The sequence below is a fragment of the Phocoena phocoena genome, chromosome 16 (assembly GCF_963924675.1).
Source record: "Phocoena phocoena chromosome 16, mPhoPho1.1, whole genome shotgun sequence".
In the NCBI taxonomy this organism is placed as follows: Eukaryota; Metazoa; Chordata; class Mammalia; order Artiodactyla; family Phocoenidae; genus Phocoena; species Phocoena phocoena.
The window spans coordinates 68,826,929-68,899,017 of NC_089234.1; the positions used below are offsets into that span (position 1 = coordinate 68,826,929).

Consider the following 72,089-nt stretch of genomic DNA (forward strand, 5'->3'; position numbering starts at 1 on the left):
TAGGATGAGGAACAACTTTCCTTTGATGTCACATTATTTCTTTTAAAGAAGGCATTGACTACACAGGTCGTAGCCTGGATGGTGATGTGGAATACCTTCAGATATTTCATCCTCCCTGGTTATATCAGTTAGCCAGGAAACACAGCAGTGACTAGACATGAGGGACCTTATGATGAGATTGTGGGTTCAGACACCCCCAGTGTTGGGCTTGTGCAAAGAGGAACCTGGGAGGAGGAATTGTTCATCAGTACCCATCCTCACCCACGTGTCTATAATTACCAACAACGGTTGCAATGCAACGCAAAAACATAAACATGATGAATTGGCTAAAGCCCAGGACTCTATTTATAGTCTCTTCAGACCTGCTGATAGCCTTAATACCATCCTTGAAACAGAACCCAAACTGGGAGCAGGGGGCAAAGGGGCGGTCTCTGTTGTGAGATGAAGTAGTAACTCTGTACCTCCAGTTCAACATGGTCCATGTATGAATGACTGTCAAAAACATCCACAATTCTGAGAGAGGCATATCTCAAAATAAACATTTTCCTGGGCAGGCCAGACAAGAACATACAGCCAAAGGATTTCCACCTCAGACTTGGAAATTACAGGGTTTAATTGGAAGGTGTGACAGGGCACGTCATCGTTGTTTGGACATTTGACCTGAATTGTGTTTGTTCAGGCAAGATAGGAAGTGGTCAAGAAGAAGTGCGACACAGTGGAAAAAGCAGGGGCTGGGAGTCAGTTCCACATTTAGCTGGGTGGCCTTGAACAAATTTCTAGATTTCTCTGAACCTCAGTTTTCTCGTCTATAAAATGGGACTACTAAAAATATCTACCTCATAGGGAGCTGTTAGCATCACATATGGCATATAGATCCTCAAAATTGGAGTTTTTTATGAACATAATTATTCATAATGCATTATTATAAATCGGGATTTCTTAAAGATTTGTCCCATATAACTCACAGTTGGTAATTCTCTCATGTTTTTGAGATGGTCCATATTATTAAAAAAAAAAAAAAGAAACTTTAAAGAACTGAAGGATATTTTTAGAAGTTCTTCTCCTACATAACTCCTACAAAGCTATTTCAGAACGTTAAAAATAATGTTTGCTCTATATTTATGTATATTCAACATTCAAAGATAATATTTATTTATATAGCATAGTTGCAAATTCCATCTCTTTGCACACTTTAATAAGGAGCAATCCATTTGATGAGATTAGTAAATGATATTATGTCTTTTAATATTCAGGAAAACAAAACATAGAAATTCTATATCTTGGTAAAATTTTATTAAATCTACAGAGAATCAGAGAGCTCACTGCAACCAATCTCCCCCCACCACCACCCCACCACCAAAATATTATCTACAACATCCCTAAGATGTGGGCACTCAGCTCCTGCTGCCTGCCCCCCACTTCCACAACCACTGGAATGGTTAAGAATTTCTTCCTTCTGTTGAACCCAACTAGATCTCTCTGTTATTCTCATTTATTGGTCCAGTTTATCCTTTGGGAACAAAACAGAACAAACTCTTTGCTCTACATGATGGCCCATCAAACTTCAGATAAATGGGGCTTCCCTGGTGGCGCAGTGGTTGAGAGTCCGCCTGCCGATGCAGGGGACGCAGGTTCATGCCCCGGTCCGGGAGGATCCCACATGCCGCAGAGCTGCTGGGCCCGTGAGCCATGGCCGCTGGGCCTGCGCATCTGGAGCCTGTGCTCCGCAACGGGAGAGGCCACAGTGGTGAGAGGCCCGCGTACCGCTAAAAAAAAAAAAACAACTTCAGACGAATGAGACCAGGGATCTCCAAGTCTTTTCCTCTCCAGGCAAACATTCTTGGCTCTCTCACATAGCCACAGGAAAACTCCTGATCTCTTGCTCCGTTAAATTCCTTTTTGGTGGGTTTACTTATTTTTTTATTTTTTGAGCATTATAGTCACTCCTTTCCTTCTCTTTCAAGCTGCTTTTGATTCTCTATATGTGAACTGATGCAAGTGTATAAACTACATGCAACTGCGTTTTCCTCTCTGTTCCTCAACTACTTTGAACCACTCCATTTCCCTAAGTTTGTTCTTGCATGTTAGGGAATATAGATCTCATTTTGCTTTCATATTAATCCAAGCTAAAAGTGGTTTGGAGGTAAATCTCCAGGAAAAAAAATCATGTAGGGCGTTCCAAAGTCAAAAAGAAATTAACTTTTAATTATCCAGCTTAGGGTTTTCTAAGTGAATACAGATGATTATCCATGTGCTCTTGAGAGCATCATATACATTTGTATGTGAACATGTATAAAACCCATAGCCACGAAGTCCTATACTACAATCATTGCACCGGGACCAAATTGATATTCACTTTTTACTTCTAAGATGATTCTAGATATGATGATAATAATAATAATAACAGCAGCAATGATATAACCATGCTAAAAACCCTATCTTTTTTTTTTTTTTTTTTTTTTTTTTTTTGGTACGCAGGCCTCTCACTGCTGTGGCCTCTCCAGTTGCAGAGCACAGGCTCCGGACGCGCAGGCCCAGCGGCCATGGCTCACGGGCCCAGCCTCTCCGTGGCATGTGGGATCTTCCCAGACCGGGGCACGAACCCGCGTCCCCTGCATCGGCAGGCGGACTCTCAACCACTGCGCCACTAGGGAAGCCCAACCCTATCTTTTTAATACAAAAAAAAAATTACATGTTAGATGTTATTATCCCCATTTACAGATGAGGAAGATCAGGTCTTCGAATGTTGAAGTAATCTTGCCCAGTGTCCCAGGGTGAGTAATTGGCCACTGTCAGTGTCAGGATCTGAGCCATGATTGTCTAATCCCAAAGTCCAGGCAACTGGATTCCAAGCAGCTGCTGTTTGGTTATTTAAAGTTAGAATGGCACAGACAGGAAGAGCAGGAATACTACAAGGATTCATTAAACCATGGATTCAAAGAGTGGGTCATTACCATGCCCAGCTGGAACTAAGAGAAAGGTACCCAGGGCCAGAGTCTGGGACCACCAGAGGATCCCCGACACAGGTGTAAGGGGCACAGCCCAGAGGATGAATCCAGAGAGGGGTCAGTGAGGAAGGGATCCTAAAGGAAGGGGTTTTTCTGTGTGTTCAGAGCACAGAGTCACATACACCCATGGCTGGGCCCCGCTGTTAATGTCAGCATATGCACACTGGAGGTATCCATTTACAGACCATGGAGGGGTCAACTGCAATTCCTTCTTATCTGGTACTTAAAGTCTCAATTGCCAGTGTCCTCCAGAAAGTTTAGCATATGCCTGGTGTGCTGCAATACCTTTACAAATTGGGCTGAAAACAACATTTTGTGAATTAAATCACACTTAAAATGATCTCGGATATCTGGGTCCTTAATAATGTTACTTATAATAATATATTATAATATATAATATTATAATATATATATAATAATATAAATATATTATATATATTATATATATATATAATATATATTATATATATAATATTATATATTATATTATAATATATAATAATATATACTATTACATGATAATAATAAACCATTGTTAATTATTTTGTAAAGTAAATAATTACTGAGAAGTCATCCCCAAATTCCTTTTTAAGAGCTAAATATTAATTTTGATTTTCAGATCACCTCATGTTCACTTCACACCGATTTTAGTATCTACTTCAAACATAGCAAAAATAATATACAAGCAAAGAGGCACAGGAACTCCTGTGATAATCATTTATATTCTGATGTCTTTTTTGTTTTCGGTCTCTTTCACATACATTCTCACATTTGGTGTGAATTAAGTAGTTCAAACTAATACGGGCAGAGTGTTTTGCAGTTCATGAAATTGTTCCCTATCACCACCCTTTGTTAACAGAGAAGGAAAAATGAAGCTCAGAGAAGTAACTTAGCATTGTTACCCAGCTAGTAAATGATGAAGTCAAGATTTTCATCCACATCATGTTAAATCTAGCAGATAATGCAACTTTTAAAGCTCAAACAATAGGTGATTTTTGAGCTATTTTGAGGGAAATTATAATTGACATTTAAAGATACTATGTCTCTTAGCAACCATGGAGTTTCATGGAATTTGTTCAGGATTCACACCCTGAACCAGGCCAGCTAACAGTAAACTGTTGCCCTGCCAAGGTTCCCAGGGACCCTGTGCCACCCAGCATATTTGCTGTTTCTGAGTAGATAGAGAGGAGATGACTAATGGGCACGTCATCAACCAGAAATGGACAGAAAATTCTTGCCCTTTTCTTAATACTGAGTTGACCAGTGTAGTCAGACCACTAGAAGGGCAAGAACAAACCCTAGTTCACAACCCCAGAGGGAGGGGTAAAGTGAATTTCAGATGCTATCTCTTAAGACCTCTCACACCCAAGCACTGTGCTATTCTAAACAATCTGCTCTTTTCTGTGCAACTAGGAAAACATTGCTTGCTCTTTCAGTAACAGAAGTTTGGACATTTAAGTGAGATATTTGTTTACCCCTCTCTCCTGATCTATTTTGTATTTCTTTGTATATTTATTCATTTATCTTTGTACAAACAAAATAAACATCATAAAGGCAATTTTTCCTAAAGAGAAAAACTACAGCTGCAATCTTACCATCCTAACTCATCAACCAGTTTGATTTTGGGAGTTTTCGGCAGGTGTGAGTGTGTACACACCATGCTTCTGTAGATACAAAGTGGGTGTCTGCCTTTGTGTTTCACTAAGTATTAGGATGAAAACAACCCTCATGCTTTGAACACACTTTCTAATACCTTTTTACTGATCCTTAAAATGTAATAATGATGTGGGATACTTGTAGCTTTTGTTAATGTAGAAGTTAAAGCCACAAAGATAAGAACTTCAGGGAAAATAAAAGATCTAACTTGGTGAGAGAGTTCACTTACCTAGACGATGGTCCTACCGTCGGACAGATTACAGACCCGCCAGGGGGTCATTCACACGTGGCAAGAGTACAGTCAGTCAGCAGTCAAGGCAGGAGCCCTGCTTTGTGCAAGCACAGTGATGGGCACAGGCAGTATCAACACATGGAAGGCATGTTTCCCTGTTCTTGGGAAGTTCAGAATCTAAAGGTGAGGACAGATGTTGAAATTAATTGTTTCAATTCAGTAAAGAATAGAGGGCAAGGAGAGGGATACGGCCCTCTAAAGAAGGCAGTAGTGACCCCAGAGACTCCAGGAAGTCTCCTCAGAGAAGGGGGCGTTCAGGCGAGCTAGTTTGAATATGGGCATGTTTGCGATGCTAGGAATATTTCCCTAAATAATGCTTCTCTTCCTGTTCTCTCTCTCTTCTATCATTCCCCATTTGTCTCTCCTCCCCACCCGTCTTCCCAAGACTCCCTATTCTCTGTTGGGGAAAGATGGCTTTACTTCGAAGACTAGTGGAAAATAGTCTAAACATTGTGAAGTCCTGCCTAAAATGCTGCTTTCCCTGGCTTCTACTCTTTCTAGAGGCCCATTAAGTTCTTGCTGTGGTGGTGGTGGTGGCGGTTGTTTTTGAAAGCCTTCTCCTTCCAGTTTCTGTCTGCTATGAGCTGTAAGTAAGGCAAAGACACAGATAATGTTGACAAAATGCTTAAGAAAGCCAAGTGGTGATACCGTCTACTTAAGAGGAACATAAATTTATCACAGATTAGTATATAATTGATTGTGCTTCCAAAGCTCTGAATTGATTGCTCTTTCCCTTTGAAGGCTTCCACCTCCAGAGATCAGAGAAGACAAACTTTTAATATGCTTTTCTCTGATTTGGACTCTAGAGGAATGTACAATCTATGGTCCATACCTGTGACCTCCTGCTGAGACACATCTATCGTGAAGGCAACCAGGTGTCCCCTCACCCTCCTGCAGAACACTGGGAGTATCACCCAGATAATCAGATAAGGCAGCAAAGCCTAGAGAGTTGAGTACAGAAATGTTTTATTGGCTCCTGCTCTAGCCCCAGTCATTGTCAGGCTCATCTCTCCATTAAAGTCAGAGCTGTTATCAACTTCTGCTTCAAGTTCCCTCATTCAGGTTATCTCTTTCCTTGATGGCTTGTCCCCCCACTAATAAACAAGTTTGGTTTCATGTATCTAAAGTGTTCCTCCGTATAGGCAACCAGGAGATGCGCTTATTTTCGAGAGAGTGAGTAAAATGGTGGCCCTGCAAAATATTGCTCACGTACTCTGCCCAACCTCCCATCCCTCTCTCCCTCAAGACCCCTCAGTATACTCCTCAATTCTTGAGATCTTGAGTGTTAAATTCTCAAATGGAAAGGGATTGCTGTCTTGCTACTGCTGGTCTGGTTCCAGCCACCTCCAAATAACTTTCTGGTGCCAGCCCACTGCCTCAGGACCTGCAGTTCTCCATCAGAGCCTTGGATCGAATAAGACACAGGCAAGATCTGATGCCTTCACTTGTGCCCTTTGAGTTGCTCTCTGCTCCGACTGGGGCCCCTTCCTGCAGCTGCTCTGCTACTCCAGTACTCCACACTTGCGAACAGGGTGTGTGAGGGGCAGGGGAGAACGTGCCTCCATTGTTTTACAGTGCTTCGAATTCTTTATGTGCATTTTGAGGACCCATTTGAGTCCAGGCCCACGTACCACCTAAGAGAGACTTCCAAAATACTTTCCACTCAGCCAGTAAATTTTGCACACTTATTGAATTATTTGAAACTACTTGATTTTTTGTTTGTTTTTTAGCTAGCAAATCCTGTTGTTACCCAGATGTAACTCGGTGCATAGATAAAATAGAAACTCAACAAATGTTAAACTCAGCAAATGTTAGATGAGAAAGAGAGACAGAGGGAGAAAATGTGAAATAATACTGTAAGATAGTCATATTAATATCTTAATGAGAAAGACAAGGTAACTGATGCTTAGAAAATTTAAATCACTTGCAGTGTGGCAGAGAGACTGCAAAAGCAGATAGACCTGGGGGATTTCCTGGCTCTATCACTTTCTAGTTATATGATATTGGTCAAGTTGCTTAATTGCTCTCAGCCTGTTTCCTCATCTGTAAAATCTATACCATATGACTATTTGAATTAAATAAGATAATGCATGCAGGAGAACTCTGCACAGTGCATGTCACATAGTTAGAGCTTAACAAATATTGTTGATCATTATTATTACAGAAGTTTTCACATTGAGTATTCAATGGAACCATATCTGATTCCAAAACCCTTGGGTGGCTTCTATGAGGCCACATGTGCAGCCATCCTTCCTTCCTCTCAGAATCCAGTTCTAAGAAGCTGATGCGTCACTGCCTGCTGAATCACTCCTGCCAAGGATCTGGCTATGAATGACACGTGCTTCTAGCTCTCTGGTTGCCTGAGTCTTGCCTCTCCAGAAGCTTGGGAGGCAGCTGAGGAAGTCCACAGGCCTTGCCACCAAGATTGCTCCAGAGGGCCCAGCAAGGACCACAGGGGCTGTTCCATGCCAGGCTTAGTGGGACCTTGCCTGGGGAATGGGGTCAATGTAGAGGTGAGGGGCTGCATACAACATAGTGTTTAGAGAAGGAAAATGGGAAACCAACAGAAGCATTTTCCATCTAAATCTCAAGGCCATGCATATCTTCTGAGTGTTCACCTATAGCAGCCATAGACGACATCTAAGTATTTCCAAGGATGTAGAGAAAGGCAGTTAAAATGATCCAGGGCACAGATGGGGGCTTGAGGAAAAACTAAATGATGAGAATCTCTCAATCCATAAAGATGATGATTTATATGGCCAAAATCTAAAATTAAAAAAAAAAATTTTTAAAGCAAAAAGAAAAATTGGGAATACAACCACAACACGTCACATCACCAAATGACAGAGTATTAAGATGAGAGAAAAATCATTTAAACCTCCAGCACATAGTTAAAGAAAACATAAGGAAATGCCAAACTGTGAAATGCACAAGAAAGAGACAGTGAACCTATTGCTTTTAAAATGGCATAGTTCAAAACACATTCTTTAATATTTTTACCCTGCCCGTTTCCAAAGAAAGAATTTGAAGCTGCAGTTCAAAATGAAAATGACTTCAGGAAAAACAAAATGAGGTACTTGTTTCTAGACCATCCTGAAGTGCAAAAGGCATTTCAATCCTTGGAGGTCCCCCAGTGTTCAGGGCCCCACATTGCTAGATACCAGGGAGCTTGCTAAGTGCCTCCTCCAGTCTCAGTTACAAACAAGGAAACTGAGGACTGGAGAGGGGAAGGAATGCTCTGAAGAGCCCAGTTAGTCAGTGTATCAGTCGGAGTCCAACTGGGAAAAGAGAAACCATGCAGAATGGAACAGAGGGAATTTTATTCAGGGAATTGGCTAAATGATGGGTATGCAGACAAGCCAACAGGAGCCAGCCAGTGAGGCAACCCAAGATTACCACCAACAGCTGAAAGCCAGAGAGGACAAGCCAGAAGACATAGAATTGCAAGAGCCTTGGGACCATTTTCCTGGTAGAAGCTGGCAGCTTTGTCCTATGGGAGCTGGTACCTTCGCAGTTATAGATTGTAGCCCTGGGTATTGCCTGAGGCAGAGAGGAAGGAGGAGAAATACTCTGGCTTCCCCCTTACTCTGCTCTCCAGTTACCTTTCAATTGGCTTCCATTGGTTAGGCCCATTAGGAAGCCAAGAGACAATGTGGGGTTAGGGGACGTGACACAGAGCAGAGCAGGGAAAGAGCAAGGAGTGGGTCTGAGGGTTCAGGCATGGGGACCACATTGTCCATCATTAAATCATCATTTCTTGGGCACTCCCTGGGCAATGCTACTGTCCTGGTAGGACATAGTAACTTTCGGAGGCAGCCATCAGAGCTGGCTCTCAGGTGCAAACTATGGGGGCTGTGTCATATTTTGCTAATTCCTGATACATTTCCCGGTCAGGGGAAGGCTCACATATAATAGAAACCTATTATTAATCTTTCTAAATGGCAACTATTTTCTTATTCATTTGGAATTCCATATATTGAGTTAGTTTTCTTTTTCTTTGTGTGTGGGGGTCTTCCTGGAAATGTAGGCATCCTAATTTTAAATTTAGAGTAGGAGCATTTCTCAGACGTGGTTTGTATAGGTAAGGACTTTAGGCCCTTAAAATAGCCATCAGCAACCCTAAGCTATCCGAAATAGACATACAGTCTAAGTAACATCCTTGAACTTGCTGTACATGTGCAGCTTCAAGATAGGTCCCTAATCTCTAACTTGCAAGTAGATTACCCTAAGACCTCTCTCTAAGAACTCTAAAGCTGCCACTTACCAAGAGGCAGGGGTCAAATTCTGAACATTGGACAACATGTTCACCACAGGCACTAACCAATCAGAAGGCTGGGGTGGTGCTAGAGCATTGTCCTGGGGACCTCTTGTGTGTCAGGCGTTAACCCTTTCAGTGCTGCATTTTCGAGGTGGTAGTGGGGGCAGGCAGCGGGGATGGTCAGGGCAACAGCAGTTTGCCAACTGATTCAGAAGTGTTTCAAATATAGTTCAGTATCCATTCTGGCTATACTAGTGCATACTGGCTGAATATCAACAATGCCATGAGATTCCTGAAACAGGGTGCTCACTGACAGAATAGAAAGGTTTTTAGGTATCCCAGAAAAGGGGCCCTAATTGGTAGCCCTGGCGTTGCCTCTTTACCTGTTTTCTCCCCAGGACCATTGCCAACTCCAGGGCAGTGACATCTCTAACTTGTGCTCAGGTCTTGGTCCCGAGGACAGTGCCAGGCACACAGACGAATGGCTCTCAGGTGAGGAAACTGACCACGGACACTAGTTGAGTGGATGAAATGTTGAGAAGCTCTCCCTCCCTCATGGCCAAGTTTTTGGGACTTTTTCTTTTTCCAAGATCTCCCAGAAAAAGCAGAACTTTTTTGCCCAGACAGAGCAAGTGTGTCACAAAGTTCTGCTTTCACTGTGTGTTAAGTGGAAATGATCAGGCAAGTGAGTAATAAGAGATTCCTCTCTGTGTTTCCTCCATGTTGGGAGATCCTGCCGTGGACCTCTGCATACTCAGAGCTACAGTGCAAACTGCAATGATTCCACTGATAACCCCAGGATGCCTCACTTATCTGTCATCATGGCTTATCCACACAGAAAGTTGCTGAAGGGGCCACTTCCTGGACACATACGTAGGTGTGAAGATGCTGGGATGTGAGTGTGTGTGTGCATGTGTGTGTGTGTGTGTGTGTGTCCAGGACTGACTCAAAGGAGTTAGAGTTTGACAAAAGTGATGGCACTTGTTCCAAGTGCCTATGGCTGATGAGGTTCTGCCCTTGGGCTGTGAGATCTGGACTAGGTTCAGAAACAACTGCCTTAAGATGGTGACAACTGTCTCCACCCCACTGCCATTCACTGAGCACTTACCCTGTGTTAGGATGAGCATTTTACAAGCTCAGATGTAATCAGTAGTTCTGCAAGCTTTCAATCTCCTTATTTTACAGATGAGCAAACTGAGCAAGCGTTCTCAGCTCTCTCAGGTATGTCAGGTAACCTAACTGTACCCCCTAGGCACTCTCCAGCTGGACCGGTGGGGATATGAGATCAGTGAAGCTTTTTGGTTGGTTAAACTCTGCACTGGGAGTTGGTAGATTTGTCAGAGATTCTCAAACCTGACTGCATTTTTTAGAACCCCCTGGGAAGCTTTCTAAAAATACTAATATTGGGGCCCCTTCCCAGATCAATTAAGTCAGATTTGTTAAGGATGCAGCCTGGGCATTTTGTTGTTGTTGTGTTTTTAACTCTCCAATTGATCCTAACAAGCAATCAGGGTTGGGAACTACCACCTGGTTGACCTTATCTATTGGGCAGGTCATTTACCTTGAGTTGCCCTACCAGTAAAAGGGATTTCATAGTGGCAGCAGCCCACCTCCCAGAAACGAGAGCAAGAGCGCAGGAGCTAGAATAAGAGAAATCAGGTGTTGGAGCCCCAGTTACTAGCCATGTGACTGTGGGGAAACTACTCAACCTTTCTTAGTCTCAGGCAACAACTCAACTTATATGGCTTGTGAGACTTAAATTGTGAGAATTAAGTGAGATAACTCAAATAGAGCATTTATACCTGACATATAGTAAGTGATCAATGCATGTTACTGATTATTATTGTGAAAGAGTTCCCTGTGTTCTTTGTAAGGGCTGTCTACCCAAGATAGTGGTTGTCTTGTGATGATTCGGTATTGTCATAGTAAACTGTGGTTCTCAAGTTCTCAGAAATGGAAAATGTTTCCTAACCTAAGGGGAGGGTGGAAAAGGATGGACCTAGGGAACCCAAAACCAGGAGCTGTTTCCCAATAGCAGAGAAGAGTTGGTCTGATTGATTTCTTCAGGCAGAAATGTCAGAAGCCAGTTTAACGAGTGTCCAGGTTTCCACAGCAGTTAAGAGAGCTTAGAGGGGGTTTTGTAGATGCTCCTCACACACACAGACTCCCTGGGGATTAGATGAACTTCAGCTGATGGCCACTAGCTGTAATGGACAATGCACTGCAAGCTTTGTGTTGGCTGCAAGGCAAGGAGGCTCCAGCAGCTCGGGAGTGAAGACTAACCCACTGCCTGAATTCATCGCAAGATGATGCTCTGAGCTCCCCACGCCTGGGAAGCGTCTCTACCAGCTGCCAACACGTTACTCAGACTTTGACGGCGAAAGCTAACCTTTTGCGCTGGCTTTTGAGTCCTGGCAGTGCAGTAGTCTGGCCCAATAAGAGAGGCGGCGGACTCTACCTACTTGGAAAATGAAGTCCATTTAAGTAACTCCTACAAGGAAGAAAAAAAAGAATTTCTACAAGTTTGAACACAGGAAGGATAAATGCAGATATCTCATCTGTTGTCTTTCTGTGGAAGACACTCCATTTTTTTCCAGCATGGAACTTGCTTAGCCACACTTGGATAGCTGAGTGGCTGCCCCTGGGGTTTCATTCTTCTTAACTGCAGGGTTTTATCATGTTGAAGTCTGGAACATGGGTTCTCAGAAGGCTCTGCATGGCAGTTAGGCATGCTGGCTCGGGTCTAGATCCAGAGACTCATGGTCTGGGACACCTCTTCAATAGCATCTCAGACCATGACACCCCACGCTCACAGGAAAAATGAAAGCCCATGCAAGAACAGCAGAACTTCTAGTCCAAGTTATCTGTTAATTCAACATTTACTCCTCTTTTAATCAAACTTAAGTTTATAACTTGAGCTGATCTATCCAGTAATCATTTGGTGTTCAGTCCCAGAAATGCACCAGAGTAAAGTGGTGAATCTTCAAGTATTCTTTGAAGCGAGTTCTGAAGGCTGTACTCCTTATTGGGCCTGGAATGGTTATGATAACTCCCCAAGGCTTCTGCTGTGGGAACATACATTTCTAAGCTTAAGTGGGAAGAGTTATGGTGCTGTATTATGGAGATGCAGGTTCCCATTGGACTCCGATCAGGAAGGGGCTCTTTCTGTCAAAAAAGAAGGTAGAAGTCTCTAACCATTGCAAGGTAGCAGGTAATACAGATGGCAGAAAGACACATGTAGTCATCTTAGAGAGAGAAACCATTTCTAGGTTATGTAATAGACCAGCAGCCAGTGTCTTTCAGAATACATTTGGAGAACCATCTAAACTTCAAACCCAGTTGGTGAACACTTGGTACCTGAGAGTAACCACATTAGCAGAGACCGAATTAATGGATTTAAATATTAATAAGGGTCCTAAAACAAGAACAATGCCCATCCCAGTCCAACAGCACTGGACAAGAACAGTGTGGAACACAGAGAAGAGTGTGGAAGAAGAGGGTCAAGCTGGGCCATGGCAGCGTCTGCTCTGTAAACGCTGACTTGTGGTCCCTGCCAGGCCCTGGGGGGGCACCTGTGAGTTTATATCAGAGCCCACAAGCTATAGATGGAAGCCTGCTGTCAGCTGTCACTGCCTTCTGCTCTGAGCTCTTCTACGTTCTCCACTGATTACAACTCCACAAGAGAAGGAGTCCAGGGGAGTCACATGAGGAGGTTTACACCACATAATACTCAAAATATGGTTCAAAATAATCAAAATATGGCTCAAAATATGGTTCATAAAATTTGTTAGACAAATTTCTTCTCCTCCTCACCCCTTTCCTGCAGGGCCCTCAATGGGGCCTTCTTTTCCCATGATTCTTCCCCAGAGCAGTTCTGAGCCCAACTCCCACCTTCTCCCTTCTCTCCTGGATGTTTTTTATCTCCTGTAACATCCAAATCCTCCCATCCCCTTATTTTGAAGAGTGGTTTCCCACTACTTCATGGAGCTGGGGCATCAGCCTGGCACCCAGGCCAGGAGGCTCACTTCTGCCCCAGAGCAGGTTCATCCAAGCACATCTCAGCGCAGACATCTCTCCCTGTGAAAGGCTTCCTCACGCTGCACAGATTCCTTCATTCAGAATGTGCTCATTGGGGCTAGGACCCTCTTCTGGAGAAAAAAAGAGTTAAAAATCTCTGCTCTTAGAGCTTCCATTCTAATAAGGGGAAATAAAGTTTTATCTGATACACACACACGCAGACACATATTTGGCAATTGATTTGCATGCGTGTGTGTGTGTGTGTGTGTGTGTGTGTGTGTGTGTGTGTGTAAGTTAATGGGCAAATCTGTCATTCTCACTCCAGCATGTGGGTTCAGTCATTCTCAAAAATTCTTGCAGCATTTTCTGTGTCTAGCTGCTCTTCCCCTGTGAGATGGTGAGTGAGTGGGGCCAGCTCAGCTAGGGTGATTCCCACAGGGGTTTTAGGGAGTGTGCTGTCCCAGGGCCTCTTACTTGCAGATGCGGTATGTAGAATATGATCTGGAGGCGCACAGCAGACCCAGGTGAGTTGACCGTCTGAGGGGTTGAGGGGAAGAGAGTGCCATGGGGGCAAGGTGCAAAGTGGGAGTCCAGAAATCAGGAGAGCAAAGCAAGGATTGGTGGAACAGCAAATGGGAAGTGGTCCCAGACCATACTGGAGACAGAGAGGTGGTGGCGTTTTAGGCAGGTATGTGAGGGTGAGCCAGGATCACTTAAGAGAATGAGTCGTACACCTGCAGTGTCCTTTCCCCTGTTCCTCTCTCCCCCATCTCTTTAAGTCCTCCTCCACAGGCCCCACCTAGACAGGGATCTTCTCTGTCTTGCTCAGAATAATGCTTCTCAAAGAGTAGGTGCTTAATAATTATTGGTGGACCAAATGATGGGCTTGCCCCTTTGAGCCTTCCAGCCCAGCTCAGCTTCACGATTTCTCCCTCCTCTGAACTGAAGCCCTCAGTCACCTGGCAGGAAGCTTTTGCAGTGTGGAAAGCACACAGAATGAAATCCTGGCTCTGCCTTTTATCAAGTGTTTCCAAGCCACTCAAATTCTTTCCACTCTCAGTTTTCTCATCTGCAGATGGGGATGTTTCTCACAAGCCTACATGCTTTTCCTGTGGTCCTATTTGTATTGAGGACCACAGGAACAGCAGGTAGGCATGGAAGTCCCTACTTTAAATCACTTTAAATCACGAATACAGCAATTATCTCGCCCTGCCATTTGACGTCTCTTTTGTCAAAGACAAACTGAATCCTAATTTGTCTGCCAAGCAGCTTTGCTGGCCTCCTAGCCTCTGGCATAAGCTTAGGCTGTACTCTTAGTTAAGGTTGTGCTCAACCTAAGGCCAGGAGAGACACCTTTTTTTTTTGAAGGTCTTGCTATGTTTTATTTTCACCTTTATTGGGTGTGTATTGACAAATAGAAATTGTATATATTTAAGGTATGCAACTTGATGGTTTGGTATATGTGTACATGGGGAAATGGTCACCACAATCAAGCTAGTTAATATATCCATCACTTCACATAATTACCATTTCCTTTTTTCTTTCTTTTTTTTTTTTTGTGGTAAGAACACTTAAGATCTACCCTCTAAGCAAATTTCAAGTATACAATACAGCATTGTTATCTGTAGTCAGCATGCCGTTAGATCTCCAGAACTTATTCATCTTGCATAACTGAAACTTTGTACCCTTGACTAACATTTCCCCATTTCCCCCTCCCCCCCAGCCCCTGGCAACCACCATTCTACTCTCTGTTTCCATGAATTCGAATATCTTAGATAGGAATGACGTCTTAATTATGTCTCCAACAGTATCTAGCCCCTTGCTTCTTCGTACCCAACAGGTATCAATATATTTGTTGGTTTTTAACATTATATTAAAAAACAGTATTGGGATTGATGATCTGGAAGCTCATTTTCTGACTCTAAACTCTCTACAGACTGCAGTCTTTTGGCTGTGAGAGGTTAAGTAAACTAAAAGTATGAATAATCTCAAGGAAGTGTTGTATTCCTGCATGATAGAGTAGTAAGATTCAAGGGATGCTGGGGGTACTTCCCAGGGTATTTGGGACAAACACTTTCCCTGGCCTGGATGGACTGTGGGTCTGACTGGCTTTGTATGTGACACCCTGCCTAGCAAGACAGGACAAGAAATGAATCAATTGCCCACTGCAATGGTATGTGCTATTTCTAAGCCGCCTAGCTCATGAGTACTGCACAGTCCAGCAGCCCACTCTGATTTGTCACACCGAAGGCTGCCTTCTTAGTAAACTGTTGTCCACACTTCTGTTCATTCTGAGTCACCACTTAGTGTTCAAACTGAAATGCCAGCGCAGTCCTTGGAATACACCATGCAGTGTGAAACCAAAGGAGGTGGGGCTGGGTGGGATGGCGCTTCCCGTGGAAACTTCCATGTCCTGCAAGGAAGCCAGAGCCTCCAGCCGGGGTTCTGCAAAGGATGGCTAACAGGCAGCCTCCTAGTCACAGCTACCCCCTCTTCTAGGTAAACCTCTCTCTTCAAAGCCAAGGAAATCGAGGGTGAACTGGTTCAGTGACTTGCCCAAGGTCTCACAAGTCTTTTCATGACCTGGCTCCTACCCTCTCCCACGTTATCCCCACCTCATCCCACATATATCCTGTTCCCCAGTCAAAGTCATGTTAGCTCCTTGAGTGTGCCGCATTATTTCACTTCTCTTGTCTTTGCATGTGTGTCCCCTTGCCATGGAATGCTATTTCTGCTCCTCCAGGGTAGTGAACAACTCATTCTCCAAGGCCCAACTCAAGCATTCTGTCCTTTCAGAAAGCCTTCTTGACCACTCCTCAGCACTCCCCATTCCTCATCAAAGCAGGGCTCTTTGCTTTGTTCTCTGTGCTACCTGTGCTATGTTCACATCACTGCCAGTGCCCTGGATTACATCATTTATTAGAAATCTACTTGCTTTCCTAGGCCATGAAGTCAAGTGTCAGTAAGGATTGTGTTCAGTTGCAAGTTACAAAAAGCCCAGTTAGCTCATAGTTTAGACAAATTAGGGAGTTATTTTTTTTTTTAGGTAGCCAAAGTTGCCGTGATAACTCCGTGATACCATTAGGGACCCAGTTCCCTATCTTTATTGTGGCTTTTTTAAAAAAATAAATTTATTTATTTATTTATTTTTGGCTGCATTGGGTCTTCATTGCTGCGCACAGGCTTTCTCTAGTGGTGGCGAGCGGGGGCTACTCTTTGTTGTGGTGCACAGGCTTCTCATTGTGGTGCCTTCTCTTGTTGTAGAGCATGGACTCTAGGCACGCAGACTCAGTAGTTGTGGCTCACAGGCTCTAGAGCACAGGCTCAGTAGCGCAGGCTCACAGGCTCAGCGCATGGGCTTAGTTGCTCTGCAGCATGGGATCTTCCCGGACTAGGGCTCAAACCCATGTCCCCTATATTGGCAGGCAGATTCACTGCGCCACCAGGGAAGCCCTTTATTGTGGCTTTTTTCCTCATGCTTGTCACCCAGGGGTCACAAAATGGCTGCTACTTTACTATATCTACATTCCAGACTGGAAAAAAAAGTAGGGGTAGTGGATAATGACGTATTCACTAATCAAGTCTGCTTCTTTTACAGAGCATTTCTAGAAGCCCCACTTAGTGACTCTTTCTTGTATCTCCTTGGTCAGAATGGTATTTTATAGACATCCCATAATGGCAAAAAGGATGGGAGATATATTTGTTTAATTGGACGTATTGAAATGCATAATACAATCGGGGTTTGGTTAGTAAGGCAGAAGGGGAAGAATTAAAATTGGGTAGGCAAGTATTAGTGTCTACCATATGCAGGGATTATGTTTCACTTATTCTCTCTGGGGCTTAGCGTAGGGTATGGCACATAGTAGGCACTCAATAAATAAAAGTCCAAGAAAGAAAGGAAGTTTTCTGACCCCTAGACCAATGCTATTTTCCCAGTATGACTTAGCACACCTTTGAGCTTTCAGACATGAAGCAAAGCTTTCTGGGCGTGGGGAGACCATGAAGGGAGAGATGACTGGAGGGAGTCTCAGACAGATGCTTAGTGCTCAGCTGGGAACACTCAGCTTAGCAATGCCTGGGAGCTAGGAGAAAGGGAAAGAAAGGTCCTTCTTGGGATGTATGGCTGCCATGTTGTCCATGGGACCCCTGTTCCCAATTCAAAAAAACATGTTAGTCACTACATGACTTCAAAAGCGTCACCAGGTTCATGGGACATCTCCATCCCATTTTCCAGTTTTTGCGGTTGAGAAGTCCTCAGCTACAGAGCTAGACTCAGTCTTGCTTCCTCTAAGGCCAGGCACTATTTCTGTATGTCATGCTCGTGCTGTCACGCTTTTCACAATTATGAACAACTCTGCAATGAACATCCTTGAAATAAATCTTTGGGTTCATCCTTGTGCATCTTAATTATTATTTCCTTAGTCTAAATTCCGAAAAGTAGAAATGCTGGGTGAAAGGCTATACTCATTCTTAAGGTTTCCAATGAGTGTTGTCTAACTGCCAGAAAGGCTTGTTGCTCTATGCTTCCATCAGTCACAAATGGAAAAGCCTCCCATCTTTCCAGTGGTGGTTGCTCTCTCCTTCTGAAGGTTTCAGTTGTGAGGCAGTCATTCCAAGGGTCTGTTCTGTCCTCCCATCCAGAACAACAGCAGAACAACTCCCAACTAGAAACAAAGATGGAGGCCACCTGATGTTAATGTGTCTCACTTCCCCTACTTGATTATAAGTGTCACTCTGGAAAGAACAAGAAACACAGATTCTGTGTGCATAAAGGAAGCATTCATTAAGTGCTTGATGGGGGAGCTCTGAGATGGTTCTGTGGTCCTAGCTAGGATCCTGGGGATTTTTCTTGATGTCTCTCTACTGTTCTCCATCAGGTCACCGAGTCCTGTCAGTTTGACCTTCTAAACACCTTTGCATTCAGCCTCCTCTTCTAAATCACCTTTTCATCTGCCTCTGACCCTGTCTTAGTCATGTCCTCATCATTTCCCTCAATTGACCGCTTTGCCACCCATTTCTTTGCTTCTACCCCTCAACCCATTCTCCACACAGCCTCAGATTGATTTTTCTAAATACCTATGCCACACCACCGTCCAGCTTCATCCTTGTTTTTAAACCTGTTCTTATAAGCCAGCAGCTCCCTAAAGTGCTATGTTGCCTCATGTCCTCACGCACAATGAGGATTCCATAAGCAGGATTTATTGCAAGGAGGCTCCTTGTTCACTATTTCCCACTCCCCTTTCTCCAGAGAACCATCTTAGAAACCACCTAGTTGGACTCCTTCATTTTATAGATGAGGAAATTGGAGAACTCACACCTTAAACACCTTCCCTTCCCACTTCAAATAGCAAATTTACATTCCCTGTGAAAAGTCAGCTCATCATCTGTAGAGAACAAATGTATGGACACCAAGAGGGGAAAGCGGGGGAGGGGGTGGTGGTGGGATGAATTGGGAGATTGGGATTGACATATATACACTAGTGTGTATAAAATAGGCAACTAATAAGAACCTGCTGTATAAAAAAATTCAATTCAATTCAAAAAAAAAAAGCTCATCATCTCTTCTAGCAAGGCTTGGGACACCCCCTCTCTAAAGCCCAGGCTAGGGGCTTCTTCTGTGCCTCCTCACAGCACCCCGTGCTTGTTATCTCTCTATATTGTGACTATTGTTTCATTTGTTTTTTCATCTTCCTCAGGTAGACTACATTTCTGAGGGCAGAGACTGAGCCTTATTCAACTTTCTATTTCTACAGACTCTAATAGTGCATGTTTGGTCATTGCTCCATGGATGTTTATTGAATGAATAAATGAATACTTGGTTATGGATTGGAGGAAGGATCAGCGCTGGTAGAGAAAACACGTTGATAGTGACTCTCTTCAAGATGTAGAGACTAGAATATCAGCTTCCCGCTTTCACACACACGTAGCCCAGGTGTTGCCCCTTCAGTGAAACACCCTGAAGAGATATGTCCAAGTAGTATGTTTCCATTTGGATAGGAAATACCTCTTTCCTTCTGAGATATTGTTTTATTTTTGTGGGAAAAGCAAATCAGGGAGTAGATAATGCACCTCACCTGTGCATAATATGACAGGGTTTGAAAACATTTTTGCTTCAATAGCTATATTTTCTTAAAGTTACCATTTATTAAGAGCTTACTATGTACCAGCCCTATTAACCTGTCACATGCATTTTTTTCATCTATTTCTTACAGCAATCCTAAGAGTTTAGTGCGAATGAGATTTACAAATTTATAAATGTAAAACCTAAGAGGTGAAGAGGTTAGAAACCTGGCCAAAGCCATGTGGCTAGTGATTGCTTCAAAACTGATCTTTCAGCCTCTAGTGCTCACCCTCTTAGTTATGACATGACACCCTTTCTAAGCACAATCAGTCCTCTTAATCGCCCAGTGAAATAGGCTGGGCTTGTGCCCCTGTTCCCACTTTACAGGTGCGGACAGTGACCTGAGTGGTAACGTAACTTGCCCAAAGACACCTGGTTAGTACCATTGGGACAGGATTCCAAATCTCCTAATCCAGGTCTCCTGACACTTAGCGATCTACTAGATCTACTAGAACTCTTATCAAATTAGTGGACACTAATTTTTTTTAAAAGATGAGAAAACTGCAGATGGAGTTTGTTTGGTGACATAGGAAGGTTAAGAATAGCCCCAGCTACTTTGGTCCTGCAAACCCCCAGGCTGGCTGGGAGGCCCTCTCCCTCAGGCATTCTAAGGAAACAGCTCCCTCTTTAGGCCAACTGGAGGAACATCAGGGACTCCAGGCACACTGCCCCCAAACTACACTGAGAACCTGCCAGGGTGGTAGAACTCTCCCAGGTATCTCGTGGATATCTTCAAACAGCTAGACTTAGGGTGTTGTTGTGTGTCCATTAAGAGGCCGTAAATTATTCAGGACTGTGCAATTGAAAAACGGCTTTGGTGACTAGGATTGAATCCCACGTGAATCTCAGCCCTGTGACTTTGTAGTGCCCACCTGTGAGGGAATCCGATTGCCTCTCTTTTTCTCTTTCTCCATCATAATGGAGGAGAAGGAGCCAGAGATGGCAGCAGAGACTGCAGAGGGAGGCAGTCAGTGCCAGGCTAAAGGGAAGGGGCAGATCCTGAGCTGCGTCCCCTGGGTGGGTTGACCCATTGCTGACAAGATGGAGAAGGAAAAGAAGTGGCTGGGTGTGGGCCCTCATGGTGCAGACCCTATGCTGCATCTAAGGAGCAGAATAGGAATAGGAAAGGAATAGGAAAGGTGAGAGGGTGAAGGAGCAGATATGGCATGACCTGAGGAAATACGAGACCCAAGGAAGAAGGTTGAGATATCTCTTCCACACTTAACTAATTAATATCATTGGCTGGATGCTCATAAAATCTCTTATTTGGAAGGAGTCTAGAGTTACCAAATCCAGCTCCTAATTCAGCTCCTAAATTCTCATCCACTTATCTGACACAAGCAGTCCCCAAATAATTCATATTCTCTTTCTTTTAGGGATAACTTTAGGATGTATGTATTGGGGACCACTTTCCTTCCTGTGTGAAGAGCTGGGAGGTCACACAGTTATAGCCGGAAAACAGAGTCTTACTGTCAGAGAGCCCTCTGAGACAGCTTGAAGCCCTTGATTGTACCATACAAGGAGTTGTACTTCCAAAAATTGGATAAGCAACCGATACCAGCTCCTCTCTTGAGGCCACCTGGATGGCCCTAGGGTGTCCACATGCCCTTCCCATAAGTCTAACACTCAGTGCAATGAGCCCTTTTCCCCACAGGCACAGGGATTCCCAAAGTGAATTTTCGAGAGTGAATTTTTAGGCTCCACTGTGTAGCCCTGGAAAAATCTTGCTCCTCTCTAGCCTTACTCTTTCCATTTCTGAAATGAGGAGTTTGACAAGATTGGGGGTTCCCAGGAATGCCCTGCAGAATCTAGAGGATATTGGGGTGAGGTCCCCTCTGTCTCATGGACAGAGAGGCTTCTTTTACATCTGTGTTATCATATTGGATGTCCACTAAATATTTTGTTTGAATAAAGAGCCCACAGCTAAAAACATGTTTGAAAACTACTGGACCAGATGATACCAGCTGTATCATCAACAGTATTTCACTCATTCAACAATATTTATTGACCGCTTGATGTCTGCCAGGTACTGTTGTCAAGGAAACAATGGTGCACCAGAAAAAAACAAAACAGATTTCCTGGGAATTCCCTGGCGGTCCAGTTGTTACGACTTGGCGCTCTCACTGCCGTGCCCTGGGTTCCATCCCTGATCAGGGAACTAAGATCCCACAAGCCACGTGGCACAGCCGAAAAACAAAACAAAACAAAAACAAACAAACAAAAACAGATTTCCTTGTGCAATATAAGCTTTTAAAATCAGGGGCATTTGGCCTTCTACCATAGACTTGATCTTAGACACAGAGACCTCATCCTCATCTTCAGATGGGCAACCAGGATGTATACTTTTACACACATTTAACTTCCTGTTTTCTGGTAGTCTCACTTCCTCGAGAGAACTTGAAGCTTGATTGTTGAATATATGGTGTCCACAGACTCCCAAAGTTTTAAAGGAACATACTTTTCCTAACCAAGAGTTAGGGCAATTGAGCTGACAAAAGAAGCTTTTTAAAAATGATTTATTTATAGGAAAATTCTGAAAGATATAAAAATAGTATCATGTTTTGTGAATCCTACTTGACAGATTCTTTATTTTAATTTAAAAGAATAATACTTCATGGGAAGAAATTAAAAATTTATCGTAATCATTCAGTTAACGTATTATTTGTATGGCATTTTTCATCATTCATCTACTTGTATGTATTTGAAAAAAAGAAACTAAGATTGAGGGCCTGCTCTGTGACAGGTATTTTTCTGGGCACATTCATATTCATCTCTTGCCTCACTTAATCACTTAATCTTCAGAGCAATCCTGCAAGAGCTATTTACCAGTTTTTAAAGATAACAAAACTGAAGCATAATATCGTTCCAAAGTTCACAAAGCCAGTAAGAAGTCCACATTTGAAATACACAGCTGTCTAATCCTAAAGCCCATCTGTATTTTTCCTAACACTTGATGCAGCCTCTCCACTTGCTCAATATTATTTGTTTACAGTTCTTTATAGTCACCTTTGGGTACATCTCTGAGTAATCATTAGGAAAACTAAAGTTATATTTTACCATTTCAAAGGTCACCAATGAGTTGTCTACCCCTCTATTCAGAAGTGAAGCGACAAGTGTGTACATTTCCTGATTTAGCATTCGGGAATATTGGAATGCCAATATTCTAGGCACCAATATCTTCTGATTTGTAGATAATTTCACCTTGTGTGAATTGGCTACCAAGTTTGCCTTTATATCAAGGACACAACGTCCTTTAACAGTAGGATTTTTATAACGAAGCAGTTAAAGGTTTGCAAAAAGAATTTTTTTTTCCTTTTAGTTATTCCATTCAGGGCTTTTTGCATCCAAATAAACCAAGGATAATTGATGAAGACTAGTAAGTTTTCTGTCCTCAAGGTCTTCATAATTAAAACTTCATATATAATTTCCTTGAAAAGAGCTGTAAAATTCCAGATCATGGTAATTATTATCAATAACAATTTTCTTAGAGAATTTTTACTTTGTAAAGCAAAAATAGGCTTCTCTCTTTAAAATTCTTATACCAGCATGCATACTCATATTTGGCTTCTAATGCCAACAATTTCTATTTTCCATCTGAACATTGCCCCACCCTGCCCTTTTCCCTCTCTAATTTTGTAAATTGGATTGTAAAAACAAATGGTAAAGATGTAGAATAGTCAAAACAATGTTGAAAAAGTACAGACTTGGAGGACTCACATTTCCCAATTTCAAAACCTACTATAAAACTATAGTAATCAAGACAGTGTGGTACTGGCATAGGTATAGACACAGAGATCAATGGAGTGCAATTGGGAGTCCAGAAAAAAACCCTTACAGTTATGGTCACATGATTTTTGACAAGAATGCCATGAAAAGTCAATGGAGAAAGAATAGTCTTTTCAGCAAATGACGCTGGGATAACCACATGCAAAATAATGAAGTTGGACTCATACCTCACACTTATATAAAAATTAACTCAAAATGGATCATACATCTAAATGTAAGAGCTAAAACTATGAAATTCCTAGAAGAAAACATAAGAGTAAATCTTTGTGACCTTGGATTTAGGTAATGGTTTCTAAAAGCACAAAGGACAAAAATAAATGAATTACACTGCATTAAAATTAAAACTTTTGTCCTTCAAAAGACACCATCAAGAAAGTGAAAAGACCATCACAGAATGGAAGAAAATATCTACAAATCAAGGAAGTTGATAAGTAACTTATTTCAGGAATATGTAAAAAAGTCGTACAACTCAACAATAAAAAGAAAAATAACCCAATTCAAAAGTGAGCAAAAGATTTGAAGAGAAGTTTTTCCAAAGAAGATAAACAAATGAACAGTTAGTACATGAAAGGATGCTTGACATCATTAGCATCAGTGAAATGCAAATCAGTGCCACAATGAGACATCACTCACACTCACTAGGATAGCTAAAATAAAAAAGACAGATAATGGATGTTGGTATGGATATGGAAATTTTAGAATCCTCATACATTGCTGGTGGGATGTAAGATGGTACAACCACTTTGGAAAACAGTTAGCAGTTTCTTCTCAAACTGTGAAAATAGAGTTACCATATGACCCAGCAATTCCACCCCTTGGTATATACCCAAGAGACTTGAAAACAAATGTCCACGCAAAAGCCCCTACAAGAACTTCCATAGCGGTGTAATTAATGATGGCCGAAAAGTAGAAACAATCCAAATGTCCATAAACTGAGGAATGGATAAACAAAATGTGGTATATCCACATAATAGAATATTATTTGGCAATAAAAATAATAAAGTAATGATACATTACGACTACCTATTATAGGCACAACATGGATGAACCTCAAAAGCATTGTAATAAGTGAAAGAAGTCAGTTATAAAAAACCATATATTGTACAATTCCATTTATATGAAACATTGAGAATAGTCAAATCCATAGAAACAGAGAGTATATTAGTGCTTGCCTGGGGCTGGGGGTAGGGAGTAATAGAGAGTAACTGTTAATGGATATGGGATTTCTTTTTGGGGTTTGAAATTTGATAGTGATGATGATTGTACAGCTTTGTGGGTATACTAAAAAAACACTGAATAGTACACTCTAAAAGGATGAATTTCATGGTATGTTAATTTTATCTCAAAAAAGTGGCTTCCACTGAACCATGACATGAATGAGAAACAAACTTTTATTGTCTTTAGCCACTGTGATTTGGAAGTTGTTTGTTACAACACTTATCTTGACCTAATCAATACAACAAGTCTGAAAATTATGACTCAGAATCTCTGAAAATTTTCTTAATAGCCATTCATCATTTTTAACTGATAAAGTTAACCTTAAAGAAGTTGAAATATTTTTGCTATCCTTCAAGGATACCCATTAATCTTAAAGATCTTATATTCAAACATAATCAAATTGGTCTGCAAAGCAGTTACATAAAATAAAAAATGTTTCAGTGTATCTAATTGTAGTGTATAAATATGAAGACATTTCAATATTTTATAATATCAACTTCCACATCAACTGGAAGAATTTCAGATGTGTTATACATATAATTGTTTCAAGCTTGTGCCATTGGCATCTATTCTCACCAATGTTATGCTACAGTTGTTTGATAATTTCCAAAAAATACCCTTAGATAAGACTTATATGGTTTTGCACCTCCAAAATGAGTATTAGTACTGGTATATGACAGTAGTAATAATCTTATCAAGAAGTGTAGTACGACTCATAATAGAAGACAAAAACAAAAACAAAACATTAGTTACTTGTCTAACTAGTCAGGATGTCAAGGTCAAAAACTTTCATATTAACTCCAGTGTTAACTTTTTAAAAAAAAAGCTTCATTTAGTATAATTGTATAATTCCATTTATATGAAATATCCACAAATTCATCCATTATAAGTGTACAGTTAAATGATTTTTAGTAAATTTGCAGAGTTGTTCAACCATCTCCATTATCCAGTTTTAGATCATTTCTATCACCCAAAAATGATTTTTAATTTTTGTTTGCCATCAACCTCCATTCTTTCCCCCAGCCCCAGGCAGCCACCAATCGACTTTCTGTATTCATAAATTTGTTAGCATAATGTTTGGGGGATTCATCCATTTTGTAGTATGTAATAGTAGTTAGTTCCTTTTTATTATTAGTATCCTTATTATTATATCCATTGTGTGATGAGTTTGTTTATTCACTCATCAGTTGAAGAGCTTTTGGTTTTTCCTGTTTTGGGTTATTATGAACAAAGCCACTATAAACATTTGTGTACAGGTTTTGTGTGAACATAAGTTTTCATTTCTTTTGGGTAAACACTTAGGAGTAGGATTGTTGGGTCAAATGATAAGCATATGTTTAACTTTATATAAAAATGGCCAAGATGTTTTCCAAATTGGCTGTACCAGAAATGTGTAAGTTCCAGTTGTTTTGCATCCTTATCAGCACTTCATATTTTCAGGGATTTTTAAAAAACTAGCTTAATAGGTGTGTGATAGTATCTTATTGTGGTTTTAATTTTCATTTCCCTAATAACTAAATATGTGAGCATCTTTTCATTTACTTGTTTATTATATGTATTTTCTTTGGTGAAATGTCTACTCAAATCTTCTATTTTTTTTTTTTTTTTTTTTTTTATGCGTTACGCGGGCCTCTCACTGTCGTGGCCTCTCCGGTTGCGGAGGACAGGCTCCGGACGCGCATGCTCAGCGGCCATGGCTCACGGGCCCAGCCGCTCCGCGGCATGTGGGATCCTCCCAGACCGGGGCACGAACCCGCGTCCCCTGCATCGGCAGGCGGACTCTCAACCACTGCGCCATCAGGGAAGCCCCAAATCTTCTATTTTTTATTTGGGTTGTTTGTCTTCTTCTTATTGAGTTGTAAGAGATATTTATATATTCTGGGTACAAGTTCCTTATCAGACATATAATTTGCAGACTTTTTTTTTCCCAGTCTGTGGACTGTCTCTTCCATTTTCTTAATGGTGCCTTTTAAAGCACACAAAAAATTAATTTTGATGAAGTCCAGTTTACCAGTTTTTTCTTTTGTGGATTACGCTTTCGGTTCATATCTAAAAACTCTGCCTAACTCAAGATTACAAAGATTTTCTCCTATATTTTCTCCTAAAACTTTTCATTTAGGTATAGTATCCATTTTGAGTTATTTTTTTTATATGGCATTAAATTAGGGCTCAAATTCATCTTTGTAGATGAGGATATTCAGTTGTCCCAGCACCATTTGTTGAAAAGACTATTCTTTCCTCATTTAATTGCCTTAGTACCTTTGTTTAAAATCAATTCAACATAAATATAAGGAACTGTTTCTGAATTCTCAGTTCTGTTCCATTGATCTATATGCCTATCCTTCTGCCAGTATTCTAGTATTAACTTCTAAGATGTAACTTACTATGATAAAGGCAACTTTTTAATGCTAAGGGTAAGCTATATCTATCATAATTGTGAGGCACAATGTTTTGCTCAATATCTCAAACTCCTGGAACCATAGTGTCTTTTTTTATCATTCATATGATAAAAAATTAGGTTTCAGCAAGGTGGAACTTAAGAGGTGCAGTCTAAATATCTGGAGCCATAACTGTGTCTTACAGAATGACATGTGATTTGCAACAAACTGCATTTTTAAAGATATGTTTATAATAAATGTCTTCAGTATAACACTGAAAGCTATAGGGCTGATAGCTAGCTTGTGTTTATCTAATATAAGAAGTATTATCTACTTGAGGACACGGGGAGGGGGAGCGGTAAGCTGGGACGAAATGAGAGAGTGGCATGGACATATACACACTACCAAATGTAAAACAGATAGCTAGTGGGAAGCAGCCGCATAGCACAGGGAGATCAGCTCGGTGCTTTGTGACTACCTTAGAGGGGTGGGATATGGAGGGCGGGAGGGAGACGCAAGAGGGAGGAGATATGGGGATATATGTATATATATAGCTGATTCACTTTGTTATACAGCAGAAACTAACACACCATTGTAAAGCAGTTGTACCCCCCAAAATTTTTTTTTAAATAGTATTATTGGGGCTTCCCTGGTGGCGCAGTGGTTGAGACTACGCCTGCCGACGCAGGGGACACGGGTTCGTGCCCTGGTCCGGGAGGATCCCACATGCCGCGGAGCTGCTGGGCCCATGAGCCATGGCCGCTGAGCCTGCGCGTCCGGAGCCTGTGCTCCGCGACGGGAGAGGCCACAGCAGTGAGAGGCCCGCGTACCGCAAAAAAGAAAAAAAAAGTATTATCAAATTTTCCACTTTGAATGACATTTACATCACCAACACTGTATATTATTGAATCTAAGATGCCATTAATTATAAAATGCACCATTATTTTATGTACACTAAGGAAGAAAAACATGCTTTCAGTTAAAATATATAATAGCAACAACTGAAAAGGATGCACACTAATTACACAGATGTAAAATTCTAAATAAATGTGCATCTTAAAACTGATGAAATACAGTGTATTGGGACAAAATGTTACTTTTGAATTGTCACATTTTTTCCAAAAGGGATATTCCTATAGCAGGATCGCTTTAAAAGTGTATTTTCCCTCCTTTTCTTTGTATACACTTTGACAGTAAAATAAAATTCTATAATGATTTCAGTGATTTTGCATGTATTTCAAATGATATTGAAGTGGGAGTTTGCATTAGATAGCTTTAGACACATAGTGTATCTGTGTATCCATGAATAATTAACATTTCTTCAGCCAGTGTAAATCTCATCTTTTGAATCCATGTACATACTTATTGGAATGCCCACTGATTTGAATTATTTTGAAACTATTTACCAAACATTAGAACTTCTAGGATAGATCAGTGATTTACAGCAACCCTAGGATGGCATATTTGAATCTGGACAATCCCAGAAAATTCAGGATGTAGACTCCCTATACCATGGACATTAGTCACTGGTGAGACTGCTGAGAAGCCACAAGCTCAGCCCTCTGTGGAATGTACATTCCAAAGTGGAAGAATTGCCAGATGTGGATAGATCCCTGTCATTTTCTCCAGGACTGAATTCCTACCATGGGGCTGGAGCTGCACAGAGGCAATCTGAGCAGCTGCTTCCGCAGGGTCAGCCAAGGGGCATCGAAACTGTCCTCACGCCCCCCTAATCTTTCACTTGCTAGCCTGCCCCCAGTGCCTTAGTGTCATCGCTTTGAGGTGAGGCCCTACCTGCAGAGAGTCTGTGTCTATGGAGGGATGATACCTATTACATATTATTTATTACTGGCCTGGGAGGAAACAGGATCTTGAGGGGAAAAGGTAAGGGTTTGGGGCACCAGGTCCTCTAGGTTTTTCTGCTTATAAGAAAGCTGAGACAGGACTTCCCTGGTGGCGCAGTGGTTAAGAATCCGCCTGCCAATGCAGGGGACACATGTTCAAGCCGTGGTCTGGGAAGATCCCACATGCTGCAGAGCAACTAAGCCCGTGTGCCACAACTATTGAGCCTGCGCTCTAGAGCTTGCGAGCCACAACTACTGAGCCCGCGTGCCACAACTACTGAAGCCCACACGCCTCGAGCCTGTGCTTCACAACAAGAGAAGCCCCCACAATGAGAAGCCCATGCACCACAACGCAGAGTAGCCCCCACTCACCGCAACTAGAGAAAGCCCTGTGCAGAGCAACGAAGACCCAATGCAGCCAAAAATAAATAGATAAATAAATTTATTAAAAAAAAAAAAAGAAAACTGAAACAGGCTTAGACCAACTTAAAAAGAAAGAGAGGCTACTGAGGGGCAGTTATTCTAAGGATATCTGAACTTAACCAGGAATTTCAAAGCTGTTCAGAGCCTAATATGGCTCTGTGAACACCTCAGGACCACTCTCCTTGCCTGTGTGGCCTCCTTCCCATGTTGAGTCTGCTTTTCTCTGCACATCTGCTCCATTCCACTCTCAAGGTAGACTAGCTAATCTTTAATATATTTTCAAGTCCAAATTCTGAATGAGCCAGAGTGCCTCTCCTAGCTAATTACATCAGTCTAGTTGGTTAGAGCCTTTCTTACCTGGCCACAAAATGGGCCACATGATGGGCCATAACCAACCCACACATGGGCTGTTCTTGGGCCAGATGTTGCTTTGGACTGATCAGTAGCCAGCCCATGGCCACTTCTGGCCCAGAGCTGATTCCCTTGTAGGGGCTGCCAGTGGGCCAGTTGTAGCTGGAAGTAGATATTGAGCAGGTGGGCCCTGTGTCCAGAACTGGCACTGGAGAGATCAGGTAGACAGGAGAAGATGCTGACACCCAGGGAGAGTAAGCAGTTAGGAAGGACGGGGAAGGGCAGCACAGATAAACCCCGTCTTTGAGACCTGTATATAAAAGGGCTTTGCATCACAGTGCTCCGAAGACTACAGTTCAAGAGTAAGGTGTTTTTACTAGTATGCAATTTTGCCTCTGGATAACCCATAGCAGCTTGTGTCAGACAATAGTCTTTCTTATGACAAATGAACAAACACAGTGTCTTAGCCTGGGTTTCCCCCAAAGCAGAGCCTCAGACAAAGGCTTTGATGCAAGTGATTTATTTGTCACATCCTAAGGACCAGGTGAGGGACGAGGAGAGTGAACATGGAAAGAAGAGAGTCAATACCAAGATTCTTTCGGAAGTTGGCCCCTGCTAGGAGTGACTGGTACTTGATCTCTCCAGGGTCTTTTGAGGAACCTTGTAGAATGTGGTCTCAGAACCATCTGCACGAGGGGAGTGAAGGAGCATTTATCCACTGGATCTCATCCCCTATTGGTCAAGGGGGCTCCACAGTTTCATGTAACCCATGCGTGAGTGCAGAGCTGCTTCTACCTGCAGGTCAGAGGGGCGGTGAGAAGTATAACCACAGTGCTCTTTGCTTGCACCTTCAGGGTGCTGGCCCAAGCCTTCATGGGACTGGTTTCTGCTTTAGTGCCTGGAGTAAGAGGTAGGGCCACAGAGATTCTGAAATACATGAGAGACCTCCAACACATCTAGTCACGATCGACTGTATGAGCCATCTGTCTCTTGGGAAAGTACGTTTTTATCTGATCCAGAGTGTTTAATTCCATTTGGCATGCAAAAACTCTCACCTGTATCAATTTCCTTCATTTCCCCAGGAAGAAAACTCAAAAGTACAAGCCATACTTCAGCTATCTGTTCCTTAGGGAACTTGGTCTCTCTCTTAGGAACTGCCCCGCCCCACCACACACACCAAATAACTCATCATCTGGGCCATCACTCTGTTGCACAATTTCAAAAGATGCCACTCACATCCTATTCCATGGAATTCTTCAGAGCCACAAGGCTATATGCAGTGGCCTTAATATTTCTCCTGGATTTTCCCACTGACCATGGTCAAAGTAGAATCCACGTTCAAATAAAACATCACCACCAGGGGGTAAGACGTCCCAGGATTAGTACTGCATCCCTTAATTGTAGTGCTCTCAACCTCATGAAAATGTGAATATCCCTCAATGGGAAGCAAGTTAATCTGTCATTAGTTATTTTCGCTTTAGTAAAGTGAAGAATCAAGTTCTTGATGGGAGTGAGGGGAGGGGAATGAATGAGGGCACTGAATACTGGTAAAGGAGGGGTAGAGAATATGTGGCTAGAAGTTTCTAAAGACAAACTCTAGTTACTTCACAGTTTGAGCTGGGACTGACCTTTCTCAGACTGGTTTGGGTCTGATTCACTGTAGCCCAAGCAGTATAATTCCTCAGGACTTCATGTTCTGCAACTTTTAATCACATTGATTCACCTAGGCCTCTGCGGAATCTTCAGAAGCTACATGTCATGAGAATTTCAAAGCTAAGAGTCTTCTCTATGAATACCCCCTGAGACAGCCCTTGAGTGTGATCAGACAGGAAGACAGGAATACTTATGGTGCATCAAAGTATGGGGTCTTAGTTTTCCCCAAGGTGTTTATCATGTAAAATCATACAGCAAAACAGAGATTCAGAGAGAAACCAGTGAACAGTCATGTACCAAGAGTTGTATTGGATCAAATAGGATGTAAGAGCAAGGTTGGAGAAATCAGAAAGATTATCTTAGAACCCAAAGCACAGAAGGGTTGGGAAAACATGGGCCAAATCTGACCTGCTGCCTGTATTTATGAATAAAGTTTTATTGGCACACAGCCACACCCATTCATTTATATTTTGTGAGTGGCTGCTTTTATGCTACAGTGACAGAGTTGAGTAGCTATGACAGAGACTGCATGGCTTGCAAGGACTGAAATATTTACTTCCAGCCCTTTACAGAGTAAGTTTGTCAACTCCTGGATAATCTTACCTCTGTGTGTGCCAATATCCCTGCTTTGTCTCTTTACAAGGCAAAGATTTACCATTGGTTGAGAACCCCACTGAGGTACTACTCCTTGAATTTTCAACTGAGTATCCTGGAACAATAAGTGGAGCGTTCAGACACACACTGCCTCAACCTCCCCATCTGAGGACCTCTTCCTCGGGGTGCAGAACCATTCATTCCACCAGTCGACAGACCCAGAGCATCAGCTGAGTGCCAGGCACCAAGCTAGGTCCTGGGAACATAAAGATGAATAGAGGGTGCTCAACTCATTGTTCTGTGTCAGGGAGAAGCCACACAAGGCAGTTGCTGCCTGTGGCCTAGTGTTTCATTTCTCACTGTCCTTCTCTTTTCTCTCTTTCATCTCTCTCCCTCTCTTGTTCCCCCCTCTATCCCCACCCTTTCACCTTGACTCTCTCCTTGCCTGTTTTCCTTTCTTTTGTCCTTTCTCTTGCCCACATCTCAGGCCTGCCAGTGCCACCCAGTGGCTCTGACAGGCATTACTTAGACTTGCTGACAGCCCTCAAGGTTGGGAATGACCACAGGGATGTCAGTGAGAGCCTATAATTAGGGATTCACAGACAACTAGAAGGCTAAGGCTCTAGTAATCCTCCCCTGATTGCTTAAAGCATTAATATTAACTTTTAAAGTCTTTTATACTTTAGCATAAATGAAGGAACCCAAGGTAGGTTTGTTAAGGGGAAAGAGATCAGGAGAACCCTAAATGATTATTGTTAAAGAGGTTTCTGCACAGCACCCTGAGCAGACATTGCATTTGAGTTGTTTCAGGCATGTTATTTAGATGGAATGTGATATGGATGTAATAAAGTGTGCAGTGATGGATTTATGACTATAACCAGTTTATTGAACCATCTAAATCTTAACAATGTATTAACATGGAACAATAGTATATATTTTCCCCAATCGCTGCAATTAACTGCACTCCCTTCAATTCCATTTCCTGACCTTTAATAATATCTTAGGTGAATCCCAAGGGGTGCCGGGAATAGCCTCTCACACGGGTGGTGTCCCTGCAAGGCTGTGTAGCAAGCCCCTCGGATTCTCCCAAGGCTGATGGAGGCCCTTGTTGATTCCCTCACCCCTGCAAGGACTCTGCCTGTGAGGAGTGGACTGCAGGGTGGGGGTGGGGGTGGGGGGAATGACTGGCATTGATGATGGATGATAGGGCTGGTTCTACAGACGCTTAGTAAGTTGGTGGGGGAATGTCTAACTCCCATTTTTGTCCACTGTCTCTAGAAGGAAGGGTATTGAATGCCTGCTGTTTGGGACAATTCTGGGACAACAGGAAAAGTCCTGTTCAGTGTCCTGTTGTCTGATGATGGCAGCCCAGCCACTCCTGGCCTGGCAGAAATAACCATGTTCCAGGTCCCAGTGGATCTGCATTGGTGTGAGGGAGGCTCGGGCAGCAGCTCACTGAAGTCAGGCTTGGGCCACCTTGCCTCTCCAAGGGTCGCAGCATCTTCTCATGGATACTGGCCATTGTGAAGCCGTGCTTCCACTGTGACTATCATTTGCTTACCTGCCAAAATTATTTTTTCTCTTGGAGGAATCTGGGTCTCAGAATTATATCTTAATAGGCCCCCAAACTTGTCCAGGGTCAAATGGAGGTTCTGGCACTAGTCCTTTACATGTGAGAAGGCAGAAGAAGGCTAACCTCCCTTCAAGTCGTTATTTGGAATATGGTGGTATTTGAAAGATTTCCTGTCCTAAACTGTCTCTCCCACTTAGGTGCCCCAGTGTCTAAAATTCTGCCATGAGAAATTCATTTGTTTGAGTAAGCATTGTCCTCTCCTCTATGACTCTCTTAAAATAAAAATACCCTGGGGGGGGGGGTGGGAGTCCCCTGTGAGGTCGCTAACCACCTGTGGGTACGGCTTCTGAGTTGAACAGGGAAGCGATGACCATCTCTGAAACTATTTAATAGCTTGCATTTATTTTTACAGTTTAATTCACCAAAGAAGTTATCAATCATGAATGCAACATTTTTAATGCTTAAAATCTAGTACTTTAAAAAGATAATAAAGGCAGCAAAGTTAGTTGTGGCTTCTGCTTTTCAACCTGGAATCACTGCCAGAAATATTGAGGAGTTCCCAACTTGGGTCAGTACTAATTACCCAGACTCAGGCTCCAAGGGAGAGTCAGGAGATGTGAGCAGGGGAGGTGGAAAAAGAACAAAGGAAGCTTTGCTTTTTTTCTGAAATTGTGGATTTTTCCACTAATAAATGATAAGGGTGCCCATCATTTATACCTGACTGCTCCACGGTGGATGACACCTGGCTGCCCACATAATAAATAATGGATACTGTTATTCATCATCCCCATAAACTATCCTGTTACGATGCTTTTTTTTTTTTTTTTTTTTAATCTTGTAGCTTCGATGTAGACTGTCTTTTCTCTGGTCTCCTCCTCTCTCAATGCTACCCTTTCTTCAAACTCTGCTAAAATTCTACCTCTAGACTTCTCTAGCCACAGAGCTATCCTCCTTCTCCTAAATTCAAAACACTATCTACACAAATCTCTTGGCATGTGTGTGTTTATTACACCATGACTTCCCAAAGCATTGCTTTGCTACTTAAGTTTCAACTCATGTTTAAAAAAAAAAAAAAAAAAAAAAAGGAATTCCCTGGTGGTCCAGTGGTTAGGACTTTGCACTTTCACTGCCAAGGGCGTGGGTTCTATCCCTGGTTGGGGAACTAAGATCTTGCAAGCTGCACAGTGTAGTCAAAAAAAAAAAAAAACTTTCAACTCATGTGATTTAGACCATGTAGATATATATCTTGTCTGTTTACCTACATGGGAATTCAGCAGCTTTGGAATCCCCAGGGTGTCCCTGACAGTGCTGGGCATGCCATAGTTGCTCAAGTCTCTATTAAATGAGTCAATTAAAGGCAATGGATAGACCTCTGCATATGTGACCTATAAAAGGTGACATATGCATTTTGAGGTTTCTATTCTTTGGCTGCCCCCATAGGAGGTATCTTACTTAACAAACTGAAAACATTTGGCAGCTCAAACATGACACCTTGGTCTCTTTAGAGTAAAGGAAGTAATACAATTGAACATTTCCAAAAATCTCAGCTTAAATGAGGTGCTAATGCCATATGCCATCATGGCTATATTTTTGCTGTCATTATTTTAAATAGATGATGATGGTGGTTGACAGGGGAAGGTGTCAGTGTAGTCCCTCAGCTGGACTGGAAGGAAGGAACCCTCAAGTTATCTATGAATCATGGTCTGTGATTGGGCCCATCAGGAAAGGCTTCAACCAGGAAAATGAATATCAACTAGAAATATACCATAGCTAGAAAACGGATCATTGGAATTGAACTGTGGTTCAGAATTAGGTTGAACCATATAAAATTGATGATCTTTAGTCATTTTTAAACTACAAAACAATTTCATCCTAATAGTAACACCCAGAAGGTTGACTGCCTAGTTCTCATTTCCTTCCTGGATGTGTCAACACGATGGTTGTAATTCCACTTGGTTTGAAATTTCATTTTCACACGGCAAACTGTAACAATTTTAGTAATAATAGAATGTCAATTATGAAGTACCTTAAATTTTACCTTACAAGGTGTCTATCTTTTTAGAAAGTCTGTACTCTTACAAGTATATGTTTATTCAGAAATCCTGTCTCAGTAAACCCTCCTCTTCAAAACATTTTTGAAACCATACTTTCTCATTGATGAAATACAAGGCCGTTTTAAATAGAAAAAGCCATTTTTAATAAGCTTCTCAATTCTGCCTTCTCCCAGGATTTAATTTTTTTAATGGAGGAGTTTGCTTTATTCTGTTTTATCTAGTTGATTTTTGTGATATATTATGCTTCTCAAGAGGAATATGGGCCTTCATTCTACCCACTCCCTCTCCCCAGTCACACATACCATTATTACTCTATTTGCCTTTTGTTTCCACTCTCTAACTGAAAATGAAGATAACATTAACTCACCTTTTCTTTGCTGAGTGAGATAACAATCCAACAGCACCAAAGGAGTGTAATGTTGGAGATCACTTTCTGAGAAATTACATCATGGAAGGATTTGTTAGCCCCAGAGCAGATGTTCCTGGCTCTGGTGATTTGTCATCAGGCTCAGAATGAGGAGTTTTGAGTTCTAATCCAAGTTATGACAGTGACTCCTGGAATACTTTTAGGACAATTTATTGAACTTTCAATTCGGCCATTTATTCCCATAATAATTACATGGAAACTCTTATTTACCTACTTTTGTTTCTAGCAGGCTTGGCCTATTTATCAGATTCCTCACAATTTTTGTTGTTTTCCTTTCCAGTGTCTCAAATTCTTCAAGTTATTAATAAACCTGTTTTTGTTTGTCTTTTGCCACAACGAATAAGTTGATTTGAGGGCCTGTGACTACTGTGTGCTTAGTGTCATCTAAGAGGTGCTAACTCCTCTATGCAGTCACTCAGAGGGTGGCCCCATCCAGGGAATAGGGTGACTCTGGTCTAGTGCCTGATCCAGCTGAAGGACTGATTTGACCTCTGGGTTAGCAGAGTGAGAAGAGTCCAGAATGTTACCTTCAGTCAGTGAATGAAGTCTGCTGCATCACTGGGTACATAATATGTTTGTGTGTCTCCCATTGGGCCCAAAGTGCTGGGCATGGTAGTCATTACAGACCCTGGTCCTTACTCTCAAGAAATTCACTTGAGTAGTTGAGGCAAAGCAACATATATGAGAAATTTAGAGAAAAATTAATTACTAAATGACATAGCCCTGTCTATGTGTTCAAAAGCCACATTGTAATTATTCTTTTATTTCTTAATCTACGAAACTTTCCTTATATGATCATGATGTAGTAAAATAGAATAATGAGTGGAGGCACTGAGAATCTAATTTTTAGGACTGGTTTCATCAGGAACCAGCTATAAGTTCTTAGGAGAAAATCTTTGTGACATTAGACACTGAGTTCTTAAATGCAGCATCAAAAGCACAGTTCATAAAAGAAAAAAATCACAAATTGAACTTTGTCAAAATCAAAAGCTTCTGCTCTACAAAAGACACTTAACAAAATGAAAACACAAGCCACAGACTGGGAGAAATATTTGTAAAGCACATATCTGATGAAGGCCTTGTATACAGAATATAGAAAGAACTCTTATGACTCATTAAGAAAACAACCCACTTTTTAAAAATGGGCAAAAATATTGAACAGATATTTTCCCACCATCTCTTGTTTCTTTACTAAACAAGATATACATATGGCAAGTAAGCACACAAAAAGGTGCTCCCTTAGCCATTAGGAAAGTGGAAATTAAAACCATAATGAGATAATACTACACACTTATTAGAATGGCTAAAGTTAAAAATATCTGACAATACCAAGTGTTGACAAAGATGCAGAGCAACTGGAACTCTCACACATTGTTGGTGGGAATGCAGAATGATACAGCCAATTTGGAAAACAGTTTGGCAGTTTTTTATAAAGATAAACATACTCTTACTATTTGACCCAATTATCCCCCTCCTAGGCATTTACTCAAGAGAAATGGAAAGTTATGTTCACATAAAAACCTGGATACAAATGTTTAAGTAACTTTGTTCATAATCACCCCAAATTGGAAACAATCAAATATCCTTCAATGGGTGAACAGATAAACAAGCTCTGGGGTACCTACTCAGTGAAATACTAACTACTCAGTAATAAAAGGGAACTATTGTTACATGCAACCACAAAGATGAGTCTCAAATGTACTACGCTAAGTGATAGAAATCAGATGTAAAAGGCCACATATTGTATGATTTCATTTATATAAGGTTAAAGTTAAAAAGGAAGGAAGGAAGGAAGGAAGGAAAGGAAGGAAGGGAGGGAGGGAGGGAAGGAGGAAGGGAGGAAGGAAGGGAGGAAAGACTATGGGATTGAAAAGAGATCAATGAGTATCAGGGGCCAGGCATGAGGAGAGGGCTTGACTACAAATGAGCATCAGAATTGGGTAATGGATCTAGTCTGTAACTTGACTGTGGTAGCTCTTATGTAACTATATGTTCATCAAAACTCATAGAACTGTAACATCAAAATGTGTGAATATTATCATATATAAATTACTTCTCAGTTTTAAAAAAGGGAAAAATGCAATCTCTCTGCCTCAGTTACACATTTGTCAAATGGAATGATGCAGCTTCTTCTGCTGATAATGATGATACATCAAACACAGGGTTTTGGAAATCTTTTGTAAATGAGAACATGTCTGAGTGCTTTGAAATGCATGAAGTGCTATACAATTGCCAAATATTATTACTAGATTTTTCTGTTTTGCTTTTGTATTCAGCTACCCTGCTAAACTCTTTTGTTATTTATGAAAGTTTGTACATTGATTCTTTCAGCTTTTTGCAATAAACTATCAATATAAATAATGACAATCTCTTCCTTTGCAGTCTTATATCTTATTTCATAGTTACTTTTCTTATTTTCTTAAATTGTGGTAGTAGACATTCTTGTTTTATTCCTAAACTAAATAAGGATGTATATAAAATTTCAGAATTAAATATGATTTTGGATGGATTTAGTAGATATCCTTTCTCAAATGAAGGAAGTTTCTTATTTTTTTTTTTAAGTAGCAGGCTTAATGTCACATTTATTTATTTATTTATTTATGGCTGCGTTGGGTCTTTGTTGCTGCACGCGGGCTTTTTCTAGAGGGGGGGCTACTCTTCGTTGCAGTGTGTGAGCTTCTCATTGCGGTGGCTTCTCTTGTTGTGGAGCATGGGCTCTAGGTGCACAGGCTTCAGTAGTTGTAGCACGTGGGCTCAGTAGTTTTGGCTCACAGGCTCTAGAGCGCAGGCTCAGTAGTTGTGGCACACAGGCTTAGTTGCTCCACGGTATGTGGGATCTTCCTGGACCAGGGCTCGAACCTGTGTGCCCTGCATTGGCAGGTGGATTCTTAACCACTGCACCATCAGGGAAGTCCTAAAGGAAGTTTCTTTTTATTCCTATTTCCCAAGAGTTATTTCTTTTTTGTTAATAATGAATAGCAGATTTTTTTTTGGCTGAATGTTTTTTTCTGAATCTATTGAAATCATTATATCATTTTATCTTTTAACCAAAAATATTTATTTTCAATCGAACTTCAGAGCTGACCTTTTATATTCTTGTGTTCCTTCTCTAATCAATCTGTAATCTCCTAAGGGGCACAGACTTTGTCTTTTTGTCACTGTATCTCCATCACTTATCCCAGGTCTGATTTAAACAAAATATTTATCCCTAAAACTTAACTCTTATCTGAAGGCTCGAAAGATCTCTTCTCCCCTAATTTTTTTTTTTTTTTTTTTTTTTTTTTTTTGCGGTACACCGGCCTCTCACTGCTGTGGTCTCTCCTGCTGCGGAGCACAGGCTCCGGATGCACAGGCTCAGTGGCCACGGCCCACGGGCCCAGCCGCTCCGCGGCATGTGGGATCCTGCCGGACCGGGGCACGAACCCACGTCCCCTGCATCGGCAGGCGGACTCTCTGCGCCACCAGGGAAGCCCTCCCCTAATATTTTTAAATCCTTAGTTTCAAGATTAGTTTTAGCCTGTTTAGTCATCTGTATCTCTATCAAAGTTTTAGCTTCATTCTTTTTGCTCCAAACCTATTCTTAGAGATTTTTTAATAGAGTCAATGTGAGTACAAATACTCTCCCCTAAGACCTGCTGCTGTTTTATATTTTAATATCTCTCTTTCCTTATCAAGAGTAGGTTGTAGGTTGCGCCTAGGAGCTTCAAAGTCTGTTCTTCAGTCATCAGGATGTGAGCAGAAGAAAGATACTGGTAATGCCTGGAGATTTGTAGCAGGAAGTTTCCATTTGTAACATGAGTGGCAGCTGGTTGTAGGGCACGTAGCCAACCTCAGGCTTGCTTTTGTTGGCCTCTTGAGAATCCTGCTCTTAGGGAAGACTGGGGAGATGGTATCAAGTAATAGGTAAGAGCATGGACTTTGGACAGAAGTAGCCCTAAGTTTGAGTCTTGGCTCTGACAATTAGTAATTGGGTGACCATGGATAAGTCACTTAACCTCTCTATTTTCGTTTTCCTCATCTTTAAAGTAGGTGTAGAAGTAGGTGGTTTTGAGTGCCTGACACACAACAGACTCTCAAAAATGTTGCCTATTATTTCAAAGCAGTTGCCAAGGCATAATCTGATGTGATAAAATAGGCTTCTCTGTGAGAGGGCACTTAGAGGTTTTTTTAAATTTTTGTTTTGTTTTAGATATTTATCATGAAAGGAAAAAATGTAATTTTTTTAAATGCAGTTATAAAGATGCAGAACAAAGAGAGTCCGGACTCATGTTTCACAATTTACATAGCTTATTTATTGTTTTATGTTCTGTAATACTTCAGACAGTTATATAATCTCGCCCCCTCCTACCCTTTTAGGATGCCAGGATATGACACCAGGAGAATAGGGAAGAAAAGTTTTTGGTGAGGACGCATGATGTGTTGCAGGAAGAAGGCATATGCTTTTCTGACATTAATGTCCCGTCACTTACATTGGATAAAGCAATCCCAAATACGGACTGATACCAGGAAACAGTTTTTTCCATTATCGTTCTAGCCCTAAAGTCTATGAGACCTTTTTATAATGTTATGAGCCCTTCTCAGCCTGGCCTGTTGTCAGGCACTGGATTTTAAACCTCGGTTAATTCTCAGTTGTAGTGGCTTCCAAATCTCTCCAGTTCTTGAAGTCATAGCCTGAACTTCCCCACTTCTCTAGGAATAAATTTTCTTCGACATTGGTTCTCCTACATCATTCTTCTTATCAAAGGCTACAGTTAAACAACTACCCGGTAGAATAGGAATCGTTCACCAGACTCCCCTGCCTCCATCTCTTTGACTCCGACCCACCTCCCTGAACTCCAGTCACCTCACCTCCCCATGGCTTGCCCTCTCTTCCAGCCAGGAAGGACCATCCATGTGCCATTTTCACTTGTGTAGCTTTAACTTACTATCTCCTTGCCTCCATGAGGGTGATTTCTCTATGTTGCTGTTCTCCCTTCCTCCTTTTCTGGAGTCATGAGATATAGAAAATTTTTAGTCTTTGAAAGAGATCTGTTATTAGGTTTATTTGTATTTGTTTAGAAGAAGTACTTTGATACGCTGGAGTTGGAATAAGATTATAAGAGAAAGCTCAAATGAAAGGAGAAAGATAGTTGCTAAACTGCATTTAAAGAGGCAGAGTCCTGTTAACTGAATTTCTGTCTAGCTCCATGTGAATTTGAAGTTTTTACTGAGATAGTTGGTGATGTTTGGAAAAGTTCAGACCTGACTGCTCTGGGGTTTCATTCAAAGCTTCCTACAGGCATAGTAATGGACCACTAGATGCTGCAGGGGTTTCCCCCTCACTGAGACACTCTTGGGGGGTTGGGGCAAGAAGACAAAAACAAGACAAACAAGCAAGCAAATTCTGGCCCAGGTAAAATTGGGATCCGGATGCCATTTCCCCTGAGAGCGCTCTGCTTACCCTTTCTGTGCTGCTTTCTGCTCCAAAGTGCATCTTCCTCTCCTATCTTCTGCAATTCCTGATTTCAGAAAAATGACTTATTAGCCATTTACACCTTTGCGAGAATCAACGTTATCTTCCCTTAACACTTCCACTGTATTTTTGCAGTTTAAGACCTATCTCTCCAACCACGAAAGGACAGTCCTTGTCCTTATGAAGGAAATTTTAGACATCAGTAAGAATTTGGGGAAAATTCAGAAAGAAAGGGAAAAGGGCTGTTTCCTGGTACTCTTGAGGTTAAAATATCCGGGGAAAGTAGCCACTTTATCACCACCTTCTCTTTTAGGTTTTGTCACTTACCCTTTCGAGTCAGGCCCCAGCAAGGGTCCTCCTGCCCCGTGTCACTCATGCCAATAGAAGGAGACCAAGTTCTGTTCAGAAGCAAAGGAAAGTTTTGTTCTTTGAGCAAAGATGGAGAGGCGCGAGCAGGTGTTTTAGAGTCCACGCCCTCTCCACAGGCTGTGGGCGGGGCTGCTTTATAGCGGTCTCGTCAGCAGGGAGGGGGCAGAGTTCTTGCAGTGCGCACAGGCGAGCTGCTCACGGCCCTGCAGCCTTAAGCGCGGGGCACAGCGGTCTCTGCACACGGCCCACCGCCGCCGCCGCCATCTTGAATTGAGTCCCGGCGCAGCGCTTCTCCACACGCCTGGCCACGGAGCTGAGGTGTCAGCACAGCCTTTTTTTGGCCGTGCTAGGAACTCCGGTCTGAAGTGCCAGGGGCAAGGCTTCTGCAACGCAGCACCCTATAGGCAAGTGAAACTAGACAAGGCACAAAAGAGGTTAGACCTTCTCTTACCACCTAGATTCCATCTTATTCCCCACTCCGAACCCTTCACCCCTCACACCCTCACCCCGCTCCGGGCACCCCAGTGGGCTTTGCCAGTGACAGGTTAATATGCCCCACGTGCGGGCCTGAAGGAGCCTGTGTACCACTTGAGTTCCCGAAAACACATCCACTACCCCTGCCGGTACAAGAGATGATTGGACCACAGATGAAACTAATGAAGCCAAATGAAACTAATTCAAAAGCAAGGCTAGGGCACACAGATTCTTTCTGAGGGGATTTGGCAAGGAGACGTGAAGCGACTGAGACATTTAGCCGTGGGAACAGTGGAAAGACCATGTAGGTCAGGGTTGAAGCTGGAGGTTGGGGCATGAAAGCCACAGAGAAAGCTGAAGGTATGGGGAAGCAGAAACCCTGAGAAGCGTCAAGAAGCTGTGACCCTCCTTCCAGAGAAAACACATGTATTAGATAAGCTTCCTTCAGGTTGTAGTGCTGTTGGTTGTGAGTTCAGTGTTAATGAATCAACAATAAGGTGCCTTAAAACAGAAATACACATAAAGCCAGGTTATGGATTGATCGGTTGGCAAAAGTGTTGTGACCAGAGGCTTGCAGGAACCTAATCCTGTATTTCCCCTAGGAGTAATGGTTCTCTATTTGCTAATTCGATGTTTGTGTCAATTTTAGAGAATGTAACTGCTGTGAGCAATGAGAATCGAGTATGTTGAGGGGTAAAGAATGAAGCAAACACAGAGGAAAGCAGGTGAGGGATTGTGCTGCTCCAGAGAGACAGAGAAGCTACCTTCTCCCTGGTGGCTCCCAGTTTCAAGCTCAGTTCCATTGAGGACTGGCTGAAATTTATTCAGTGGCATCTCAGTATCTTTACAACTTTTATATAAGCTTGGTTGAGTTTCCTTTCCTTGCAACCAACAAAGTTTTGGCTGAAACTCATACTCCATACATTACCTATCTTGAGGAGGCAACTTTGGAAAGATGTAGTGGTCTCGCCCTTTGAGGGCTGGTCCACCGCTGCTATGAAGTCCATGCTGCTGAGGTTGCACTGGTGTGTTCCTGAGACAGGTGCTGCATCAGAAAAAAAACACCCCACCTCAGGGAGGTCTGTGTTCTAACTAAATGTTCAACGCCACTTGAAAAGAGAGTTTAAGAACTTGAACTTTTAAAGAAACCAAACTTTGGTGTCAGTGTGAATTATCAATGACAGATACTTTGCAGCAACTTGCTTTGGTTTCTAATTTGAAGGATGGCAGTTTTAGGATGGTCTTTTTTTTTTTTTTGCTGGGAGACAGACACATTTTTGAAAACAAGTTCCAGTCTGAACGCCCCTTGAGGAAGGGACTGTTTATTTGACAAAGCAGTGTGTGTCCCCACATGGGAAATTAGAGAGAGAGAGAAGCACCAGACCATGCAGAAAAAGAAAGTTTTAAGATTCTCTAGGTGAAGGAACAGGCTCTTCCCTGCATACTTGGTTTGATGACTGTGGAAAGTACACATTCAGTGGTGTCTGAGCGCCAAGCAGGCCCCATCGTTCTTTCCTAGCCCTCTGTGGTCTGTGATGACTCCACCCCACTAACCAGAATCTCTCACTCCCCAAATGCATGGTCTCCATTCCAATCAACTGTTTATTCCACTAACAGACCAAACTTTTATTCTGCCGTGCAATCTCTCATGTCTGTCTTATCTGCTTCTGAGCTCTCAGAATCTTCCCTTCAAAGCCAATCCAGTTACTCCTCCCCAAGAAACTATCATTGCTCCTGTGAACTTCCTTTTCTTTGCATTGCTTCTCCACCCCTGCTCTCTGAATCCATCTGGTACTTGAAGACAACCTTCTCTTATAGCCTACAGCGTTTCCTAATGAGGCTGACTCTAACAATAATGAAAGTTTCAGTCAACTCAAGAATCGTAGCAGTACAAAGGGGTAATAATAATTCAAGGCCACCTATGATCCATAATTTTCCAAAAGCATGGTTGATCTGAAGTCAACCTCACTTCTTGGGGACCCTGAGCACATTAGCACTTGCTAATTTCCGTGGTTGTCCCAGCACATGGAATAAGTTAGTTTAGCTCATATGGGTAAAATTTTCATTCCCAGAGAGTTATTTTGTTAGTGCCAACTTGAAAATAATGCTGTACTGTCTTTAGGAAAGACTTTTCCCAAGTAATGTTAAGTCTCTCATTGCCAGCTCATTCAGTCTCATAAAAGCTTTCTGAGGTAGGGATCTCCCGTCTTTTTTAAGGCAAAGAAACTGAGGCCTCACAGGAATAGTTTATACAGAGAGAGAGTTGGGGCTAAAAGCAGACCTTCTAGGTCTAGGTCTAGGTGTAGCAAGAGAAACCAGGGAAGCCTCACTCCCACAATAGGGCCACCATGAACAGTTGGGCAGATTGCATACTGCATAACTTCAGAGTTGATGAGGAGTTGACCTCTTTGGCCAGATGTGGTTGCCCTGCTTAGTCTAGGACCTAGCCTGAGGTGAAGTGAAAGCCGGTGCTGGGTACTAAGGAAGAGAGTGAGGGTGCTTCATCTTAGTCCTCTTCTTGGACAGCCAATCCAGATGGCTTGCACTCTCTTTTATTCTTATTGGGGTCATTGGAAGGGGAGAGTTTGACAGGCCTATCTTCTCAGTCTCCTCTTAATAGGGTTCTCATTTCTACAGAAGGCACCAAGCCAAAATTTCTTAAAGGGTCAGATTTGCAGATACATTTGATTACTATGAAGCCAGAGACAAAGAGGCCACATCCTTAAAAGATCTGCGGCCAAGATCTATGCATTATGGACTTAACTCCTGACACATTTGGCACAAGTTGAAAAATGAAGGAAAAAAATGCCCACTGTCTCAAGAGGCCTTAGGAACAGACAAGGCAAAACGTTTTAGTTGTAGACAAGAAAATGCTGGAGAGTCAGCAAGGGATGAGCTGGTCAGGAAATATCCACTTCCTGTGGATACTCCCAAGTCCTCCCACTCTGGCCAACCACACTGCAGATGATATAGCCAACAAAACACTGTACCAAAACGGCACTATTGGCTCAGTCGGCTCCAGTCAGCTGCACCATTGACCGTACTTACGCATGCAGGACCTTCCAGGTTTCTTCCTGAGGCAGGGGATGGTCAAACAAACCACCAAGAAAGATTTGTATCAGAAATGTGGCATTCTGGAAGCAAGGGTAGGCATTTATCAGCTGCAGCTGAAGATAAATTTCTAGACTCTTTCAGGTACAAGCAAGGAATTCAGGTTGACTTTACTTTGTAGAATGGCTTAAAAGAAATGGTTTTAGTTTAATTATGGGAGTTTTTCAATACCGTGGTATAAGAATTCTGTGATTTACCTGCGCTCAGATGAAAGCCTACTCTTGAAGTTTGCTGCATTAGATGGGAATTAGTATGCTAAGTCCATTAACCACTGTTTTCAAAGGAAATCAAACTTGTCTCTTAAATTAAAAAAAAAGAAATTGCAGCGAGTCGTGCTGAGATGCCTTGTCTTTAGTGAAAAGGGAAGTATGTTTTCTCTGACCAGCCCACACAAAATCAGATATTTAATATGATTACTGAGAAGATGGAAAAGGTTTTCAGGAAAGACTCCTGTTGCTCAGCTCCTAGCAGCCTGTAAAGGAGTAAGTAGGAAGTCGAAGGGACCAGCCAGCCCGTTAAAATGAGGCCTAGAAATGGGATCTTTGATTCTGCACAGCAGTCCTGTGAAAGCAGAAGGTACAAATGATGGGTTAGGCTGGCAAGAGAGTCCAAACCAACCAGCTAAGCAACCAACTTATTTTTAAGCACATACTATTTACATGAGGGCACACAAATGCAGGCTCACTGTCCTCAGGAAGTAGTTGTATTTTGGACATTTGGCTAACCAGGAAAACAGGAAACACTACAGGCATTTACAACAGGGAATTGGTTACAGGTGATGGAGGAGCTGAGACAGCGGCAGAGGATAGTGCTAGCAGGAAGCCTCTACCAGCCCCCAGGCTGGAGGGAGTAAGGCAGCCTTTGCAGAGGTCCATGGGCAAGGGTTAGGAGGCACAAGTGGAACCAAGGTGGGTCTGTCTTGGGGCTGGAGCTGTGGAGGAGACGCAGCTGTTGCCAGAGAATGAGTCTGAGGCAGAGAATGAGGGAGAGAAACACCCTAACTTACCCTTGTTCCCCCTGCCAATACCTCACCAGTGCCTACCATTGACTGAACCCAGGCAGGAGCCAACTAACATACGGGCCTGGGAAAGATAACCTGCAGGGGTCAGTCCCCCTGAGAAGCATAGAAGGGCAGGGGAAGGGCAAGGAATGGATTGGGGGGCAAACAAGCCTCCGCCTGGAGCATGCTTGGATCATTTTGTACCTTCAACCACAATGACTTCACCTCGTCCTGGGCCAGACCATGACAAATCAGTTGCAAACACAAGTGCTGGCTGGAATGGGCTCTGGGGTCAACCACTACCTCATCCTCTCACCAGCTACTTAACCCCATTTGGGGCTATCCCAAGACCCTTTTCAGGAGGCTCCTTAATTCTTAAGTAACTATAAGTAACTATAACACACACAGCCTGACATACATACTGTCTCTTCACAGAGGCCTTGGAACTGACTGTCCTCACTCCTGTTCCCTGTGGAGAATCCCAGGATCTAACCAGCCCCATGGTCAAGTGAGTAGAATTTTGTCTGGCTTTCATTTCATCTGTGGTCAGTTCTGACAAGATCAGCTTGATAAAGACTCTAAGCCCCAATGTGCCTAAATTGATACTTTCAACTTAGTGCCTCAGTGCCTAGGTAACAGCAGCCCTCCAATCTGGGTGTTTCTCTGAGTTGATGTCACAGGCCTATCTTGCTAAAATCAGCCTTATCAATATTATCAGTTCAGAGGTTTTGGTGTTCCTAACCAGCTATATGACCTCAGACAAGTTACTTAGCCTGTTTAAACCTCTGTTTCCTCATCTGTACAATAAGAACAAACACAGGTCTGTTGTGTGGCTTAAATGAGAGAACAACTAGTAAAAGCATTTATCTCTGTGCCTGATACACAAGCAGTGCTCAATAAATACTATATCCTGTATTGGTCAGGATTTTTCCAGTTTAAGTGATAGAAGCCCAATCTGGATCTAGGAGTTTATCCAAGGTCCTCACTCTGGGTTTTCTCTATATTCCTCTGATTGATTTCACCCTCAGGCAGACTGTCCCCCATGAGATGGCAGGGTGCATGCTGAGACATCCTCCTTCCTGAGCAACCACAGGAAAAAGGGATTCCAAGAGTCTCCTGAAGTCCCTGGAATGGGGTTTCATTGGCCTGTTTGGATCACATGTCCAGCAGTGAGTTAGTCACTGGAGCCAAAGGGTGGATAGACAGCTCCAGTCAGCCAAGCCTAGGTCATGTGCCCATGTAGGCTGAGAGTAAGAGAAGTCAGTTCTCCAAAAGGAAACGGCAGAGCTGTTTTCAGGAGGAATGGATGTTAAGAAGGCAAAAACAAACTATTTCCACTACAGCAGTTATTGTTCTATTATTATTACAATTTACTATTTATTATTTACTACTAGCACTTCCACTATCCCCACTACTACTACACTGTACAGCTACTAAAAAAACTTGGAGGAATATTCAGTGAACAACTTGGTTAATAGCCAGGGAAAAGGGAAAATCATAGAAAGCTATTATGGGAGAAAAAGTGTCCTGAATAGAAGGAAACAAAATGAAAGAGCTTTTATCAGTAGATGAAAGGTGAAGTTAAAGCAAAGCCTGAAATGGTGAGTTCTAGGAGATCGTGTAAGCATCTTTCAAAAACAAAAGTGATCTACAAAAACAGAAATATAGATCAGTGGAACAGGATAGAAAGCCCAGAGATAAACCCACGCACATATGGTCACCTCTTTTTCTTTTTTTTTTGCGGTACGTGGGCCTCTCACTGTTGTGGCCTCTCCCGTTGTGGAGCACAGGCTCCGGATGCGCAGGCTCAGCGGCCATGGCTCATGGGCCCAGCCGCTCCACGGCATGTGGGATCTTCCTGGACCAGGGCATGAACCCGTGTCCCCTGCATCGGCAGGCGGACTCTCAACCACTGCGCCACCAGGGAAGCCCGGTCACCTTATTTTTGATAAAGGAGGCAAGAATATCCAATGGAGAGAAGACAGCCTCTTCAATAAGTGGTGCTGGGAAAACTGGACAGCTACATGTAAAAGAATGAAATGAGAACACTCCCTAACACCATACACAAAAATAAACTCAAAATAGATTAAAGACCTAAATGTAAGGCCAGACACTCTAAAACTCTTAGAGGAAAACGTAGGCAGAACACTCTATGACATAAATCACAGCAAGATCCTTTTTGACCCACCTCCTAGAGAAGTGGAAATAAAAACAAAAATAAACAAATGGGACCTAATGAAACTTCAAAGCTTTTGCACAGCAAAGGAAACCATAAACAAGATGAAAAGACAGCCTTCAGAATGGGAGAAAATATTTGCAAATGAAGCAACTGACAAAGGATTAATCTCCAAAATATACAAGCAGCTCATGCAGCTCAATATCAAAAAAACAAACAACCCAATCAAAAAACTGGGTGGAAGACCTAAATAGACATTTCTCCAAAGAAGATACACAGATTGCCAACAAACACATGAAAGGATGCTCAACATCACTAATCATTAGAGAAATGCAAACTACCATGAGGTATCACCTCACACTGGTCAGAATGGCCATCATCAAAAAACCTAGAAACAATAAATGCTGGAGAGGGTGTGGAGAAGAGGAAGCCTCTTGCACTGTTGGTGGGAATGTAAATTGATACAGCCACTATGGAGAACAGTATGGAGGTTCCTTAAAAAACTACAAATAGAACTACCATACGACCCAGCAATCCCACTACTGGGCATATACCCTGAGAAAACCATAATTCAAAAAGAGTCACGTACCACAATGTTCATTGCAGCTCTATTTACAATAGTCAGGACATGGAAGCAACCTAAGTGTCCATAGACAGATGAATGGATAAAGAAGATGTGGCACATATATACAGTGGCATATTACTCAGCCATAAAAAGAAATGAAATTGAGTTATTTGTAGTGAGGTGGATGGACCTATAGTCTGTCATACAGAGTGAAGTAAGTCAGAAAGAGAAAAACAAATACCGTATGCTAACACATTTATATGGAATCTAAAAAAAAAAGGTTCTGAAGAACCTAGGGGCAGGACAGGAATAAAGACACGGATGTAGAGAATGGACTTGAGGACACGGGGAGTGGGAAGGGTAAGCTGGGACGAAGTGAGAGAGTGGCATGGACATACACACACTACCAAATGTAAAATAGATAGCTAGTGGGAAGCAGCCGCATGTCACAGGGATATCAGCTCAGTGCTTTGTGACCACCTGGAGGGGTGGGATAGGGAGGGTGGGAGGGAGACGCAAGAGGGAGGAGATAATGGGGATATATGTGTATGTATAGCTGATTCACTTTGTTATACAGCAGAAACTGACACACCACTGTAAAGCATTTATACTCCAATAAAGATGTTTAAAAAATAAATTAATTAAAATTTTTTTTTAAAAGTGATCTAAGTAGCAATGTGTAATACATTTTGTAGTTGCCAAACTGAAACTACCTCACTGTGGTTGTTTTAGTAATGCTTTAATGGCTGTACAAAGCATGTTGTATGCTCTCAGCACCATACGTCTGTAGTTGCAGAACTGACACAGGTATCTATGAAGCAGGCCAACAACATTCCCTGTACAGGAATGCCATGTCCACAACACCTTATTGCAGATACAGAGATACATTTTTCACATAGGAACCTTGTGACTTGGGAACATTCTAATTTTTCTTTCCTACTGTCTTAAGTGAAATAGGTATGAGATATGTATAAGGAATTTCTGGCAGAAAGTTCAGGGGCTATAACTTAAAATGAAACATTGTTTGGCTATTTGGCAATGCTATAGTATCCTTGAACAACCGGTTTTACTCCAGGATTAGTGATGTATACCAGTATATAAATATACAGAGAATGAGACCCTGAAAGTGGCAACCCTGCACTTGAACTTGAACCTATGTTTTACATACCAACGTATGCTCTGTCAACAGAATGATCTCTATTTAAAGTTGTGCTCCACAAAGCATTGGAAAGACTTTGCACATTGCCCCTCTTTGTAAACTAAAACTATGTTCTCAGAAATTTATTTTCCTGTTGAACATTAATAAAATGTTAAAACTAATATGCTATAGGATTTGCTTAAAGCTAAGCCTGTCCATGCAGAACAGTTGAACAACTTCAGGAGAAGCTGGTTATTTGGGCCATTTGGATGTTTCACCTGAAGAGCAGCCAGATCAAGTAGGCCGAGGTCCATCTGAGTATAAGAAGTCAGCTGATTGGGCCAAGCAAATCCTTCAGTTCAGTGTAAGTAGAATATATGTTTCCTGTTTGTTTTGGTTTTTAAAGAGACTGTGCAATGGTTAGACCACATGGTTTTGTGTAATAATTTTTGAATGAGAAGAAAACCACATATCTAAGGTGAACACTTTAGATAGGCTTGTTGAGTATTTTCTTAACTATACAGTAATGTTCTGGGGAAGCTAGTTAAGTAGCATTTTGAAGTCTGATAGGCTTACCAAACAGAAAAGAATAATATGACTTTATAGTTCTAAACGTGATTATACTTTCCAAGCCACTGGTAGTAATTCTCTCAGCCACCCCACTGGCAGGTAGGGCTGACACCTAATTTAGTGCCCATCCCACTCCTTTCCATAATAACACAAACAGAATGGAAACATTCTTCACCCATGTTGAGAAAAGCCAGTCATTTGGTTTTCTAAGGCTTTTTTTTTTTTCCTTTCATGTTTTGAAGGGTGGTGTAGACCAGATTAAAAAACATGGCTCAGGGAAGCAAGAAATCATTCCTCCAAGCGTTTATTAAGTGAATCACAAATTCATTCAGCCTGACTGCTTACCCAGAGAAATTAAGGGAAAATGGTAACAAGTTGTGAGCCTCTAAGTGTCTTCAACTTTAGGATCTCCCTGGGAAGGGTCACAAATGTAATCCTTTTCAGCTGTCCCTGCCTTGCTTCCACTGTCAATGGAAATATCCAGGCAGGATGAATACACTTTCTGACTAGACTCTGGACTGACCTAGACAGCTTTTTGGAAATTTAGGATATACTTTTCCCATCCCTCCCTGATTGAAAACATCATTTATCCCAATACAGCATGTGGAAAGGGAGGGGAGGGAGAAACAGACAGTTATCTGAATTCAGGATAAAAATTACTTTGTGAGTTTATTATTCTCATCCATAACAGATGACAATTTTCCTGTCATTTAGCTGATTCTAAAGCAGAATCACCAAGCGATATTAAGTACTATTTTTCATACTATTTATCTTGAGGGCCCCAATGGGACATGTACACCTACATTTAATAACCCGTGATCCATAACTTGCATATTCCCTGGAAATGCTTGGATATTTTGTCAAGTGCAGCTAGCCATTATTTCACTGGCCATATGTTAATTACCCTGCTTCACTTATATTGTGGTGGGTTCCAAAGACTTAGTCTTCCTCCAGTGTCTGAGAGCTGTCTGGAAATCTTAGTTCTAAAGAAATTTGGGAATTTGTAGTTTCTGAAGTAGCTCTATTCCTCATTTGTTGCGTGACAGCTACTTTCATGCCATGACTCTCCTATCAGCTCTAAAATAGGCTCAGCCCTCTCTGACTTGGAACTCTCTTTGAAACTCTAAGATGATGTGTCATTTCAAGGGTAAAAAAGCAAAAATGTTATAAATATGAGTGGATGCTAGAGTCCCAAAGAGTTTCAACAAGCTACAGCTTCCTGGTGCTGACATCAGCAATGTGGTTCTTATTATACAGCTGGGTTTCAGACTGTGATCCTTTTCAAGTATCATCTCTACCCTATATAAAGAACATGGATTTAACGCAGTTTCTGTTGAGTTAATGGATAAGATTTGAAATGAGTCTTTCGGCCATTCCTACAAATTAGTGAAATGTCTCTGGTCCACTAACCCATTTCCAGGGACTAAGATAAAGTCTAAGAATCTGACTCTGTCATTCATTGGAACTGAAATTGTCTTTCAGTGGTTAATACACTCAGTTAGCTCCAGATCTCTTGGATAAATTAGAATGTTCTAAGGCAATAGCAAAAGGAAATCACAAGCATCACTAATGACAAAAAATCAGAGTACTCAGGTACAAACTAACCAGTCTATGTAGCAACGACCTGCTCTTGGTCTGAACTTTTTAGTGAATGGATCACTACTTGGATGGGGAAGGATACAACCTGAATAGTTCATCTACTAATAAAGTCCCCTTAAAAATCACCTCTGTTCAGCAAATACTAATATAGCTGAGTCAAGCTCTTGCTTAAGTTCTTTATAGGTACCATCTCCGATAACCTTCACAATAGTCCTGATAGGTAGATACTCTTACTGCCCATTTTACAGATGATGAGATGAAGGCACAGAGAAGTTAGGTAACTTGCCCACCATCACACAGAAAGTAAGTGTCAGAGCTGGACATGAAAAGAGTCCTGATTGACTTTAAATCCTCTTAGCCATTCTGTTACACTGCCTTGATGATTGGACAAACACCCTGTCTCAGTGGTTTAAAACTGAAAAAGAGGGACTTCCCTGGTGGCGCAGTGGTTAAGAATCTGCCTGCCGCTTGCTTCGGCAGCACATATACTAAAATTGGAACGATACAGAGAAGATTAGCATGGCCCCTGCGCAAGGATGACACGCAACTTCGTGAAGCGTTCCATATTTAAAAAAAAAAAAAAAAAAAAAGAATCTGCCTGCCAATGCATGGGACACGGGTTCAAGTCCTGGTCTGGGAAGATCCCTGTTGCAGAGCAACTAAGCCCGTGTGCCACAGCTACTGAGCCTGCACTCTAGAGCCCATGAGCCACAACTACTGAGCCCGCATGCCACAACTACTGAAGCCCGTACACTGCAATGAAGAGTAGCCCCCGCTCACCACAACTAGAGAAAGCCCACACGCAGCAACGGAGACCCAACGCAGCCAAAAATAAAAATAAATAAATAATTTTTTAAAAAAAACTGAAAAAAAAAGTAGCAGTTACTACTGAATATTTCACTCAGGGTGTCATCTGTGGCTACCCTTTTCCTCCTTCTGGCCTTCTAATTGCTAGTCTTCAAATGGTACTTAAATTTTTCATTTCCCAAATCTTCCTTTTGTATTTTACCTCTTTTTCTTTGATTTGAATAATGCATATTTCATATCAGCAATGAAATATCCAGGAGAGATCTCTGCATGGCAAAGTTGGGGGAACCTTTGCATTTTGGTTTGCTTGTGAACTTGACACACACTGCAAATCCTAATGGGGCCTCCTGCCATGTAGAAATCTCTGGTTTGCCAACTGCAAGATTTCTAGGCCCTCCACAAGCATATTTCTTATCTCTTCTTCATGTGAGCAAGTTAAGGCTTCAAAGCAGAATCCAGTTTTGTGATTTTTATGCCCTTAGGATGATGGTGAACAATTTTTGCTCTTTGAAAAATGTGTAAAATAAGCTAGTATTTCTAAAAAAGAGGTTCATATATATATATATATATATATATATATGAATTGGCGCTGATATGCTTAAGCATTGATTGTCCGGAAGGTTAAATCAGAAGTTAAAAGCAGCAGTTACTTCTGGTGGTGGTGGTGATGGAGAATGGGAGCTGAGCAGATGGGGGTTGAGGTGGGAAGGAGGACTCTCTCTTAGCACCTTTTCTTCCTTTCTGGTGTTTGAAAGATGAGAACTTGCTGACTACTTAAAAATAATGTTGAAGAAAACAAATGCTCTTAACTTTTACCTCGAAGGTAATCAGATGCTGCAGTATCATCACAAGATCATTCAGTCAGGAGTTGGGTTCGTCTAGAGACAAATTTTCACAGGCAGTGAGTGGCAGTTAAAAGCCTAAAAAGAGATGGTTCCCCTTACTGTATGTACAGCCTGTGTCACACCACTAAGGGTGTAGGAAGCTGAGGTAAGAAGAGGGCAAAATTTCCCAAATCGTGTTACATATTATCAAACAACAAAACAAAAGGGGAGACTGCTGCATTACTTCTCAGCGTTCAGTATGCCGTGTGCATTCAGACCTCCCAAGAGGGGATGGGCAGTGTTTCCTAAAGTTAGTTAACAATGGAATCCCGCTCCAACTTCTTCAAGGAGTGTCTCACAGAATTAGTGCTCCATGGAGCACATTTTGGAAAAGGCTGGATTGTCAAGGACCCTTCCAAATAAGAGATACTATCCAAGCTGTATATGGAACTTTGAGTTCTACAGAGAAGTATTAAGTGATCAGCACCACATTCACCAATGCAACATGTCTTACACCAAGATCTGCCTTGAATAAAAAGTATATATAGGGGCTTCCCTGGTGGCGCAGTGGTTGGGAGTCTGCCTGCCGGTTCAGGGGACACGGGTTCGTGCCCCGGTCCGGGAAGATCCCACGTGCCATGGAGTGGCTGGGCCCGCGAGCCATGGCCGCTGAGCCTGCGCGTCCGGAGTCTGTGCTCCGCGATGGGAGAGGCCACAACAGTGAGAGGCCCGCGTACCGCAAAAAAAAAAAAAAAAAAGTATATATACAATTCAAGAAATATTGAGTGACTATCTGTGCAAGGCACCTGGGGGCTCTGGGCTTACAGAAGGCAGTAACTAAGGTGACTAAGTGGGATAAGACTGCCTCCTGCAGGAGAGAGAGGAGCTAAGCCATCACAATGGGCTGGTTCTAATTCCACAGATGACATGGCCTCCTTTACTCTAATTTCTAAAGTGTTTGTTTTGAGCTGTATGGCCCAGCCCCATTTCACTTCTAAATCAAACTGAGCATTAGATCAGACATTTGAAAAAAGCAGAGCTCAACACCCTTAAAAGCAGGGCAATGTTAGCAAACAACCGGAACACAATCCATGGCATGGTTTGTATAAAGCATTTTCATGTGTGTAAATGGGTAGCTTAACTCCCGTTTATGGCCGTTACTCCTAAGGTGCACTGTGACTAGTATTGGGGTAGGTCACCATGTGCACCATGGATTACATTTGTGTCTTCAGTGAGGCTGCACCCAGGGTCCACTTTACCAGCCAGGAGAGCTTGGGAGAAGTCAAAGAAATGCTCTGAATGCTTTTAAAATTGACATATGCATTGAACATAACAATAAACAAAGACCACTTTGAGATTTAATAAAGCAGTTTTACATATGTCATTGCCTCTCACAAAGTCCTCTTTACAGTCCTGAGAGCGAAGGAGGCTATCACATCTCCATTTTATGGAAAACAAAATAAAAACTCAGAGAGACTTACTAACCTGCCGTTGCTCACACAGCCAGCAAGCAATAATGCTAGGAATCAAATCTGCCTATTCTGTATAAAAGAGATAACTAATAAGGATATACTGTATAGCACAGGGAACTCTTCTCAATACTCTGTAATGATCTATATGGGAAAAGAATCTAAAAAAGAGTGGATATATGTGTATGTGTAACTGACTCACTTTGCTGTACAGCAGAAACTAACACAACATTGTAAATCAACTATACTCCAATAAACACTTTTTTTTATATCTACCTATTCTGGTGCAGAATCCCACATACATTTCAGTACACCTCACTCACATGGAGAAAACTGCTGCTCCACTGGGGGCTTATTCTAAAGTCTCACTAGTCGATATGAGATAATATTACAGATTCAGAAGGATCTTCTTCCTCGCTTTATCACACACACCTTGATTCCCTTCCTGGGAGATGAATCTTTTGTAGCATCAGAAGGACCTTGTTTCAAACAGCTACTAAAAGATATGTGAATGAGGACAAGATAGTTGTCAAGAGTCTCTGGGTAGGATTCTTGCCTTGGATGAAATGAGGGCCTGAATTTCTTCAAGACAGTGGTTCTCAAACATTGATGTGGATAATAACCATCTGAGCATATGCCAGAAATGCAGATTGCCTGGCTCCATCATCAGATTCAATCGCTAGATCTTGGGTAGAGCCTGAGTATCTGCATTTTTAACAGGTCTCTTAGGTGGTTCTGTTCCACAGTTTAAGAGGCCCACACTTCAATCCTAAGAGCCTGTAATGTTATCAGAGTAAGTAGTGTTTTAAATAATTATTCGTTCTCCTCATCAGTAACTCTTTGGGTTTTTTGTTTGTTTGTTTGTGTTTTTTTTGCGGTACGTGGGCCTCTCACTCTTGTGGCCTCTCCCATTGCGGAGCACAGGCTCCGGACATGCAGGCTCAGTGGCCATGGCTCACGGGCCCAGCGGCTCCACGGCATGTGGGATCTTCCCGGACCGAGGCACGAACCCGCGTCCCCTGCATCGGCAGGCGGACTCTCAACCACTGCGCCACCAGGGAAGCCCTTTGGGTTTGTTTAATTGCACAAGAATAGAAGAATCAGTGAGTGATTTAACCCAACCAATATTCAATTCAGCAAACATCTCTTTACTTCACACAGGCTCTGGGTATATAAAATATGATCTCTGCCCTCCACAAACTCATCTTTTTAGAGGAGATGAATGTGTACACAAATCACAAAATCCAATGCTTTTCAAAAACAGAATTATTGAGGTACTCCTGAAGCACAGAAGAGCAAGAATTCATCCTGCCTCTAAGCTTTGGAATGCTCCCAGATGAGGCACCATTTAAACTGAGCCCAGAGAAGTGGAGAAAGAGGGCACATTGTGAGCAAAGATAAGGAAATGGGAAAACAAAGGTGTGTTCTAGGAGCCCAGGGAAGATCGTGTATGAGTACTAGAATACATAGGAGTAGGTAGGACAAATAGTTTTCATTTTCATGGCCTTTTGCAACATTTCGCTTAATTGTTTCAACTACTAGGAGAATAAGAGAATCAATCCTATTTTAAAGATGAAATACTAAATGACTTGTTAAAAAAAAAAAAGCCCACAGGACCTACAACAAGATATTAATGTTTGGTGGGGGGGATGATAATGAGATCATAGAATGTTGTTGCCACTATTGTTGCCGCTATTATAGGGAGTATTAGTGGCTGATAAAACCACATACTGTACGAAAAGAAGCATATGGAAACATACTACACCAAAGTGCAAAATTCTGTGTAAACTCGTGGCCGCCTTTAAAAATGCACATGTATTTTCCAGTTCTGTTAGTCAGTACTCCCACCAGCTGTTCTCATTGTGCATTACTAACGCTCAGATTTGGGGCTCTCTTACTCTTCTCTACTAAAAGACACCAAGATCCTTTGGGAGATAGCTGATTCCAGGTGTTGGAGTCAAGGGAAAGTCAGGATGGGTCTGGGACAGCCTGTGCTGCCAGACAGCATGCATACTTTTATAAAATGCCAGAGGCAATGTTCAGAGGACAAAAGAACCACCCAAAGGGGCTTCCCTTAGCCAAGCTGACCACCACAAAATAGATAAAATAAAATAAATAACAGTGTTTGATCAAAATAGGTTGCAACTGTCGAGGAAAAATTACTCTTCCTAATGATTCAAAAAAAGGAAAGTTGATATAAAGTATGAAAACATAATTGTAATACAAAGAGGATTAATATATAAGCCATATTTCCTTTCCTATTGATTTTGTAAATTAAGGGAGTATAATTATAAATGAACATTTTGTTTCTTCTCTGAAAAAAATCATTCTATACGTTATAGTTAAGTACCCTTTATTTTCTGTATTAGCAGGAAAGAATAGACAATGGGAACTGAGGGTAATTCCAAGGAAAACAGGTGCTGTGAACAGAATAAGACCAATCAGGACTAGCAAAACAGGGTCCCACGGTTCATCAGCACCGGTGGTCACACAAAATAACCAAGTGGAAAAGGCATGTCACAGTGTGTTACAAAAGGATAAATTAGCTTCCTGTCCTAGAAAAGAGTGTTGACCACAGACTCAACCCCTCCCCTCCATGGAGATGAATTGTCTGGACCAGTGCTTCCCAAACGTTTCATTTCATGGCACATGTAGAAAGTGATAACATTTACCTAATGACACATTAACTCATAGCACACTAAAAGCTGTGTTTGGTGTCCCTTTCTTGCCCTCCCCTCCCCTCCCCTCCCCCTGGGGCTCCTGAACACGCAGGCTCCCAGTGGCTTGAGCAACAGGCAGTCTCTGTCTCAGCACCTCTGGGATTCATGTGTAACAATAGGGAATGGCACAGTGTACTGGTTGCAAACTTCTGCTCTAGATGGCTCTCATAAGTATAACAAAATACCACTTAGGCTTATATTAAATCAAATACCAATAGGGTTTATATTAGTTTTCAGTAATTCTAATAGTCCAAAGACAATGTGTTAGGTACTACCAGCCATGCCCAATTAAAGAATAAATCATTTTCAGAAAGGCACTAGGTTTGAAAATCTTAAATCTGGATGAAAGACAGAAAATTAAAACTCCAATGATGTAACAAATAAAATGTGGTTATAAAAAGGAACTTGGTTGAATAATCAGAGAATGAGAGCTACCTTAGATACTGTAACAGGTCAAATATCAATTCTTTGATTACCCAGTACCATAGTCAGGACTGGTTCTGAGGCTGGTCCTTATGCTTTGGTAAGATGAGATATAAAAATACTAAAATTGAGAGGCCCGTGTACCGCAAAAAAAAACCAAACTAAAATTACTGAAACTTTAGGAAGGCAAACCTGGGAAGAAATGCAAATAACATAATGTTATTTAAGTCTAAGGTATTAACATTTGGGAAACTAGTTTTTGTTTCAGGTTACAGATCAGCTTTTTACCTCATTGATAGTATAAGAAGATACTTCTTAAGTGTTTAAATGCTAAAGATAATTTATTATGGTAGAATTGTGGTTTTAACCAAATGTTTAGAAGTATTTGCGTTAGCAATCACCTGGGAACTTTCTAGAGAGATGCCTGTGACTGGAAAGGTGAAGTGGATTTAGTCATGGAAGGCCTTGACAATCCTGATTGTCTGACCTAGGCAGTGGGATATGGTGGAAAGCATAGTGGGAAATAGATGTGGTTTATTGTCTTAGGTCTGCTAGTTACTCATGTGTGTCTGGGGGCAATCTCTTAACTTCCTTATGCCTCAGTTTCTTCACCTGTTCAATGCAGAGGTTAGAATTGCATTTGCTTTTTATTTATGTTTATTTTTATTTATTTGACATATGATTGACCTACAACACTATGTTTGTTTTAGGTGCACAACATGGTGATTTGATATTTCTATACATTACCAAACAGTCACCACAATGAGTCTAGTTACCATCTGTCACCATACAAATTTATTACAGTATTATTGACTATATTCCCTATACTGTACATTTCGTTCCCATGACTCATTTATTGTGTAACTGGAAGTTTGTACCTATTAATCCCCTTCACCTGTTTTGCCCACCCCCCTCAACCCGCTCCCCTCTGGCAACCACCTGTTTGTTCTCTATGAGTCTGTTTCTGTTTTGTTTTGGTTTTTAGATTCCACATATAAGTGAAATCATATGGCATTTGTATTTCTTTGTGTGACTTATTTCACTTAGCATAATACACTCTACGTCCATCCATGTTGTCACAAGTGGCAAGATTTCATTCTTTTTTATGGCTGAGTAATATTCCAGTGTGTGTGTGTGTGTGTGTGTGTGTGTGTGAATATATATATATATATATATATATATATATATATATATATCACATCTTCTCTATCCATTCATCTACTGATGGATACTTAGGTTGCTTCCATATCCTGTCTATTATAAATAATGCTTCAATGAACATAAAGGTGCATAGATCTTTTCGAATTAGTGTTTTTGTTTTCTTTGGAAAAATATCCAGAAATGGAATTGCTGGATTGTATGGTAGTTCTATTTTTAGTTTTTTGAGGAACCTCCATACCGTTCTGCCCAGTGGCTGTATCAATTTACATTCCCACCAACCGTGCAAGAGGGTTCCCTTCTCTCCACACCCTCGCTAACACTTGTAATTTGTTGGTTTTTTGATAATAGCCATAGGATTGCATTTTCTAAGGTCTCTTCCATTTCTCAAATTCTGTGAAATATTGTGAATGATGCTGATTTACTTCTGGAAGAGAAGAAGCCTTGCTAATCTTTTGGGCCCAGCTCCTCAGGAATCTGCCTCAGCACAAATACCCTCGAGATGGTCTGAGAAGGTCCCATAGTCTCCTGTCCTGTTCAATTTTTTAGACACTACTTGAAATCTTTGGTATTGTCTTGGTGTTCCTCCCCTTCTCTTAGCTCTTATCAGTTACCCTTTTGCCATCGTTTTATTGGGCTTTTGTAAGGCAGGGAAAATGTTTGGGTCAGGCAGCCATCTTAAACTGGTACCTCATCATTTGATTTTTTAGTAGCATTGCTTTACCAAGGTCTAAGGTCCTACTTCCTCTTCTTGTCAGAGACACTCCCATACAGTAAAGTAGCAGTCAGAATAAATGGATGAATCTAAGTTTTATTTATTTGAATTTAGACAGTTGGCTTCTTTAAAATACAAAGATGTCAGTTATGCTGGTCCAGGGACCACACTTTGAGAGCAGCAGGTCTATGTGAAATACAACATTCAGGTAATGAAAGCAGATTAATAATTTATTTATTCATTTAATAAGTACTGTTGAATACTTACTTGAATACTTATACTGTCGAGCATTGTTATAGGCACAAGGACATGGTAATGAGTGAAAAAAATGTGGTTTCTGCCCTCGATGACCCTTTCTGATGGAATTTTCCAATTTTTAACTAGAGGTTTTGATTAGAAGTCTTCTCAGCGCAGAAAGTCTCTTCACAGTGCTATAGCCTGTCATGTTCATTCCCCTTCTTGTGCCTCATCATGGTTCTTTTCTTAATTTTATTTGTTTTTCCTTCCAGTTTTAATGAGATATAATTGACATACAACACTGTATAAGTTAAAGGTGTATAGCATAATGACTTGGCATACATGTATATTGCAAAATGATTACCACAGTAAGTTTCGTTAACATCTGTCACCTTAATCAAAGTTGTCTTATGTGGAAAGCCCCTTCTCTCCAGTGGATCTAATCAGTTGCATATACCTTGGCCCAGTGTCTTTCTCTTCCCCACCCCAGCCCTTGATTACCATTTTCCCCCTTCATTTCTACCATGACAGTTACAAGTTCCTAACATCATTTACCCTTTATTTTACACTGTTCTATATTTCTATCTGCTTCATTTGTGTCGTCACTATTTGGAGCACCTACAAGGCTATAGGCTGTGTGTTATGTTTCTTTGCAACTCCATCCCTCAGTTCCTCAAACAGAGTTAGAAACACTCTATGAGCTAAACATGAACTTGTTAATAGATTCACTTGGAATCCCAAACTCCCTTTTGGAGGTGGTGGAGCAGAATTAAAATTGCCACCACCAACAACAACCAGGCAGACCACATGGTCAGACAGTGTTTGTGGTGGCTGGGGTGGAGTAAAGCAGTTGGAGACCAGGAAAAAAAATTAGTGTTTGCTTTAGGATTTTACTGACTGAGAAAGAACCAAGAGGGCTTAATTTCTCCTTTCAGGACAAAATTCATCTTCTAAATGGGGTTTATGTCTAAAAAATGTCATGTGGTCAGGATGAGCTGGTGAATAAGTTATGGAATCAAATGGCCATCGGTGTTTTCTTGACTAGTATATCTTGATTTTGCTGAAAATTAGTTCTGATCCAGTTATAATTGAATAGATAGGTCTGAGACCACATTTTGATTACAATTGAATTAACTGGAAATAACTGCCACAATCTTGTCCAAATGTATTAAGATAAGACAACCCTGTTAATACTGAAATAGATTATTACATAGAAATAAAAGAAAAGCACTTTAAAGATGGAAGAATCTTTGAGATCCTTCAAGACTAACAGTATCAAATAGTGGTTATTGTGTAGGCTCTGGACCTTGTCTAATCCACTTTGAATCTTTACTCTGCCACTTACTGTCTGTGTGCTCTTGGGAAATTTTCTTCATCTCTTTGAGCCTCAGTTTCCTTATCTTTACAGGATAAGAGATTAAAAAGTATTACCTATTGAAAGAATTAGTGGGAGAAATAAATGGTGGTCTAATAATGTACATGAAGCTCCTAGTATAATGTCTAGCAGATAGTAATAGCTCCATAAATGGCAGTTGGTATGTAGTCCAACCGTGTCATTTTACGGATGAAGAAACTGAGACTCAGAGTAATTGCAGTAATTTAGGGACAGAGCTAAGACAAGAACTTAGAATTTCTGAATTCTAATCCAACACTCTATTCAGGGTGAGTTACTATACATTACTCACTTTATAATTTGGATCTTTCTAGTATATAATTTGTGAAAACTTGGATAGTGAACTGGGCTGAAATATTTTTTTCCCACTTTCTGTGAAAATTGGGTTTCAAGTTGAATATATATAACCTACTTATGAAAAGGACTATTTTCAAGCTCTTCGATAGTATCAATTTAAAAAATCAACCATAAGCATTATTCATAAACTCATTATAAGACATTCTTAACTGTTTAATTGAAAAGTCCCATTCTTGGCAACACTAATTTGAGTATTGACTAAATCAATTTGAATTGTGGTATACACTTATGTATACTTAGTAAAAACTGAGGCCATCTAGTCACACAGCCCTACAATACAGGGAATCACTACCCTAAGATGTCCTTAATAGGAACAGTTGTCTCCTGCTGAATAATTTCAGTAAGACCAAAGCCATTACACCGAACACATCTAGTTCTGTGTTTTAACTTTTGTGATGGACAAAATGTCCTTCAGCCTCTCAGATAATCTTAAATCCAGCATGAACATGGTACTCAAGTTATTCCAGAAGTAGCAGCCATCGTTTGATGGCTCCTTAGTCAGCCATCAGTGATTCCTCCTCCTTTGCAGCAGTAGAGCATTGGAAGGCTATGGCTTGTTTATTTTGCAGTATAAGCACAGTTAGTTCCAGGAAGTTCACCTAGTCCAGATGGGATCCAGTTGCCATGGACCTAATAGGTGTTCATTACATGATAGTTGAATTGAAAATGTCAAAGATGTGTAGTAATTCACTCATGTTAGGTGTGTTGATAAAAGTGATTAAACTCTCATTTTAGGGTATGATTCTGCAGAGAATATGCCCAAGAGGAAGCCTTGATCTAATAAAAGAGAAATAGAGGCTGAATGAACTTTTTTCCATGATAGTGTGATTCCAGATAAAAGATGTGCTAGTCAAGGTGATTTGGGTTGCAAGAGATAGCAACCTACTGGAGAAGAAAGGGGAAATGTATTGGCTCATAAATCCACAGGAAGATGGGATGGGACTTGCTGGAGGACTACTGGCTTCCTCTCCCCATTCATTGTCAGACCAGCTTTTCCATAAGGCAGGAGTCCCGTCTGCCACCAGCCATGGGTTCATATCCTTTACAGCCTTGGAAAGGGAGAAAAGAGGTCCTCTTCACTCTGCTCCCATTGAAATAACCCAGAGAAGGACTCTGAAAGGCCTGACTTGAGCCACATGCCTCCCAGGGATGTGAGGCTACTAAGAAAGGAGGTACCTTTCTGAGCACACAGAATCTGTCCACCACTGCTAGCATTTATTGAATGCTTTCTTTGTGCCAGGCACATGAACTTTCTCATTTACCTTTAAGATAAGGATCATGATTACAGGAGGTGTCTGTAGGGACACACTGAATTGTTCTGAGGGACACAAGGGAGCCTGGCCTGGAAGAAGAAAGGGGAGCCTTATGTCACCAATGAAAATGAAAAGCTGGGCCCCCGGCCCCCAGAAGGGTACCTCCCCCTCTCATCCTGAATCAACAGGAACAAGAGTGAACTCCAAAGGCAATCACCTTCTCCACCACCCCTGTACCCAAACACCTTTCCCAGCAGGGGTAAATTCAGGTGTTAAGGGGTCTGAAGTTTATATAAGTTGAGAATCCCTCTTTAAGAAAAAGAATACCAAAACAGTTTACTTTTGCAAATTTTACAACATATGACCATGTAAACACATTGTTAGTGCCTCCTAGTTGTGTCCCTCTGAGAGAGGGATTCTGAAATATAAGCCTTATTAGCTTCATGGCAAAACCACCTTTGATAACATTTATCACAGCAAACTGCAGTTGTAACCAGGATTTAAATGGACATCTAGTGTGTCAAACAACCATTGTTTTTCTAGAACACCACCCAGGAGGACCCCTTCCCACTGGCACTTGTCTTTTGAGAACTTCTGTAGTTCAGGCTTTTTATTCATTTAGATTGTCCTTCCACCTCAGTTAATTCAAATCCTGGAAAATCCTGGAAATGCATCATTTTTATAATTATCTGAACTGACTCCCACCCTTCCCACACATGATTTTTTTTTTTCTTTAATGAAATATGGTCACTGACTAAGGAGAAATGGTCTTGAGAACGCCACTTATTCCAAGGCAGACTCTTTGGCCTCAGTGTCATGGACTTGAACCTGACATTCCCAGCCACAGCCATACTGAAACTGATAGTCTAGTCATGTAGGGGATTTTCCTGACTCCATGTCTGTCTCCCCATGGCTGTTTATTTGTACTGCTGTCTGCTTTGGTTTGGGACACTGACCTTATAAGCTGCTTCTCGAGCCCAAGCCTCAGGAAGCCAGAGAACTAGGAGTTTCCCTCTGTACTCCTCAGGACTCATGGCCAAATGGAAGGAACTGGCTATCAATTCACAGTGTGTAACTGGAGAGAGAGAGAGAGAGAGAGAGAGAGAGAGAGAGAGAAAGTCTTTTAAAATCAACACCAAGCCAGCTGTGGCTCTCTGGACAGCTGAGTCATAAACGATCAGGCAGTTCATTTGGAAGACACACTGTACGTGCTCCTCTTGGGTTCTGGCTGGAGCAGAGGGTAGTTAAATAAAAGGGAAGGAAGGATAAGAAAAGAAAGCCACAATGTAATCTCAGATTGCACTTCATTCTGAGACTTGCTCTGATCAGAGGTGAAGGACAAGAAGCCAGTTCCCCTACAAATCAGACTCCATCCTCATGTGGTTGGTTAGTGAAGAATCTATTAAGGAAATCTGAGCATTGCTATTTTGTTCTTAATACATAAATTACAGTAATTGATGAAAGATGCTGGCTGCTGACTCCTTATTGGAACTGGCTAAATGTTGTCTTAAAACGTCAGCCACTGAGTCACAAGTTCATAATCAGCTATGAAGTGGTTGTGTTTGGCAGTCCCACAAGGTGCAAGAAGGTCATTATTACAGAAATAATTGGAGTGGCGGTTATAGGTCTAAAATTTGTCTGAAATTAAAAAATAATCTCCAAAAGATGGCAAGAAAGTCTTGAAAGGAATCTAAAGAACATAGATATGAGCATAGTGGGCCACCACTATTCTGGGCAGGGAGCTCACTCCAAGTGGCATTTCCTGGGCAGTAGGATGACTTGTACCCACTTGCAGTGAGGTCTACTCATTGGAGTCATCACTGGTTCATTGTATTTGTGACACAGGACAAGCTTCATGGAATCTGTCAACTGCCCACTGTCACCCCTTAGCTCTGTGGCTAGTGAGAAGCCTCTTTGTCCATCTTGTCTACCCAAAGGTCTAAGTAGCCCCTAGGCCTGCTCTTTCTGCTTCTGTGCACAGAGTATGGAGTGTTTCAGAAGAGAGACATAGGGCTATGCTGATAGGATCTCCTACAAATCCATGCCATCAAGACCCAGGTGGGCCCAAGGCTGGGTAGTGATCCTTTTATTTATCTCTTCCTATTGCTGTCTTATTCCCACTAAGCTGTTTCTCCTCTTCTAGACAATTAAGGATTGTGTGTATGTGTGTGTGTGTTTGTATAATAAGAAAAGCACCACAATTTCCTCTCTGCTGATGACCTGGACACCCTCTGGCCTGAGGGCTCTCTTACAATCTCCCCTCTTTCTTCTCCCCAATCCAGATCTCATTTTTCTCTAGGTTAGTGGTTCTCCACCCAGGCTGCAGTAAAATCATCTGGGATGCTTCATAAAGTATGTATGCCAAGACCCCATCCCACCTCCAAATTCTAGATTTAGATCATCTAAAGCTTCTAGAGTGTAGCCACACAAGGGTCATCAGAATTATTTTTAAAGCTCTTCATGTGATTCTAATGTGAATTCACCAACCACCTCTCAATCGCTTTCTTCCTGAGGTTACAGCAGCCTCTTGTTGTCTGTCTCGTAAAGGTCCTATAACATTTAGCAGAAGCTCTTACACAGTACATGGAAAATCTTGGTTAACAGTCATTTCTGGTTAGTATAATTAAAATCATTTTCACTTTGTTCCCTTATAAGGAGAAGGCAGAAAGCCTGGATTGTGGTCCAGACTCTGCCTGTACAGCTTTGGGCAAGTAACTTATCCTCTTTGGAACGGTATTTGCTCTTCAAGCAAAATGAGTAGCTTAAATTAGATACTCTTTAAGATTACTTTCAGTTCTAGGCTATCATGATTATAAAAATCAAATGGCCTTTTTTTAAGTACTATTATTATATCAGGCTATTATTTATCAACTGTGAGACCTTGGGTAGCTCATTTATCTTTTCCAAGCTTCTCAGTTCCACATGTGTGAAAATTAGGAAGGTTAGGCCAGGGTTTCCAGATCTGTTCTGCACAATATTCCTAGCTCAAGAGATGCTCCATGCAAAAAGGATTCCCAGGGCATAGCACAGTAAAGGATCTGACAAGTCTTGAAATAACAAACCTAGATTAACTCTTTTCAACTCAGATATTCCCAGTTATTTGACCATGAAGCTACTGTTTTCTTGTAAATCTTATTAGCATCCGTAGGACTAACTGTTACACTAGCTGATCAGATCTCTTCTACTTAAATTCTGCACTTTGTGGTCAAGGGACAAGTTTGTTAGTTAAAAGAATGAATAATTTGCTTTGCTCCTTTGACATGTAAAATAGAAGCTTATTTGTTCACTGATCCACCCCAGCCTTTGGTTGTTTAGCAGGGAAGGATACAGTCTGACAATAGCATCTTCTGGGGTTTACCTATTTCTGAGAAGACAATTTTTAAAATGAGATGAAATGTCAGAAGTTATTCCGGTTGAAGTCAAAAATGGATTCTGACTCTCTTCACTGTAACCTGTATGAAGCAGGTTATGTGAAAGACAAGTAAGTAAAACTCACTAAATCACTTTCTTTAGTTTGATCAGATAAGACCAATTCCACGTAATCAAAAAGTTCAGAATCAGAGAAATCATCTGGAGGCAGCATAGAGTTTCAAAAATGGGTCTGAAGTCACACTTCCTGGCTTGCCAGGTGACTTGGGCTCCCATCTTCATTCTTCTGGGCCTTGGCTTTCTCATCTGTAAGATGGAGGTAATAATTGTCCCTGATAAGAGTGCCATAATTGTAGGAATAAGTAACTTAATATGTATAAAGCACCTAGTACAGTGTTGGTGCACGGTAAGCACTCAGTAAGCATTTATTATTATCTGGACCACAGATCACCATTTCGTGATCAATGTCAAATTCAGCTTGCAGACCTATTTTATCTGGCCTACAAAATGAGTATAATTTTAACACCCGAATGCCTTTAGTTAGGGCATATTCTCTCTAGTTTGCCTCAGGCCCCACTCCTCCCTATTATATCATACCTAACCACTGTAGATGTATGTTACCTACCTGGTCTTGAGTCTAGAATGACGACTTACTAAGGCACAGGTTGTCAGTGTTATGTTTCAATGCTGACTCATCTGTGCCTAGCAGATAGATGGGGCTTTCTCAGTATTTGTTGAATGAACGAATGAGTATACACACACACACACACACACACACACACACACACACACACACACAGAGAGAGAGACACAGCAACAACAAAAACTCTATAATATCTTTTGCAAGGGGTTGCCCAGCCTCTGCATCAACATCTCCATGATAGGGAGTTTACTACCTACCATTCTATGTTTAGACATTTCTGCTTATTGGGAGTTTGTTTGTACATTGAGCCCCAGTCTGATCCTCAGTAGCTTTTTAATTCTTGTTCAGTTTTCTGATATTTTGAAGCTAAAGGCACATTGGAGAAAATCTAGTCCAATCCTCTTACTTGACAGAGAAAGAAGTTAATAAGCAGGGAGGCCCAGTAACTCTCATAAAGTATGGCCCATTGTTGTGACCTAGCCTCTGAGTACACAGCTGCCTTCTGATTCAGCAGGCACCTTTGTAGTGTGATTTGGGAATCTCCAGTGGCTTGAAATATCAATTCCTCTGACAGTCATTCAGCCATCAAAGCTTCATCCCTTTGAATCCTGAAAAGCTTTCCAAATCTATTGGATAATCTTCTCTTGAAATGCAATCATGAATTCCTTCCTTTATCAACCAGCACCTTACCTTTGGTAACAATGAAGATGAACAAGAAGAATGGGGTACAGGATAGGCCCTGAGGGGAAAGACACATATTTAAAGGATGGGGGTTCAGGAGGGACTACTGAAGAGGGGGGCACTGGAGCCAAGCCTCGCCTACTTCACAGGAAGGCCAGACACAGCCCAGATCCACACATGGCCTGATCAGGATATTGCTCAATGTCCCCTGCGGAAGGGATGGGGGTGGGGCACAGGCAGGGGCTAATTTAATCTAATCAACTTGCAATAGGCTCCTTCACCATGAAAGGAAAAAGAAAGAAGAAGAAAAAACATCCATTAGTATACTTTCAAGAATCTCAATCTTAGCTGGAAATTGTTTCAAGGGAAGTGAGATGATGCAAGTCCAGCTCAGCTGGAATCACCCTCATTCCTTGGCTCCCCATCAAACAATAGAAATCTTTCATCAGGGATTGCATCTCTGTCTCTCTGTCTTTCTATTTCTCTCTCTCTTTCTCTCTGGGGCAGTGACTTTTAAACCCTTTTGATCGTGGTCTCTTTGAGGCTCTGGTGAAAGTTATAAATCCTCTCCCATGAAGAATGCACAAACATGGGGAATTTTGTATACAACCTAACCCCCTAAAACCAGTGCTCATGGACCCAAGTTAGGAATCTCTGCTCTTTAATGTCTAAGGTATATGTTGGGGTGTTTTCCTTCCTGCCCCATATATCATCTCGGGTACTTTGTGGAGATCAGAAGAAGACAAGTGCATCCTGAGGGCATTACAATAATGGGAATACATCCAATCAATTCTCTGACCCTGGCAGTAGGAATTAAGGGCCCTTAACTTTATGTTCATGCCACCGTATGTCTACTTCTATGCTAGTGCTGACCACTCTGTATTATAGTCGTCCATTTCCTTGTCTATGCCACGCTTAGTGAGGGCAGGGGCAGACTTTGACTGGTGTCTTCATGGTTGTATCCTCAGTGATTGGTACATAGTAGGATCTCAGTTCGTTTTTGTGTAGTGAAGGAAGGAAGGAGAAGATGAGGAAGATATCCATGAGGTCTTCTAGAACTTTTCAAAATTTCCAATTAAATAGTGGGAAACTAGATAAGAAGGATGATCTAGATTTACATCACAGGTGGTCCTCTTGTGTGATAGTATGGTCAACCATCAGAGTAACATGGGGCTAGCCATTGATCTATATTTGATTGTTTTCTGCAATATTCATGTCCTTGGAAAAATAGTTGTGATTTTGAGCCTGTTTAAGACTTGTCAAAAGAAAGAAAAATTAGTTGAAGTAATTGAAGACCTGACAGATGGGATAAAAGATCTTGGAGAATTCAGAGATGTTTGGCTAAAGGAGATTTCAGCAGTAACCTTCTCCCTTTCCTAATTCTGCCTGGAAGCAGATGGGGGTGAGATGAGAACCTTAAAGATGAAGGTTGTATAGTAGGTAGGCACCCAGTGGGAGGACATGGCTGTTATGTGGCAGGATTTCTTTGAATCATAATAGGAGTTGGTAATTGGCCTCCCGGCTTTACTTGTTCATCTCCATTAGCTTCTTTAGCACAAATCTGTTGGTTTTATCTTCCCAGCATCCACTCACACCTATACTGGTAACAATACAATGGTTTTTCCTTTGGGGAATAACTACACTCAAACTCTAAATTCTAGGTCCATGTGGTTATGGTTGTCTGACCCATTCCTCTAATCTCTAGAGGTAGATCTGGCCAATCAGTATATTGCAGGCTTTCAGTCATAATAATTGACTTTCAGGAGCCATGCGACCTAAGCCCAGCCAGTGAGAGTCAATTCTGGGATGCTTGTAGGAATTATTGGAAAGAGAAAACTCTCTTTCCATTTGCCTGGAAGCCAGGTGGGTATAAGCCTGGATCTGCTGGGGACCATGAATGGAGAAGACAGGCTTGGGCATGGAGCCAAGGCAAAGGCAAGCACGGCAGAGATGTGAGCAATCATGTCTTAGAAGCTGTTTGAACCCTTGTAGCCATCTTCTCCTGAAGTTTTCCAGACCCTTTTCTGTTGGTGAACATTTGAGCTTAAGAGAGTTTGAACTGGATTTCTGTTCTTCTGAATAAAGATGTCCTGTGTGCTATTTCTCTTATCTTGAGTCTCATTTTTTGGTAAGAGCCTACCACTGTGGCTCTGACTTCTGTAGATTTCCACCCTCCCTTCCCTATTTTATTATGTTAGTGTTATATCCTTGGTGTCTTTAACAAAACTGTTTTCTGTCACGGATTATGGATAGGAAGGAGGTATTCAGAGATTGACTGTGCCCAGAGTGAGGTCTCCTATTAGAGAATTGTCTAGGAAACTGTTCCTGGAGTTTGAGATGTTCAGGAGTCCAGAGGACCCCATGGAAGGCAGGAAGGGAGTGGGGTCCTCTGTCTAAACATAATAGTATGCAGAACTTCAGTTGAGGAGGATATCACTGGTGTTAACCCACACTGAGCAGCCTGCCAATCTGGTATCCAGCTTAGGATAAGCCATTGATTGAAAATTTGAAAAATGGAAGAGTAGAGTATGCTTAGGAAGGAAGGAAGAATGATAGAAGCATTTAGCTAATTCTTCAGGGCAGAAATACTAGACTATAAAACAGCTCTTAGAAAATACATACATAACTCAATGAGATGATTGAGTTATTAAATAAATTAAATTTAGCATATTATGCTTAAGAAAGCACAGCATGCACAATATATTTTAGGACTATTTTTATCTATTGCAATGCTGCAAAATTTTCAAAAGATCTAGCATGGAGAGGAATAAGGTTTGGGTATCTGGAAAATTTGCTTATATGCAACACCTCTTTTCCTGATGATGCCTGATAAGCAGAACACTACTACATTAGATGTTGTCCTGCCCGAACATGAGTTCTTTAAAAGCTCCCTTCGTAAGTATATTCTAAACAATACTAGGAGAGTATTTTTTACATTTTGAAAGTAAAAGTCACATCTAAATGGCAATATCATGGGCAAAAACAGAGATCCTTGGGGTCACCAATAGTCCTGGGCCCAAATGCTAATGGCCAGTGGTCAAGGTAATAGTGAGGTGTCCAGTAGTAGTCACTAAAAGCCTATGTCTTTACTCTCTTAGCCAAACAACCCCTTTCCCATTTAGGTCTTCTAAAGCTGTGTCCCCAGACTCCAGGAAAATGGGCCTCTGAGAAGTGTCAAGAGAGAGCAGAACATCTCACCACATCCTCTGACACAGCTAGGTAAAGGGCCATTCACCCTATTTAAGAATAGGAAATTAAGAAACCCACACATCTAGTTAGAGGAAAAGGCCCAGTGAAGACTCAGACATTCCTGGCTTGGACAAATAAACTCGCTGCCTCCCTTTAAGCCCTACTGCCAACCAAATGGTGACAGATTGAGGCCTTTAAAACATTTCAAGGTTTTCTCAGGGTATATGCCCAGTAGTGGGATTGCTGGGTCGTATGGTAGTTCTATTTGTAGTTTTTTAAGGAACCTCCATACTGTTCTCCATAGTGGCTGTATCAATTTACATTCCCAACAGTGCAAGAGGGTTCTGTTTTCTCCACACCCTGTCCAGCATTTATTGTTTCTAGATTTTTTGATGATGGCCATTCTGACCGGTGTGAGATGATATCTCATTGTAGTTTTGATTTGCATTTCTCTAATGATTAATGATGTTGAGCATTCTTTCATGTGTTTGTTGGCAATCTGTATATCTTCTTTGGAGAAATGTCTATTTAGGTCTTCTGCCCATTTTTGGATTGGGTTGTTTGTTTTTTTGTAATTCAAAAAGAGTCATGTACCAAAATGTTCATTGCAGCTCTATTTACAATAGCCAGGACATGGAAGCAACCTAAGTGTCCATCAACAAATGAATGTATGATGAAGATGTGGCACATATATACAGTGGAATATTACTCAGCCATAAAAAGAAACGAAATTGAGTTATTTGT

At 41.6% G+C, this 72,089-nt stretch overlaps 1 non-coding gene across 1 annotated transcript; it reads left to right on the top strand.

The window, feature by feature from the left end:
• Positions 1-52,575: 52,575 nt before the first annotated feature.
• LOC136136748 (U6 spliceosomal RNA) lies at positions 52,576-52,678 on the top strand. Its single transcript, XR_010656684.1, has one exon. It is a non-coding gene; the product is annotated as a U6 spliceosomal RNA (small nuclear RNA).
• Positions 52,679-72,089: the final 19,411 nt, after the last annotated feature.